Source organism: Castor canadensis, chromosome 17 (assembly GCF_047511655.1).
Source record: "Castor canadensis chromosome 17, mCasCan1.hap1v2, whole genome shotgun sequence".
NCBI classification, from domain to species: domain Eukaryota; kingdom Metazoa; phylum Chordata; class Mammalia; order Rodentia; family Castoridae; genus Castor; species Castor canadensis.
The window spans coordinates 15,738,327-15,806,020 of NC_133402.1; the positions used below are offsets into that span (position 1 = coordinate 15,738,327).

General features: G+C 48.5%; 5 protein-coding genes and 1 pseudogene across 12 annotated transcripts; 2 read left to right on the forward strand and 4 right to left on the reverse strand.

The window, feature by feature from the left end:
• Positions 1-8,671: 8,671 nt before the first annotated feature.
• Positions 8,672-15,842, reverse strand: Ahsp (alpha hemoglobin stabilizing protein). The gene is made up of 6 exons (XM_074060052.1): positions 15,517-15,842; positions 15,180-15,262; positions 14,073-14,133; positions 9,531-9,599; positions 9,279-9,353; positions 8,672-9,035 (listed from the first exon to the last, which is right to left on the reverse strand). The coding sequence occupies exons 5-6, from the start codon at positions 9,351-9,353 to the stop codon at positions 8,805-8,807; spliced, it is 306 nt and encodes a 101-aa protein (XP_073916153.1). The 5' UTR covers positions 9,531-9,599; positions 14,073-14,133; positions 15,180-15,262; positions 15,517-15,842; the 3' UTR covers positions 8,672-8,804.
• Positions 15,843-15,913: 71 nt separating this feature from the next.
• Positions 15,914-28,910, forward strand: Rusf1 (RUS family member 1). 2 transcript variants are annotated; one of them, XM_020158636.2, is made up of 13 exons: positions 15,914-16,283; positions 16,444-16,558; positions 20,009-20,054; positions 21,089-21,121; positions 21,204-21,309; positions 23,419-23,520; positions 25,226-25,296; positions 25,377-25,561; positions 25,643-25,700; positions 26,025-26,095; positions 26,696-26,839; positions 26,952-27,029; positions 27,497-28,910. In XM_020158636.2, exons 1-13 carry the CDS (start codon positions 15,975-15,977, stop codon positions 27,592-27,594), a joined length of 1,416 nt encoding a protein of 471 aa, XP_020014225.1. In that variant the 5' UTR covers positions 15,914-15,974; the 3' UTR covers positions 27,595-28,910. The 2 variants fall into 2 exon arrangements, with proteins under 2 accessions (XP_020014225.1, XP_073916152.1); XM_074060051.1 differs by lacking the exon at positions 15,914-16,283 and having other exon boundaries at positions 16,462-16,558; positions 19,992-20,054.
• On the reverse strand, positions 27,658-33,676 carry Slc5a2 (solute carrier family 5 member 2). Of its 2 annotated transcripts, XM_074060050.1 has the most exons (14): positions 33,503-33,675; positions 32,926-32,997; positions 32,746-32,850; positions 31,709-31,873; positions 31,297-31,402; positions 30,953-31,033; positions 30,575-30,804; positions 30,167-30,302; positions 29,895-30,002; positions 29,635-29,785; positions 29,352-29,520; positions 29,059-29,274; positions 28,170-28,299; positions 27,658-28,088 (listed from the first exon to the last, which is right to left on the reverse strand). In XM_074060050.1, exons 1-14 carry the CDS (start codon positions 33,626-33,628, stop codon positions 27,868-27,870), a joined length of 2,016 nt encoding a protein of 671 aa, XP_073916151.1. In that variant the 5' UTR covers positions 33,629-33,675; the 3' UTR covers positions 27,658-27,867. The 2 variants fall into 2 exon arrangements, with proteins under 2 accessions (XP_073916151.1, XP_020014224.2); XM_020158635.2 differs by having other exon boundaries at positions 27,658-28,299; positions 33,503-33,676.
• Positions 33,677-39,393: 5,717 nt separating this feature from the next.
• Positions 39,394-45,802, reverse strand: Tgfb1i1 (transforming growth factor beta 1 induced transcript 1). Of its 5 annotated transcripts, none has more exons than XM_074058941.1 (11): positions 45,687-45,802; positions 44,294-44,409; positions 44,123-44,170; positions 43,872-44,014; positions 43,625-43,712; positions 43,403-43,508; positions 43,098-43,292; positions 41,284-41,457; positions 40,711-40,792; positions 40,273-40,421; positions 39,394-40,061 (listed from the first exon to the last, which is right to left on the reverse strand). In XM_074058941.1, exons 2-11 carry the CDS (start codon positions 44,407-44,409, stop codon positions 39,795-39,797), a joined length of 1,368 nt encoding a protein of 455 aa, XP_073915042.1. In that variant the 5' UTR covers positions 45,687-45,802; the 3' UTR covers positions 39,394-39,794. The 5 variants fall into 5 exon arrangements, with proteins under 5 accessions (XP_073915042.1, XP_073915039.1, XP_073915040.1 ...); XM_074058938.1 differs by having other exon boundaries at positions 44,118-44,170; positions 45,687-45,801; XM_074058939.1 differs by lacking the exon at positions 45,687-45,802 and adding an exon at positions 45,319-45,679 and having other exon boundaries at positions 44,118-44,170.
• Positions 45,803-47,391: 1,589 nt separating this feature from the next.
• Positions 47,392-55,176, reverse strand: Armc5 (armadillo repeat containing 5). Of its 2 annotated transcripts, XM_020158633.2 has the most exons (6): positions 53,870-55,172; positions 52,005-52,112; positions 51,124-51,910; positions 49,352-49,863; positions 48,567-48,699; positions 47,392-48,489 (listed from the first exon to the last, which is right to left on the reverse strand). In XM_020158633.2, the coding sequence occupies exons 1-6, from the start codon at positions 54,342-54,344 to the stop codon at positions 47,670-47,672; spliced, it is 2,835 nt and encodes a 944-aa protein (XP_020014222.1). In that variant the 5' UTR covers positions 54,345-55,172; the 3' UTR covers positions 47,392-47,669. The 2 variants fall into 2 exon arrangements, with proteins under 2 accessions (XP_020014222.1, XP_073915043.1); XM_074058942.1 differs by lacking the exon at positions 48,567-48,699 and having other exon boundaries at positions 47,392-48,379; positions 53,870-55,176.
• On the forward strand, positions 55,059-57,598 carry LOC141418444 (uncharacterized; annotated as a pseudogene).
• The last annotated feature ends 10,096 nt before the right edge of the window (positions 57,599-67,694 follow it).

Genomic DNA, 67,694 nt, shown 5'->3' on the forward strand with positions numbered 1-67,694 from the left:
CTTTGTCAAAGTTGATGGACCTGTTATCAGGCATATAATATGTTTATAAATGTTTCATCTTCTGGTTATATCAAACCTTTTATTATAATGTCCCTCCTGGTCTCTAATTTCCCTGAAATTCCCTCTTTTGGAGCATCACAAGCTCCTCTTGCAAGGAGGCTCTTTGCCCATCATGTTGAACTTTTTGTGTCTTTTAGTCTTACAGATAGCAAGTTGGACCATGTTTTCTATTCCCTCTGCCACTCTCTGTCTTTGAATTGGAGTGCTTAATCTATCTCCACTTAAGGCAGTTCCCTATGAGGAAGGGCTTTCTTCCCTCTTGCTTGTCCTCTGTATGCCTTGTAGCTTTTTGCCCTTTGTTTGCTGCATGACTGTCTGCTTTTCTGCTTAGTTGATTTTTGTAGTGCAAAAGTTCCTTTCATTTTGTCTGTGTTCTACAGCTACTTCTTTGTGGTTCCTATGGGGGTTCCATTTAACATTCAAAAGTGATACCACTCTGAGGGCAAGTAGAGTGGCTCAAGTGGTAAGAGTGCCTGCCCAGCAAGCCATGAGGGCTTGAGTTCAAATCCCAGTGATACTACTCTGAAGTGAGTATGTCACAGTATAAATGCAACAACACAAAACACTGCTCCTATACAGCTCCAGCCCCACCCTCTCAGTTGTTGATGCCACAAAATTACATGTGGATGCATTGTGTGCCAAATAACATAGAGTACAATTGGGATTTTGAGTTTGTTTTCTTTGTTTGGGGCAGTACTGGGGGGTTGAACTCAGGGCCTTGTGCTTGCTAGGCAGGCACCCTACTATTTCAGCCCCACCTAGTGCTCTAGGTATTTTTCATAGAGGGTCTCACTTTATGCCCAGGCTGTTCTGGACCACGATCCTCCAATTTACACTATCCATGTAGCTGAGATGACATGTGCACACCACCATGCCCAATTTTTTTCTTGATTGAAATGGGCTCTCAAAACCTTTTTACCCAGGCTGACCCTCAAACTGAAACCTCCTGAAATCCACTTCCCAAGAAGGTCGGATAACAGGCTTGAGCCATCGTGCCCAGCCACAGTTGGATTTTTTATACATTAGTCTTTTATATCATGCAGAAAAAAAATACCATGAGCTTTATAAGAGGTCTTTTGTGTTCTGCAGATCTGAGTTCCTGGCAGTGTCCTGGCATTCAACCTGAGGGCCTCCCTTCTGGAACCACACACCTGGAGGTAACAAATTCCCACAGCTGCAGTTTATCTGGGGATGTCTTATAAGCTCCTCATTGTAGGACACTTTTACTGTCTGTAGGGTTCTTGGCTGACAGTTTCTTTCCCTCATTACTTTCAGTGTATTGACCCACTGCTGGGTTCCACGGTTTCTATGAGTTAGCCGATGCTGATCTCACAGGGAATTATAATGAAAACACTCTTCCTCCACTCCGTTGATGTTAACCACATACCCTATGGTGTCTTAGGATTAGAACATTTTGTTACACTATCACAATGTCAGTGAAGTGCTTTCATCTTTCTAACACCATTCATTCAGAGTTTAAAGAAAAAGGAATATTTTGAGTATTGACTTTAGGAGTTCTTTTAAAACAAAAGTTTGCTACAGATTTCCAAATCAAAAGTGAAAACTCCATGAAAGCACCCCTCAGATCCTTGCACGTACCGGGCAAGCACTACACCACTGAACTTCACAACCAATCCACAGATTTCTAATAAGGACAGTATAAGTCTCCATAGCCCAACTAAAGAAAGCAACGATTCTTTAAGTGTAAAGGTGGTTCTACTCTTTTTTCTCATTTTTCCTTTTTTCATTTTTCTCATTTTCTTTTCCTTATGTTTACTATTTTTCTCTTAATTCTTATTTTGTTTTCTTCTTGTTTTTCTCGTTCATTTTACTTTCCCTTTTCTTTGTGGTACTAGGGTTTGACTTCAGGGACTATACCTTGAGCCACTCCACCAGCCCTTTTTTGTGGTGGGATTTTTGCCTGGGCTGTCTTCAAACTACAACCTCTTGATCTCTGCCTCCTGAGTAGCTAAGATTGCAGGCATGAGCCACTGGCACCCAGCTTTTCCCTTTTGTTTTATTATTTTTCTCCAACTTTATTCTTTTCTCATTTTTAAATTTTTAATTCAGTGTTTTTAGTATTAACTAGTATTGCTTAGTGTCTTGTTAGTGTAGTTGTTAGTTTTATTAGCATGGTTGATCTTACTCATTGGTACTGTAGTCACCACAGTTAGTAAGTATAGTTGGTGTTGTAAGACACTGTTGCTAATTTGGATTTGTAATTCTGATTTCATAGGTTGTGGCCATGCTGCAGGATCTCTTGACCACCTAATCTAAGGATGACCCATCATGGATGGTTTTAGTCTGGGGATTGTCAGCCAGCACAGCCTCACCAAGGAGAAGTTAACCCAGCAGAACCCAACAGGGATTCACATGGCCACGAAGGTCCTCTAGAAGTGACAGTAGAACTCCTCCGGACTCCACAGAATATTCTGGAAAGTGGGAATAACAAGATTCCAAGTGGCCCTAATCACACACACTCTTTCAAGTCATGATGGAGCACACTGACAGAGGGAAAGTCACTACACTATAATGTAGAGGGCGTCCACATAGATGGCATGTGCCATGCACTGCTGTTGAGGGAAGGGCATCATACACAGAGACCTGAAGCTGGAGATCATACTGGTGGATGCTGGAGGAAACACCAAAATTAGCCACTTTGGACTGGAAAGCCAGGTCACAATCATGCAAAAACTGGCCATGTTCTGTAACCATCTCCCATAACTTTTGTCCCAAAACTTTTCTGGGACAAAAAAAAATGTATGGCCCTGCAGTGGACATCTGAAGCCTGGTTGTTGTTCTCTACCTCAGAGTTATGAAGTTCTGCCCATTTGACACAGGCACAGTGGTAGGGCTTGTGGGAGTAGACTCTGGAACAAACAAGATACTGTTCTTCATTTCTTTAGAAGCAGAAAGCTCCTGAGCTACTCTTACACTTGACACTAGGCAGAGGTCCCACCTCATGGGCCTTCCATGGCTCAGAAAAGGTGAGAAAGATTCTCTCTGTGCTTTTGGGTTCATAGTGGGTACCAAGAGAAGGGTCTTCCAGGACTCTGGGTTCAGGAGTAAACAGTAAAAATGGCAGATATTGACCCATGCTGGTAGTATGCCAGCTGCTACTCCACTGTAGAGGGGGAGCTGAGGCTTGCCCAAGGTCACTCAGCTAGTAGGTGACAGGACTGGGATGCTCATGTAAGCCATCTTCTCCTGAACATATCCTCTTAAAATTCACAGTGTAGGAGCAGGTACCACAAGTGGTATCACTAGGGGAGAGGTTTTGTCAACTGAGTCCAGGATGCAGTGGAGCCCCATCTGTGACAGGCCCTACCACCTCACAGCAGTGGTCCTGAGACCTCCATACCACAGGAATCTGGGTTGAGCTGTCACACTTCCTCTGTGTGCCCAGCAGGGACCTTGCCTGTCACCTCCTTGCCCATGAAGGGTATTGAAATCCCACCCCAGTGTGTCCTGCTCTTCAGCGCACGTCCCTCACTGTGTCTATTCCTCTCTATCACAGCCCTCCTTTCTCTCACTCTCTGGCATGGGCCCAAGGTGACTTTGTCACAGGTAGACCAGGACAGGCCTTTCCCACCCCTAGAAGAGTCCTCAGTCCATGGCCACCTTATGATGAAATAAGCACCCTCAAAAGGAAGTCAATGTCCTGTCTCTGAGGAACAGGGAAATAGGGCCTTGGTGTGATAGTGTGGCAGGACTCCTGCCTGGGCTAGGTGCTATTCATGGGAGCCACTGGTTTCCTACTACCCTAGGGTTCTGCATTCAGAGACAGCCCCTGTCCTTGATCCAGGTCTCCCCTCAACCCAGCACCTGGTTCCTGGACCTATTAGCTCCTGGGGCCACCCTGCCTGCTGGAGCTGCTGCAGAGGTGAGGCAGAGAACACTGCAAAGAGACTGGCATGCACTGCTGTCTTACCCTCCAGTGTCCAAGGAGTTCCCCACACTTCACCCCTTCTCCCCTCAACCAGGGAAGTGGGAATGGAGAACGGAGCTTGTTCTACCTCTCTCAGAAGGTAGCACAACTGGGCCTGGGCTCCCAATCTGCCAATTCCATGTCCTTGTGGTAGACATGTTTGAAGTCATTAATAAAAATAGCAATGTGAACAGCCACCCTGTGCAAACTCTGTATTAATATCAGGCCCCATGATAATACTTGCTGGGCATGAGCTCACTGAATGCTCACAGTAATCTAGGAAGTAGAGGTGGAGGGAGACGGGGCTTAGAGAGGTTGAGGCAAGAGCTCAAGTCCACAGAATTAGCCATGAGTATTGCCTGTCCTCTGTCATGGTTTGTAGAGGTGACAATTTAAAGGGCAGATCTCTGAGGAGCACTTTGAGCTAGGTTTTTAGAGCTCTCATGTCACTAGAAAGGGGACTACTCCGGCTTGGGGCCCTCACTGCCCTCAGAGTCCTAGGTGTCCCTAGCTCTTTCCTGGGTCTGGGGTGGCTGGTGTTGGGCCTTCATAAAGGAAGACAGTGCCCAGAGAGGTTCCATAGACCTACCAGTCATGCTGTGCCTGGAAGGGTGATTCTCCCACTTCATCTGGGATAAGTACAAGAAAGACTCTGGCAGCCATGTTCTGCTTCAGTTCCCACAATCAGAAAACACTGTGTGAAAATCAGGGATGAATAAAGTCTGTGGTCTCAGGATGCAAGGAGCTCACTGGGCCTAGGTATACAAGGAGACCATGCTCAAGGGGTTCCAAACTGGATTGCCCAATCTGAAGTCCCTTCAGGCATGTGGGATTCTCTGAATGCTAAACCTGCTGAGTGCCTCCTTGGCTCTGACTCTGCATAATAGGCACTCTGGATGGTGTGTGATAAACATGAGCATGCAAGTATCTGTTTTTCACGTTGGCTTTATGTTCTTCTGATAGAAACCCAAAAGTAGGATAGCTGGATCATATGGAAGCTTGATTTTTAGACTAATACTCAGCCTTTAAAAGATAAGCCCTGCTATTTGAGCCAATGTGGATGAATCTGGAAGATATTGTGTTGAGGGAAAAAAGTCCATCTCAAAAATATGAAATCCAAAAATATCAAATTCATAAAAGCACAAAATACAATGGTGGTTACCATAAAATTCCAGTTAGAGCAAAAGATCTATTTATTATATACATCATGGTGACTATAGTTAACAACAATGCACTGTATTCTTAAAAATTGCTGAGAAAGTAGACTTTGAGTGTTCTCACACAAAAAATGATGTTAATATGCTAATTAGTTTTACTTAGCTAATCCACAATGTACACATATTTCAAACCTCATTTTACATGATGAATACATATAATTTTGTCAATTATAAAAATATTTTTTAAAAAGTAAGTGTATCAATCAATGTGATGAAGATTTTCCAAGGTCAGAGTAAAAATAAGAATTGGAATCAGGATGAGTTTCCTGGTCAGGGTCAGGATCTGAATCATACCAAGGTACAGAGAATGGGTCAGGATAAGAGGAGGCTCAGAACCACGCTCACAGCAAAGTCAGAGTCAGGTAGATTTTCTTTGGTAGGGTCAGCATCAATGTCAAAGTTAGGATCACGGTCAGTGTGAGAGACTCACGTGAGTATGCATCTGAGCCATTTTCAAGATGAGTATCTGGGTCAGAGACATGGCTTGTGTTGGGGTCAGGTTGAGTCTGGATAAAGGTGTCAGAATTGGATGAGAATAAGGGTCAGGACAGTATCAGGGTAAAGATCAGATCAAGGTCAGGTTCATGATAAAGTTCAGATCACTGATAGGGGAAGAGTGACCGTGAAGGTCAGACTTACCTTATGGATACAGTGAGTCTAGGATCTGTGGTTAAGACCAGGGTCTGGGATCAACATGAGCCACATGGACTTGGAGGGTGAGGTTCACTATCAGGTTTGAAGTCGTGCTCATGGACATAATGAGGGTGAGAGTCAAGGTCATGGTGGGGGGAAGGGAATAAGGGTCAATTTCATGGTAAAAGGTCAAAGTAAGCTTCAGGTTGAGGCTCAGGACCCACATCAGGATAAAAGATAGGGTTGAACTCAGTATCAGGGTTGGTGTGAGGGTAAGGCATCTGTCAGGGTCAGGGTTAAAGTCAGCTAGGACAGAGTAAGTGTCAGAGTCGCAGATGAAATTAAAGGTGGGGTTCAAATTCAGGGTCAGCCCTAGGTCAGGGTTGGTGTCAAGATAAGATAGGGTTATGGCTGTAATTGTTTACTTACTATTTACAATCTTATTTCTAGTATTGTTTCAGACACTGCTGTCACAACAAAAGAAGCATTATCCTTTTTGCTAATTGTCATTAATTTTCCTTCGGGAATAATGAATTTGGGACATTCACTGCTTCAGTAGCTTTACTTTTGTTATTTTGAACTATCAGATCCTGATGGTTCATGTTACCATCTCCAAAACAAAACCACCAAAGCATTCCAAATTTTACTTCTAAGTAGACTTATGACTAGACAGATAGGTGATAGGCATAAAGAATGTACAGTGCCATTAAAAGTGTTTTCTGCCCAAAAGACAGGGGTGCCATTTTAAGTATCACACAGTTTATGTAATGGTTGGAGTTTAGATGTTGAACTTCCCATCCACTGTAGGAATCTTTTCTACCATGTGGCAGACCTGTTAAGTGATCATTTTCCCCAGTCTGAGCACTTGAGGAATGGTTATACTCAGCTAAGGCTGGATAGTTCTACATTTATGGAAATGTCATCTTTATGTTAAGCTGAAGTGATTTCAACCACCACACCACACCACACTACTACACCACACTATGCCACACTATGCCACACCACACTGCACCACACTACACTACATCACACCAAACCACAGTACACCACACTACACCACACGACACCACACTACACCACACTACACCACACCACACTACACCACACCACACCACACTACACCACACTACACTACATCACACCAAACCACAGTACACTACACTACACCACACCACACTACACCACACCACACTACACCACACTACACTACACCACACGACACCACACTACACCACACTACACCACACCACACTACATCACACCACAGTACACTACACTACACCACACCACACTACACCACACCACACCACACTACACCACACTACACTACATCACACCAAACCACAGTACACTACACTACACCACACCACACTACACCACACCACACTACACCACACCACACTACACCACACTACACCACACTACACCACACTACACCACACCACACTACACCACACTACACTACACCACACTACACCACACTACGCCACACCACACTGCATCACACCACACTACATCACACCAAACCACAGTACACTACACTACACCACACTACACAACACTAAACCACACCACAACACACCACACTCTCTCTTCCACCCATACACAGGTGTTGTCCCAAAGGCGCTGGCTGGGTTCCCATTAAGAGACAGATCATTGACAGGTACAGTGGGAAGGCCTCCGCGTCTGCCTGAGCCACGGGTTACACCTCCAAGATGCTCACAGCTCGTTTTCCTGAGAGATTGCTGAGTCTGGGGTGTATTTACACCCTGAGTTTGCAAGGATGGTTGGGGGCACTGCACTGGTCCCGTTTTACCCTGAACCACCTTGAGGCCAAAAAAAATTAAAAGACAGTAGCGACAGTAACTAAAGAACAACTCCTCTTAGCCCCAGACTTTTCCCACAGAAAAAGGAACACAGAAAAACACCTGGAAAGCGGCAGTGAGCCCCAAGCATTGCATCTGGTTGACATGCTCCACCTCTTCGCCACACCTCTCCGCTCCCCTGTCTCGGCCACGCCCCCTCCGTCCTCAGTCACGCCCCTCCACCCTTTGTACCCCTCCGCCCTCTGTCCGGTCTCTGCGCCCCTCCCCTCTGCTCCCAGCTGGGAAAGTGCCGTCAGGTTTTCTCAAGAGGCTGCCCAGTGGTCTTAAAACCCGCTAGTGAGTCTAGCCCCGCCCTGGTTCCACCCCAGAACCCTAAAACAAGAGTCTGGACGCCTGAAAGAGCAATGGTCTCTCCCACACCCACCCCGAGAAATGCCAGGAGAAGCCTGGGGCCGTGGGGAAAGCTGACTGCCTCTCTGTTCCCAGTCCTGGGATCTGTGGCTGAAGGATAGGGAAGCCTAAGGTTAGGAGTTCCCTGTCTGAAATATAAGGGATGTGCAGAGTGGTTCCCAAGACTCTTTTTAACTATAAATTACTATGATACTCCCGGGGGTATCGGGGTGATATTATGCGGTAGAGTTCGAGTCAGAAGATCCTAGAACATTATTCGAGCTGGGGCTAAAGGAGATTGAAAAATGGAGGCTGTAGACCTGGAGCCAGACAAACAAGGAGACCTGCAAAAACTTTCTGTTAGATAAACACATCACAAGACTACGATTTCCAGATGGCTTCTATCTCTCTTTCTTTTTTCTGCCACTTACCACCAGCCCTTGCCCCAGCACTTTCTTAGTCCCTACCTGAAAACCCATCCACCTATTTTAGTTCTGCCCAGTGGTTACTTAAAGCTGCTAACCTCTACTGTATGAAATTAAGTCTCCAAGATCATAGCTTCATTCACAGGACCAACCGCCTGCACAAGCCAGAGACAATGAAAAAGCACCAGGAAGTCTAACAAAACCAGGCTTGATCTTTATTGGGGTGTCAGGTAAAGAAACACCATGAAGGAGCACATCCTGAGGTTTTAAGAACACAGAGTCTGGGTTTAAAGGCTTCTTGGAGATGCAGGGCTGGCCCTCTGGGCTAGGAGGAAGTCGCATGATTTGGGTGCTCATGGGACTTCAGGAAGGCCCTGTATTTGGCCAGGAAAGGGCTGGCCAGAGTGTTCAGCTCTTGCCGAAGTTCCTGCAGAGCCTTGTCTTGCTCTTGCTGCTCCCCTGTAACCTGCTGGCTGTAATAGTTGATGTAGATATTCATCCAGTCATCCACCACCTTTGCCATGTCTTCTTCAGTGATAAGAGGATCCTGAAAGACCTGGAGGTCATGGGGAGGGAGTTGGCAAGGGAGAACCTGGTCAGCAATGCAATTCAGGAATGCCAGAATAGTCTCAAAAACTCTCACCTCCTCTTTTCTCTGACTTGTACTCCATCTCTACTTGTTTCTATCAACCCACCATTACCCTCCAGCTTCATAGTGAGAGAATAATTCTTCTTGACCCTCAACCCCAACACACACTCTCTCCAGGCCTGTCCTTTGAAGCAGTGAGTCTGGGCTTACCTGCTGATTCAGCAGAACGTTAAATTCCTTCTTTCCTATAGAAATGATGTCCTTATTATCCTGAAGAAGGGCCATCTGTCAAATAGCGAAAAAAGTCGATTTTAATTATCCTTTTCCCTTACCCCTGGGTATCTCCCTCCAGTTATTTCACTCCTCTTAAAAGTATCCCATGCCCTTCGCAGACACCACCTTTCCAAAACCCTTAAAATCCTGCTCTGTTCTGAGGTGAAATTTCTCCCAAGTTAGGCTCACCTTCAAGTCCAACAATGCTGGGTCTGTCTCACACTCACAATTCAGGGCATGTACGTCCTCTGTGCTCAGCTAGATGTAGACAAGGAATCAAGTGTCAGTTTAAGAAGGAAACGCCCTACATCTAGTTCCTGAAGGAGAGTGATAGGTCAACCTGGGGTGGAGGAGGAGGGTGGTAAGGCTTCCCTGAGTTAGAGAGATAGAGAAGCCATGAAAAACAGATAAATGGGAGACTCACAAAAGGCAAGAACCAAGCCAGGAACATATGCTTGCCAATAACCCAATATCAAGGCTCCAAATGCTAAGGAAACTAACATTCACTGAGTGAATGACAGGCATTTTTGCATCATCCAAAATGTAATGGTAATCATTCTTCCAACCCATAGATGCTACGTTAATAGCAGCTTCGATGCCAGGCTGTAATCCCAGCCCTCAGGAGGCAGAGGGAGAAAGATGGGAAGTTTGAGCTAAGGCTTCACAGTGAGACTCTGTCTAGAGAGAGGTGGGAGAGGGAGAGAGATCTTGTTCTCAACCATATCACCAAAAATAATCTGGCAGATAAAAGATCATCATTGGTGTCTGGGATCAGAATACAAGTATGGAGATTAAAATGCAAAGGTGGTTGATTGAACATTTTTGGATAATAGAAATACATATGTGTGTGTGTGTGTGTGTGTGTATAAATATATAGTGATTATGGCCAGCATTTTCATGTTGTTAGGAGGAGCATCAATTGGCAAAATTTTTTAAAGGATAATTTTACAATTCTTCAAATTAAAATACACATGTCCTTTGGCCAATGATTCTGTTTTAGACTCCATTTTAATGAAATATTCATATCTAATACATAGAAATGCCTATATAAGTAATTTATTATCCCTGTTTGTAATAATGAAAAGGCAGAAACAAATCTAAAAACTTCCATCAGTGTGGAGAATCTTTAAAGAAACTATGGCATAACATGAAGATATTAAAATAAATGAAGTCAGTACATACGTGATGATATTAAATGTCACAAAGTTAAATGAACTATAGATAGAATAGGCCACCCAGGCACTCTGTGTGTGTGTGTGTGTGTGTGTGTGTGTGTCTAATGATAGACTGTTTACTTCTGAGGATTGACTGGTATTGGCTAGGAAAGGGAAAGAGGAATTATGGTCAAAGGAGAATTTGATCTTATCTATTTACATTGTTTGAATTATTTTGTAGCAAGAATGTATCCCAAAAAAAGAATATATCCATTTTTTAATTTTTTTTAAAAAAAGAATACACAGCAGGGCACAGTGACTCACTTCTGTAATCCCAGCTACTCAGGAGGCAAAGATCAGAAGGATAAGTGTTTGAGGTCAGCCCAGACAAAAAGGTAGTGAGATCTTGTCTCAACAAATAAGCTGGGCATAGGTGATTCATACCTGTAATCCCAGCTATGAGGGAGGACTAAGTGGGAGGATAGTGGTCTGAGGCTGGCCTGGGCAAAAACATGAGACCCTATCTGAAAAAATAACTAAAGTAAAAAAGGCTGGGGGCATGGCTCAAGTGTAGAGCACTTACTTAACAAGTACAAGGCTCAAAGTTCAAGCCCCAGTACTGTCAAAAAAAAGATAAAAAGTACAAAGCTGGGCATCCTAGCTACTCAGGAGGCAGAAATCGGGTGGGGGGGCGCTGTTCAAAGCTAGCCTGGGCAAATAGTTCGCCAGGCCCCATCTTGGAAAAAATCTTTACACAAAAAGGGCTGGTGGAGTGACTCAAGGTGAAGGCTCTGAGTTCAAACCCCAGTAACAACAAAAAAAAAAGCACAAAATGAGAAAGTAAAAAGATGGTATAACTCTAAAATCATTATTCTCAAATTTGAATCCTGCCTCAGTGCCTACAGACTAATAGCTGTTCACTAAATATCTGTTGGATGAATGAATGAATGAATGACTTTGCCACTTTTTTTAGCTCTGTGGTCTTGGTAAATTCATTTTACATATAGAAGTCTCACATTCCTTGTCTGTGAAAAGGGAATAAAATTCTATACCAACCTTATGGAGAAAACCAACTCATTCATTCCACAAATGGGTAGTTGGCACTACCAGGCACTGGTACAGTGATGGTCCCTGTCCTCCTGGGGCTTATATTCTAGTGAGGGGAGTGAGAGACAGAGTGGGGGATGTCTGAGACATAAGGCAGGACCTGATCCACAGACCTTGATGGGCTATGACAAGGAGTTTAGGTTTTACCTTCAGGTGTGAAGAAAAGCTACTGAAATGGCTTTATTACTGCAATCTTCTCCCACAAAAGTAGTGGGCATTGTGAGTTGTGGAGACGGAGGACTACACAGACATCAGCGGAACTGGGGAGACCAATGAGCAGAAAGTCCAGGGCATGAGAGCTCTGACTATTCATCCCAGTGTGTAAGGATTTAGGGGCAGGCTACCAAGGGGTTAAGGAAGGGGATTATCACTCATTTTTTTCACATCATTGATTTTCACACTTGGATCCAAAGAAGTATATGATGAGTCCTTGCTCTCAAGGACTTATAGTCACTTGGACAGGTAGAACATAGCTACTTAACACAGGCAAATAGTAATGGGCTCCAAGACAGCACAATATTGGCTAAATAAATGCTACACTGAATAAGGGTTGGCATGGTTTCTGAGCAGGGATAGGACAATGTGACAATGGTGATCAGTAAAGCTGTTGGTGTGACCACATATTCCAGCCCACCCTGAATGGCTCCACTTTAGACCTTGTATCCTGACATAATTTTTAATATCCCTCTTTTAACAGCCCTCTTAAAAGTCCTGGTTTGAAGCCAAGAGTGGCAGTGTACATCTTTAACCCCCTCACTTGGGGAGCTTAGACAGCATGCTCATAAGTTTGAGGCAAACCTACATAGTGAGACCCTGCCTTTAAAAAAAAGAAAAATACTCGTTTAGAATTTTACAGTGACACTAGTTATAAAGGCTTCCTGACCTGCCTCACAAAGAACCTCAAATTTGAATACTTGTCACCATCTCCAAATACTGGCCAACGCTTAAATTGTGTGTACTGCATGCCAGATATGGTTTTTGGCTTCACACATGTGACTCTTTTAATCCTCAACCCAGCTCAACCTGGTAAACACTAGTACTATGTCCATTTTTCAGAGGAACAAGCTGAAGGCCAAAGAAATAGGCAACTTGCCCACAATTTCACAGTTATAACCATGGACAGACAGAACCTTTCATTCAAAGCAAGGACCGCTGATGGAATTCATTCATAGAAGCTGGCTTCAGAGCTGAAACACTCACAGAAGCTAACATTTAAAAATATAACACAATGTTTGTGGTGCTTCAATTTTTCACTCTGCCAGGAAACTCAAAATTAAAAAAAAAAAAAAGTACTCAGGTTTATCTCAGCCTCAGCAAGACTCTGTGAGGGTGTCAGATAAGGCACGATGGTGTAGGAGGGTATTTCAGGCAGGAGTCCATGAGGAAGGTGATAGTTTGGGAGAATCAGAAGTCTCAGCAGCAGGTTGTCAGCTGAAGTCAAAGGGTACAGAGAAGCCCAACAATGCCAGGCTGGAAAAGCAGGATATTTTATTTTCAGATTTTAAAAAAAGAGAGAGAGAAAGAAAATGCTTTTGGCTTTAAGGGTCAGTACACTATACTAGATGGGAAAGAGAAAGGAGGGGAAAAGAAAAAGGTGAGTCAGGAGGGAGAGAAACACTCTGTCTTTAGACTCTCCTCCCGATTTCATGGATCTTCACCCCAAATAAACACACAAGAACTTTCTGCCTATTTTCTCGTTTTCTGACACTACTTTTTAAATCCCTTGCACCAGGCATGGTGGTACATGTCTATAACCCCAGCACTCAGGAGGCTGAGAATGAAGGAACTTAATTTCAAAGACAACCTAGGCTACAAAGCAAGATCCTGTCTCAAATAAATAAATATTCCTTGATTTTCTCATCCCCTGGATTCCTTAGAAGCTTTTTAGAAATAATATTCTACCAGTCTTGGTGATGGTTGAAGGGCAGAGCATTTCTAGTCAAAATTACATGTCACAGAACCAAGTTCATCTACTTGTCACTTTAAAAAGCCAGTGAGCCGGGCACCAGTGGCTCATGCCTGTAATCCTAACTACTCAGGAAAAAGAGATTAGGAGGATTGCAGTTCGAGGCCAGCCCAAAAATAGTTCTTGAGACCCTATCTTGAAAACCTAACCTCGTGGCTCAACGTGTAGGCCCTGAGTTCAAACCCCAGTACCGTAAAAATAAATAAATAAAAATAAAAAGCCAGTGATTCAAGGACAAGTATTGGAGCAAAGAAAACAATTCATTTGGAAAGCCAGAAAAACTAAAGAAGATGGTTTGCCAACAGGGAAATTAGGTATGCGAAAGAGCTTTTTAGAGACGGAAAGGGGCTGGTGGAGTAGCTCAAGCTGTTAGAGCACTTGCCTAGCAAGTGTGAAGCCCTGAGTTCAAACTCCAGTGTCACCAAAAACAAAAAAATACTCTAGAGAGGGAAAGAATGAGCAGGGGGTCAATAGCCAGGAAATAACTGATGACTGGAGACTTACTGGTGTCACTCCAGTGGCCTGAAACAGCACTTTGTCTCAGTCTTATCTCGGTGTCTTCAGCCTTGAAAAGGAGAGAGATTAGGCAAGTTTCAGTCAAATCAACTTTTTATGTAGTTCCAGACAACACAGTTCTTAAATGATCAATAAAATGCAAAGTTGAGCAGAAATAGTCTGACCCAAAGATTAAGGTAGCAAGAGACAGATACACTATAAAGACAGAGATGCTGTATAGTTTAACTATGAAGAGTCTCCCACAGGCACATGTGTTTAAGGCCTGGTCCTCAGCTGGTGGTAATGTTAAGATTATGAGAGTGCTAACCTCATTTAATGGTTAGCTCATATCTGAATGGGCTATTAGGAGATGGGAGCTTGTCTGGGGAAGTAGGTTACAGGGTGTATCTTGTCCCTGGTATGCCTCTCCTTTTCTCTTCTCCCCTCCTCTCTTCTCTCTTCTATCTTTCTCCCCTGGCTGCCATGAGGTGAACAGCCTTCCTCTACCATATCCTTTCCACCATGGTGTTTCTGCCTTGTCATGGGCCTGAAAGCAATGGAACCAGCAGACCATGAACCAAAACCTCTGAAACTATGAGCCAAAATAAATCCTTCCTCCTCTAAGTTGTTTTTCCTCAGGTATTTTGTCACAGTGACAGAAGGCTGACTAACACAGATACCAAGATTTTTTTGTCCTGTATTAGTTACCCATCAGACATCCATGGGCCTAAGAGTCTGTGCTTTCAGCAAAAGTGGCCTTCAAGGCCCTGAAAAATAACCTAGGCAGCCATTGTCATCATAGCACACACATCACAAGCGTTACGGCAAAGTTAGTGGAAGACTGACTAATTTCTGAGCTGCTTGACCTCCAAAATTAGTGATTTTTAAAAGCCAACTAAAAGCAAGTGAACCTACAAGGCTTATTTAAGTTTTCCCTTGGTTGCATAGGGGGAAAAGACTGGGCAGTTTAACAGAGCCTGAAGATCATCTTGTCCAGTTTCTCCTCATCGTGTGTTTATTTGTTCGTAAATACCTTTGAGCGCCTGCTATCAGTCAGGCAGTACTGAACATAGAATAAAGAGCAAACATAAACCCCGAGGTGCCAATGCCTCGCACCTGTAATCCTAGCTGCTCCAGAGGCAGGGATCATCAGCATGATGTGGCTGGAAGCCATCTTTGTGCCAATAGTTTGTGAGACCCTATCAAAAAAAAATCATCACAAAATAAGTGGTAAGACAGCCTGCCTAGCAAGCATGAGGCCCTGAGTTCAAACCCCACACTGCCAAAAAAAAAAAAAAAAAAGAGTAAAAATAAATGGTTGTAATCCCAGCACTCAGGAATCTGAGGCAGGCAGGAGGATGGAGAGTTCAAGGCCAGCCTGGGCTACATAACAATTTCCAGGCCAGCATGAGCCTACATAAGAAGACCATGTCTAAAAAATTAAAAACATTACCTCTGACCTCATAACAAAGAAGGTACCCAGGCCCAGAGACTTGCCCAGTCGCACAGGTGAAAACTGTGTGATGTAATGGGGTCTCAAACACAAAAGTTTCGCTAGAGGTGCTGTCTTTCCTTCTCTCCATTACTGGGAGTGGCAGGTGGCTAGAAGTCAGATGTCTTGGTCAGGCCATGGGCCCTCCATTGCTTCTGGAGCCCAGCTACAAAATGCTTCAAAAATAAAAGGCAGGATCAGTCTCGCGGGTCCGAGGCGGGGTCAGAAGATCAGAGGATACGGTGGTCTACTTTCGGAGCTGGACAAAGGATGCTGTGGAGGCCAGCAGCCCTTAGTGGAGTTAGAGTGCCCCGTCGCGGTCGCAGAGGAACATTGACCCTTCGCGGTCGCCGTAGCCAAGCCGGAAGCGCGGGTCGGCCCGTTCACTGTCCAGCTGGCAGTGGACACGGAGACCCGGGATGGCGGGGGTGGCGGGCGCGGGGGCTCTGGAGCCCCCGCTGTGCTCGGAGCAGTTCGGCTCCGGAGCCGCCCGGGGCTGCCGCGCCGCCGCGGACGGGAGCCTGCGGTGGGAGGCGGCGGGGCGGCGCGGGTGGCGGCTTCCGAGGATCTTCTCCGCGACCCCTGAGGGACGAGGAGGGGACGGCGACGGGGCTCCGGGGGCCGCCTTGCAGCCGCTCGCGGGTCTCCAGGCCGTGTTCCTGCCCCAGGGCTTCCCCGACAGCGTCAGCGCGGACTATCTGCCCTACCAGCTGTGGGACTCCGTGCAGGTCGGCCCGGCCACGGAGTGGGCTGCGTGTGGCTGGGGATCGGGGACAGCGAGGCCACCTCCCCTCCCCACGCACACGTGAGAAGGAGAGCTGGTGGCAGAACGCAGACCTCGGTGCTCCTGCGGCCGCCCTTCACTCCACCTCTTTTCTTCCCCACCAGGCCTTTGCTTCCAGCCTCTCGGGCTCCCTGGCCACGCATGCGGTCTTGCTAGGCTTGGGGGTGGGGAACGCGAAAGCCTCGGTGTCTGCTGCCACGGCCACCTGGCTGGTGAAAGGTGAGCTGGACCCTGCGGCTTGGCCTCTTACCCTCTCTCTGGCCTCTTTTTCCTCTCCAGCTCTGCGTGTGTAGGTAGCATATTGGAGTCAAGTCTTCCTCCGTACCTAGAATAATGTTTTGTGCTTGTCATTTTGCCCACAGCTGGAATACCTGCATTCTGGGCACCAGCCTAGCAGCAGCACTTGTCCCCTAGACAAACCGCATAGTCCTTAAGTCACCTAGATCCTGAGCCCCTAAGTCTTCCCTTTACTCCTAGTCTTTTTGTAAAGGATTGCATGAAAATGCAATTTACTGAGTAAAACTGCCAGCCACCCAGGATGGTAGAAGTTGGTTGGTTCCAGGAAAAAGAAAAAAGGATGTAAATGGTCCTGAGTAGGAGAAAGGAGGTTCTGGGGATGATGTAAAGTACTCTGCGTCCTCTGGGATACTACATGATACTATAATAGTGATTGTGTGTTGAGGGTGTTCAACTTTTTGAAAAATCACTAAGGAAACAAGTAAATATACAATTTGGTACCATGCTACTGTAGAGTGAAATAGAGAAGAAAAGGGAAACTTATTCCACATCAGGAGGGCCCATGGCTTTGTCCACTGGCCTTTAGTCTTTCACTACTATTGCCAGGAGGTATTTAAATAAGACCTAAGGGGAAGCCCATTCTCTACTAGCATCTGCCTGGCTCCATCTCTGGTGAACTGCCCTGGGTCTTTCTGAAATCAGGAGGCTTCTGATTACACCTTTACTGTAAAGACTGAGCACATTGTCCAGCAATGAATCACCTCTGGAAAGAAGCTTTCTCTTACAGTGCATGTTTAGTGGAGAAGTAGTATCTGTGGCTTGTTCTATGTCTCTTCTTTTAATGATAACAATAGTAGTTTTTGCTACCAGTGTCTGTTGTATGTCAGTCTTTCTATGTATTGATTCAGTCTTCAGAGCAGCTCTAAGACAGGTATTGCCATCATCCCCACTTTATAGATGAGAAAACTGCTGGGTAACACATACAGGAAGTGGTAGGCCTGGATATGGACCTAGGTGATTTAACTCCTGGCTCTACTTTCATGTAAACACACTGTGCTTAATTTGGATCTTTTCCCTTGCTCTCCTGTTAGCCAAGTTTGGGGAATGCAGTTAGAGTTCAGGTCAGTAGTTGATGTTTTTGTGTCATTACCAGAACCCCTACTATTATCACTAGCATGTTGCCTATATATGTCTTCAGCTCAGACAGGTTTTTAAGAAAAACTAAGACTACTTTAAGATATGAAAAAACATCCACTTGTTGTAGAACCTGTTACAGTGTTAAAAGAAAACTCTTCATTAAAAAGAATTTTTACAAGCTTGTTTCCATCAAAAACATTGGAAATGTGTATGCAGAATTTTAAAAAAACACCGTTTTATATGGCTCAAGTGATAGAGCACCTGCCTAGGAAAAGTAAGACCTTCAGTTTAAACCCTAATGCCTCAAAAAAAAGAGAAAAAAGCCTTTAAATTTTTTGATGTGATCATTTTCAGTTGCAGACCAGTAAGGGAATGATGTTAATTGTCATAACTAACAATAGTAATACTACTAGCAGTTAACATTTTGACAGCCTTCTGTAAGCCAGGAGTTTTGCCCACTTACACATGATATGTATCTTAATCCCTGCAGCCACTGATTGGATGGAGGATGCACACCTGATTGGGTATGAGTGTGCATCCAAAGGGAAGAAAAATGGAGTCTGGTCCGTGGGTTCCCCTTCAGCCACGTTCAGCATCACTAGTAGATCCAGTACAAGAATCTTAAATGGAGCAGTGAAAAGTTTGTTTAGAAAATAACATGCTTGAGCCAACCATGGTAGCCCATGACTATAATCTTAGCTACTTGGGAGACTGAGTTTGGGAGGATTGTGGCTCAGGATGAGGGCTGAAGGGAGAGAGGAGTTAGTGAGACCCTATAAACGGGCATGGTGGTGTGCTCCTATCATCCCAGCTATGAGAGGAAAGCAAATAAGAGGTTCGTGGTCAGTGAGACCCTGTTCAGAAAAATAACTAAAAGCAAAAACAGCTGGTGGCTGGGCGCTGATGGCTCACACCTGTAATCCTACCTACTCAGGAGGCAGAGGTCAGGAGGATCACGGTTCAAGGCCAGCCCAAACAAATAGTTCATGAGACTATCTCAAAAGTACCCAACACAAAAAAGGACTGGCAGAGTGGCTCAAGTAGTAGAGAGCCTGCCTAGCAAGCATGAGGCCCAGAGTTCAAACTTCAGTACCACCAAAAAAAAAAAAAAAAAAAAAAGCTGGTGGTATGGTTCAAGTGGTAGGGTGCCTGCCTACCAAGCACAAGGCCCTGAGTCTAAACCCCATTACCAAAAAAAAAAAAAAGAAAAATCACTTGAAGAGATTAGGTGAGTGATAGAAAAAAGGCTTGTAATGCCATTGATGACTATTGTGGATGGATTACTTCCAGGGCAGGCCAGATGGGAACTTGTTGTACACATGTTCTCTGAGTGAGTGTGGCAGTAAGGGAAATCAGGCCCACTGTTGCCCATGTCCTCAGAGTCTTCTAGAAAGTTAGAGATTTAATTTCTTGTGAAATGTTCCAGTTTTGTTCATCTATCTTCTCTGAGCTTTAGTTGCTTTGTCTGTAAGAAGAGGATGACCCCTCCCAAGTTTATGAGATGATTGTGAAAACTGAAAGGGGTAGGTATTTTGGGTGTCCATCAAAGTTCTTAGTAGTCTCCCTCAAATCCAGGTTGGCTAAACAATGCCAAAAACAGAGGCTCTGGCACTGAGTGACTGTATCTACTTTAAGTGGAGAATGGGTTTTGCCCACCTTACCACCTTTCTGTTTTGAGAAGCTCCCAGCTTACTTTTCTACAACCTAGTTTCCCTTCTCCTTTCATCTTCCACTTCAGGTCCATGCCCTCAAGCTCAAATTAGTTACAGGCTTCTGTCCATTCTGTCTGTCCTTTCTAGTACCCAACATAGGAGTCTCTCCCAGAGGTCTAGTTCTAAAACATTCCTTCATTGTGATCCCCCTGCTCAGATCAACTTAATGGGTGCTATCTCAGTATAAAGGATAGTCTGAATTGCTAAATATTTTCTGTAAAGGGCCATTGGATTTTTGCTGCTGTCTAATAAGCCACTGAGTGGATATACCAAAATTCATACATCCTCCTGACAGTGAACATTTGCATGATCCCAGTTTTTTACTGTTATTAACAGTGCTGCAAGAACATTTCTTATCTACATCTCACTGTATGTGGGTGGGTACATAGTTCCCTTGAGTACATACTGGGGAGCTTCTGACCCTGTCATACAACTGTGTCTATCCAGAAACTTCCATGACAGATTCAGCTCCTCTAAAAGCCATGTGACTTAGGGTGAATTAGCCAATTCAGTGCCAGGGTCCTCCAGGCCCTGAAGCTCCTGAGTCCCTCCCTTGTCCTTACCAGGGCCTTCTCTTTCCCAGATTCAACTGGCATGTTGGGCCGCATCGCCTTCACCTGGTGGAAGGGGTAAGTTTCTCTTCCCAATCAACCAAGTACTGGCAGTTTGCCCCAGTAGCAATAGTAATGATACTAATAACATCAGCCTTTCATTGTGATTGCCAAGGTTCACTGAGATAGTCTGTGCACAGACTATCTGTGCCTGGCACACACATGCTCAGTGAACCAACTATGTCCTACAAGCATTCTGTATTGTCTCTACTCTTTATAACAACCATATGGGGTAGGATTAAATGTGTACATTTTAAATATGTGAAACATAGTTAAAAGAAGAAAGTTGCTTGCCCAAGCCACACAACCTGTAATTAGTGAGATTGGATTTGAACCTGAAGCCTGTACTCTGTCCATGGTGTCAGGCAGGTACCTTTGACAGAACCTAGACCAGGAGCCCCCCTGTGTATAGTATGCCCCAACCATGAATGTTCCCTTTCCCTTTAGGAGATTGCAAATTAATGCTGCAAATTCTGAGCTGGTATGGGGGCTGCAGCATCTCCTGTTGGAATTTTAGTGAAGTGGCCTCCAGGTGTAGGGACAGATAAAGTGCCCATCCACTGTGTTACATAACAGAACATCCCAGGCCTGAATATTGGGGCCCAGTTCTTTCTCTTGTCCTTTCTTCCCGCCACTGTCATGTGAACCAGGGGAGTCTGGACTGGTTATCTATACCCTGCAGGGTTAGTAGTGCTTACCAATATGAAGTCAATGGACTTTTTGCTAGGTACCTTAGGGAAGCAGGAAGAAAAGGAGAAGGTAGAGGAATTCAGGAGTAGAGTAGCCTTCTTCAAAAGCAGCTAGAGGGTAGGGAGTAGCCACTACACAGTCAGGTTTTCCCTAGGTGAGTCATTGATTAGTAAGAGGGAAACACTGGGTGATCACTGAGGGTCCTCCCAGGCAGTAACATTTCAGAAAGCAGTGACAGGATATGTGGGCAGGTATGTTTTCCCTGGGCCCTTTGGACTTTACCATGGCCTAGCACTCCCCACACAACCCACAGCATGTGTTCTCCTTTAGTCTAAATTGCAATGACCTCTTGTCTCCAACAGGAGTAAACTGGACTGTAATGCAAAGCAATGGAGGTGAGGAGGCACTGGGACAGAGGGGAGGAGAGTCTTGTGAAGGTCTCTTGTCTCTGACCTCCAACCTCTGATTTTTCCCCAGGCTCTTTGCTGACATTCTCAACGATTTAGCCATGTTCCTCGAGATTATGGCTCCCATATTCCCAATCTGTTTCACTATGACCGTCAGTACAAGCAACCTGGCCAAGGTATCCACTTCTGGGACACCCCATGCCTGAGATCCTTGCCTTGGTGGTACTGTGTGGGCTCACCTGGGCCCCATACTCAAAACACTTCTTAAAGAGTAAGAAAATTCAGATGTTTCCATTCAGACCCAACCAGGTTCTGATCCTCCTCTAGCTAGACAGCCCCTAGTACTTCAGCCAGCCAGTCCCCAGCAGTTCTTAGAGCCACAGGACTGCTGAAGGAGTTCCAAGCTGAGAGGCGAAGCAGGGGAGGTCCAATGTCAACATTTGGGAACTGGCTTCCTATCTGTTTTTCATTCTTTCAGTAAGACATGTTTTGAATGCCTGTCACATGTTTTGACAGAATATAAGCCCTATCATCTTTGAAAGGAAGCCCATATGATAACATAAATACTTATGGAATAACAGCTACAAGTGTCCCAGACAAGAAAGAGTCAGGGAATGCAGAAGGCCTCCCCTGGGTCCTAAAGAGTGAATGTGAGGTACAGAGCAAGTGTTCTGGGCAAAAGAAACAGCACAGGTCAATGCCAAGAGGCAAGAAACAGATCTGAAGGTGAGGCAAGAAGTGCCAGTCAGGTGAATAGAAGCTCTTGCTCTACCAGGCAGCTTGTCCTCACCACTCTTTTAGGGTAGCTTCACCTAGATGAGAAAGCTGAAGCCCAGCAATATTCAGGAAAGAACCTAGCACATCCTCACCACAAAACCAAGTACCAAGAGCAGAGAAGCCTCAGTCAATGCAAGGCCCACTTCAAAGGCCATCTCCATTTGAAATGACTTTGGAGCACTGTTTCTTCACAAGGCACTACTGGTGTTTTAGGTACAACAGTTCTTTGAGTGAAGGACACTTAACTGGGCGTTTCATGCAATAAATGCTATAGTCACTCCATCCTCCACTCTATCCATATCTGCAGGTTGGGAAACCTCAGAAAACCACTGTGGTAGCTATGGACCAAGGGCTGTTAGAGTTGTGACTTCTGGCATGTTTCAAATTCTCCATTCAACTGCTTTTTGAGGCCTCTGTCTCTTCATCTTTCAAATATGCCAATAGAACAGGCTGTGAATTTTTCCCCTTAAAATCTCCCTTTTGAATTCCAGTCTCAGTGAACAGTACTCCATCCCCAGTTACATCAGCTTTCCACCATGCTGCCTCCTCCTCCTCCTCCTCCTCCTCCTCCTCCTCCTCCTCCTCCCCTCACCTGTCATCTCAGCTAAACCTTCTCCAGTTGTATGATTTTTTTTTTTCCTTCCTCCCTTCAATCCATTCCTTCCTCCATCTTCTGTTGCCTCCATTGCTGAAAAAGCATGGCTACTTCCTGGGTGTCTGTCAGTTTCCGTTATCCTCTCATCAGCCCTTCTCTGAACAGTCCAGTAATCCTTTAGCTGTGGACATCAAGTCAGGTCACTTCCCTGCCCAGGACCCTTTTAGGATGAAGACTTTGACAAGGCTGCACATGGACAGCTCCCTGCCAACCACTCCAGACTCATTCTGTACCACTTTCCTCTTGGCTTTGAGCAAACTAGTTCCTCCACCTATGTAATAACTTTGTTTGTTTGCTGTCTGTTGATCCATAAGTTTCATGAAAGCAGGGCATATTTCTGACTTGTATTTCAGCACCTTAACCTGTGGCTAGCATCTAAAAGAAGCTTGATAAATTTTGAGATAAACTGATCCTCATCAATGAGCTTTACCATCCTAAGATCTCAGAGGGAAAAATCAGGTTACCTGGGAGGACAGGACCACTGATACAAGCATAAAGATGGAAGCCAGACTGGTTCAGCAAGGGAGAGGATGCAGCCAAAGTAGGAGTTGGAGGGTGAAGTTCTGGGTTAAGAATGATCTTTGGGCCTCGACCTTGGGAAGGAAAGTGAGTTTCTTGGGGCCAGGTCCCATGATGATGGGCATGTTTTCTGCTGAAACAAGCAGGAGATGTGCATCGGGGGAGTGCAGAGTAAGAACAAGATACCGAAGACATCGTCCAGGGTTTTTGTGTGGGGTCACCTGTCTCCTGGTTTACTTAAGCTGGTAGGAGCCATTCATTTGGCTCACCCACAGAAGGGCTTGTGTTTCTGTAGCACATGACTGCTCTACCCTCACCCTCCCTCTCCACCCAGTGCATTGTGAGTGTGGCCGGTGGGGCCACTCGGGCTGCGCTGACCGTGCACCAGGCCCGGAGAAACAACGTGGCCGATGTGTCAGCCAAGGACAGCAGCCAGGTAAGCAGCCAGGGTCAGGAAACAGTGTTGGGGAAAGGTGAGGGGCAAGATCATGCCACAGTTTGAGGAGATGGAGAAAAGCACCTAAGTGTCCCTGAGAAGGGGTGGGTAGAAGACAGGTAGAGTAAGTGCTCCCTGCTGTGACTCGCTGTGCAGTCAGGTCTCACTGTATGGTCCTGGTGACAGGAAGTCCAAGCCGACGTCAGCCCCTGCCCACTGCATGAGTGGCTAAGAGTGAGCTATCACTCCTGGGGCCATAGCCCCACTCTAGAGGCTGGATGTCCAGATCACATAAGGGCCATGTATGAATGTGCTTGACAAGTCCAAAGGCACTTGACACCTGGAGTTGTAGGTGTCACTGGTCAGGGGCCTCCACTTGGCAATTTAACAGACCCTTCTGCCCAGCCCCTCCACCTCACCTGGAAGGGTGACAGGGATGCCCCTAAGACTGAATTCTACAGATAGTAGGTTCCCCCAGTCCCCTGTGCCAAGTGCTTATGTGAATTCCATCATTTAATGGTAACTATCTACAGATGAGGGAGGCCACAGAAGTTTGACATGGTTCTCTTTGACAGTGAAGCAATTTAGAAACCTCTGTCCTATCCAGTCCTGTTTTCCAGCTTTCTCATATTAATTTGCTCAGTAGTAGTAACACAGCTAGTATTTGTCAGGCATTAACTGCATACCAAGTATTTCCTTTATGTGAACTCATTAAGTCTTTACAGTGTTACTGTTAAGTATTCTTCATGGCTATTTTACAGATGGGGAAATACAGCATGGAGAGATCCTTGGGCAGGGGTATGGTTGAGCTAGTTCTTCCATGGTCTTTCCCAGCTCTGAGTCTGCAAGTTGTTAAAGTGGGAGAAATAAGAACAGTCAAGCCCTTCTCTTTAGGGTTCCTGGCTTCATGCCTGTTCTGTCACCTGCTCTCACTGCCCTGCCCCCCACCCCTGAGTTTTGGGTTCCAAGGCTCCAGGGCTTCCTCAGTGAGGCAGTAACGCATCTCAGAGGCAGCCTGGCCATGTGCTACCTCACAGCAGGCCCTGCCTTCTGCCGATGTGACTTTAGTGCAAATCCATAAATTACTGTCATCCCTCTGCTCCTGAGCTCCCAGGGCCTTTGATCCTCACTTTGATTTCCACAGTCCAATCATGCACTGGTGAAAGAGAGCTCTCAAGCCCTCTACCAGATCAGCTCTCCCTGCAGCCCCAGTGGCCAGAGACACCAATGCAGTCTCTTCCTCCCTCATGGTGAGTCAGGAGGAGGGGAAGAGATTTGGATCTGCATCCATTCATAGGGGATCTGTTCCTTTTCCTCCTAAGTGGTTCCTTGGTCCCTTTGCAAATTTGTTTGCCAGTTACTGCATACCAAGGAATTTGAGAGGGACCCACCCATTTCAACCGCATATGAAACTAGTTCCCCACACAGCAGGTAGTGCCTGAATGTGGTATTACTCAGGCAACTGTTGCAAAACATGTTCCAAGGGTGTCCTAAGGCATTGTTTCCACCTGGGCAGAGAAGGATATGTCATCTTTTAAATAGCAGCTCACTTGTCTGAAACACTAAAATTTACTTGGTACCTCCATCAGAGCCAGGGGGCCTGGGAGAGTCTGGAGTAGGAAAGAGTGTTGTGAACAGCACTCAGGGATATTCAGTCTGGCCTGAAAGGGAGCTTTCCAACTCCTGACCCCTCTGCCATTTCCAGGAGACACTGGTGAACTTGGCGGGGCTCCTGGTCAGCCTCTTGCTGCTTCCTCTGATATCAGATTGCCCTAGGTAAGCCTAGGAGCGAGGCTGGGGAGGAGATGCCTAGCTGGGCCTCTGTCCCCGTTGGCTACCTCACTTTCTTGTCCCAGCCTCAGCCTTGGATGTTTCTTCCTCCTCACTGCCCTTCACATTTATGCCAACTACCGGGCAGTCCGTGCCCTAGTCATGGAGACTTTGAATGAAAGCCGACTCCAACTGGTCCTGAAGCACTTCCTTCAGAGGGGAGAGGTACTTGACCCAGCTTCAGCCAATCAGATGGAGCCACTGTGGACAGGTGAACCAGCCCCTTGGTCTCCTGTCCTGTGTATCCCAGGCTTTCCCCATGCCTGGGCCTCCTGACTCCAGCTTCTTACAGGTTTCTGGCCATCTCTGTCTTTGTCTCTGGGGGTCCCCTTACACCGTTTGATCTCCAGGTGAGTGGCCAGTATCTCCTACTCCTTACTGCTGCCTCTCACACTGGCCTCCCCTGACCAGGTCCCGCCTCCCTATTCTAGGTGCAGACTTGGGGGTCAGCATAATTGCTTGAGGGCAGCAGGGCATATAACGTAAAGCAGATGTGAGGTATTTGTTGGATGAAGGAAGGGTGGTAGATGAGGGAGTGAATGGCTACATACATACTGCAGGTAATAGCTAAGAAATAGATGGGAAGTGAACAGAGGGGGATGACATGTAGACAACTTGGCCAGGTGGTACTCTTGCCTTGCTTCCCTGCTCCACCATACTCTTCTCTCCACCAGTGTCTCTGAGCTGCAGCAGATGGTAGAGGGGCACCAGGAGCCCTACCTCCTTCACTGGAACCAGAAGCGAAGTGAGTATCAACATTCTTCCAGCCTGAGACTCACCCTTCTGGGGCCCTTCAGCTTCAGGGCCCAAGCCCTGGACAGTTTGAAGGCTGCCTAGTCCAGGAAGGTGCTGTAGACTAAACTTCATGTCCCAGTGAAATTCACTTTACCTCTCTTACAGTAGCTGCCTTATTTTCTGTAGTGTTTTTCTGAAGATCAAATAGGGTGATTGTGTAAAAGCACCCCGTACATTGTAACACCTTCAAATAAAATTGTGACCTTGGCTGTCCCTGCGACCCACTCTTCTCTCCCATCCTTAGTCACCTCTTGGGAAAACAAGTCCTTGCAATTGCTAGTTGTGGGTGATGTGTTAAAAGTCTTTAATTCTTATTAGCCAAAGCCCACCCTAGTGAGCTGCTGTGACATCATATTTGGATATTGAGCATATAATTTAGCCAGCGCAATGGGAAGCAACAGGGGATGAAGGTGAAAAAGAGAAGTGAGGAAAGGGCCTTCCATGCCTGGCAAAGGTCTCTGGGCACAGACAGGTAAAGCAGAGTGATAGGGTTGAGAGTGTTTAAGAAATGACTCTTCCCTGATGCACATCTATCCCTGGTTCTCTCCAGACCAGGTACAAGTGGTTCTGAGCCAGATGGCAGGCCCTGAGACTGTCCTTAGGGCTGCCACACACGGGCTTGTGCTTGGAGCCCTGCAAGAAGATGGACCCCTTCCAGGAGAGCTAGAGGAACTGAGGAGCCGGATGCAGGCAGGTGAGAGCCTCGTGTCTATACTGTGGGTGGCATGGAGTGCGGTGGAAAGAATGAACATATCTGTCCTGCTAAGGACCACACAGAGGGCACACAGGCTCTGTACCCACCCCAGGTCCTGAGAGAGATGGCTGGGTCGTCATCAGGAAGTTACACCAAGTGCTGGACAGGATGTTCCCAGAGTTCTTAAAAGGTAACATCGGCCTGTGACTTCATGGCCTCTGCTTTCAGCCCTGGGGCTTTGCTTATCCTTACTCCATACTTTCACCTGGGAGATAAGAGACCTGGCTTCTCTGTGTGACCTTAAGTCAGGGACTGGTTTCCCTGTCCATAGGTTGGGGAGGTTAGGATGATATCTGACGTGTGTTCCTGATAATGGTCTGGCATTTAGGAATTGGGGGAGGGGCTGGGCTCACACACTGGAGATGACCTTCTATGTAGCATTCCTCTATCCTGCTCCATTTCCGTTGCAAACTTTGAATTCTGGCTACTACCAGATGAGGTTTCAGCTTCAGTTTATGCCAGAGATTACCCAGAAGAGGAGCCCAAACAGTGCACAAAGCCATGCCCAGCCTGTTCCTCTCTTTTTCCCCACCCATTTGGGTCAGCCCAGAGTCTCTTCCCCAGGATTACCAGCATCACCTCATGGCCTTTCTGTAGGACTGCAGACCGCAGGCTGGAAGACTGAGAAGCACCAGTTAGAAGTGGATGAGTGGAGGGCTACGTGGCTCCCAACTCCAGAAAAGAAGATTTTGTGAGCAGCCACGTATTGGCCCAGGGCTCAGGACAGGAGCTGGGAGCAAGGATCAAGCTACAGCATGTGTGGGAAGGCACCTTTATTTTTGCTCAAGCAAACTGCTATGGCCAGCTGACCATTCGCCTTGTGGGAAGAAACTGCCCATCAGATGGACTAGACCCCACCCCTCTTGCCCTTCTCCTTTTCTGGGAACCACTGCAGGCTCCCCACCTCCACTTTCTATGAGGCTGAGCTCTATCGTGATTGTAGCTCATGGCGTCTAGCACATTTGACCCTATGCATAAAAGCCCCAGAGGAACACGGCCACAATCATCATGAGCAGGGCATTGAGGTTGACCACACGGGTCCACCTGGGGTCCTCACTGATGTCCTCCAGCCGCCTGGCTGCTTCAGTAGCCTCAGTAGGGGGTGGAGGGCTACCTGCCCGACCGCTGTTCATTCCACAGAACCAGAGCAGGCACCGGTAGAAGGGGCCTGGGTCTGCAGACTGAGACTCTGGGAGAAACGGAGGGCTGCAGTTAGTCTGTAGGAGTGGGCTCCCGGTCTCCTCAAGGCACTCCTTGGGCAGTACCTTACCTTCCATCTCTACTATATGCTCCAGGCACCCATTCTGTACAGGGGGAGAGGCTGGGCCTTCCAGCTCATCAGCATCCAGGTCCTCCCGTTCCTCCTTGCTGTGTCGGAGACTAAAAACCAGGCGGTGGAGCTGGAAGGTGTGGGAACAGGGACCATGTGGGAGTTCTGCTATCTCACCCTACATCATTAGGTCCCTAGTCTAAATTGCCACACCAGCCCTACTGCTGCCCTCCCCAGCCTCCCTCTGTCTAGTCTGCACATTCAGCCAGGCTCTGCTCACTCAGACTCCACCTGCCTTAGCCACCTTTGCCCTTGGGCTGTACCGAAAGCACCTCAGCTGGGTGTCTAAAGCCACTGGCCCTCCTCACCCCTGCTTCACCCCAGGGGTCCTGTCTATACCCAGAACTGTGCTACTTGAGACTGGTCTCACACTCCTGCTCTCAGTGTTCCTTCTTATGGGCATTCACTTGGTTTCCTCATGCTGCTGTGGAGTCCTGCCAGCCTTCCAGGCCTACCCCTTTTTTCTTGCCGCCCTGTCATCTCTGCATCAGCACAAGACCAGACCCTTTTGTGAGTTTTCAAGATGATACTCTGTCCTCGTAGCCACCAATCATATTCTGTGTTTTGAGTTCCAAAGGCCATGCCAACCCTCCAAACTATTCAGTCCACCTCCCCCTAAACTACTTCAAACAAATATCATTTAAATAAAAGACTGGCTTGCTCTGCAAATGCAACCTCAAACTGGACCCCTAGCCTGCTCCCACCAACCCTCAGTATAGAAATGTGGGTCACCCTTACTGGGTGTTCCTTGCAGACAGGCACAGATGGTTCATGCAGCTCATGCAGTTACGTGTTTGGTCACCCAGTCTGCCCAGAAGACAACACTTACGTGCTTTTGTGGGATGGGTGCAGTGCACAAGGAGACTATAAGAGTGAGGAGGCCGGAGCACATGAAGAGCACAATGGCAAAATAGAGGTAGTGCACCCGGCAGAGGAACGCAGGGCATGCTGAGGGTCGCACACAGCTGCCAGAGCCAAAGGAGAACTCAGGAATAAGGCGTGCTAGGCCCATCAGCAGGCCCCCAACCAGTCCCCAGAAGGCGCCCTGCGGGGGAAGCAGTGTTAAAGCCTGCCCAGAATGTCAGAGCCCTGCCCCAGGCTCACAAGCACACACCAGCTCACCTTCTCGTTAACTCGGGGCACGAAGAGTGCAAGCACAAAGACCGCAGACACTGGTGGTGCCAGGTAGCTGGAAACTGACTGGATGTAATCAAAGAGCTGCCCACCCTGTGCTGCCTGCACTACTGGTAGCCAGGCCACCGATACTGCCACAATGAACACCACCCAGAGCCTGCAGTTGGGAGGTCATCAGGTTTTACCAGGACCCTCCCCTCCCCATAACCCTGCAGGTGCCCCATGCCCCAACCCAGATTGTGGGGCAGGAGGTGGGGGACCTAGTCCTTGCCTTCCAACTAGCAGCAGCTCCCCATCACTTGCGCAAGGCCGCAGGCGGGTGTAGATGTCCATGGTGAAAAGTGTGCTGCTGCTGTTGAAGATGGAGGCCAGTGAGGACATGAGTGCAGCCAGCATTACAGCCAGCATGAGTCCACGCAGACCTGTGGCCAATGGGAGCTGTGAGGCAGGGCCACCAGAGTGGGCCAGACAGGTGAGGTTTGGCAAGGGCTGACTCCCTTCTGTTGGCAGCTCCCCAGAGTCTGCCCTCACCATTGGGCATGAGCTTCACCACCAGCCTTGGGTAGGCAATGTTGGAGCAGCCCACCTCGGTGCCGCACACCTGCTTACACACCTCCGGCACCACACATGCCACTTCATCTGTGAGAAGAGGGGGAGGGGTTGGCTAGACAGGGTCTGTGAACCAGGACCGCTGAATCCTAGTGGGAACTGGGAATCACAGCAGGGGAGAGAGATGACACACACACCCCGGAGGGGCGAGTTTTAGGAGAGAACAAGAGATGGAGTGGGATCGCAGACGTTACCCGGGTAAAGGATACGGCTGATCATGCCCGGCATGACCATGAGGAACATGGGCGTCAACTTCAGGTAGCCGCATAAGATGCAGCCCGCCTTGATGTGGGTCAGGTTCTTTCCGGCCAGGCAGCGCTGCACTATGACCTATGATGGGGGCAGGGGGAAGAGACAAGTACCGCGAGCCATCCCCTGCCCATTCAGGCCTGACAGTTCCTGTATCCCCACTCCACTTGGTGCCCTGCCTCTGGCGCTTCAGTGCGCCTCAAGTTTCCATTCTCACACCCTGCTGCAGGGCTCTGGTTCTACCCTAGCCATGTTTCCGCCCCCTTGGACTGTGCTTTCAACCTTGTTGGGAAGGTTGGGTCCAGCCGCCACCCATTTCAGCTTCGTCCCCCGACCAATCCCTGGCTGCACACCTGGTCGCTGCACCAATACCAGCCCGAGACTATGGTAAGCCCCAGGATCAGTGCGGGCCACGGCAGGTCCCCTGTCACAGGGTCCCTGAACAGGTGATAGGAGTCAGGCCTCGGTCGATAGCAGGAGCTGGATATGTTGCCCACGGCTGGATCCTCCGACACCGTCAGCGAAGTCACTGCTCCCAGGTATTTGTTGAAGAGTCCCGAGTACCCGCCCACCTCGTGGAAAGCTGTGCGAGCAAGGTCGTCAAGGGACCCAGCACCCGTGCTAAGGTCCTTAGGACCCACGTACCAGAGACGTGCGATGTCCCTGCCCCTGGGTCGAGGAGCTGTGGTTGCAGACCTCCGCGCCCCAACCCCATTGGCTGAGCCCCTTACCATAACCCGTGAGGATAAAGGCCCCCGCAAGAATAACGAAGGTCTGCACCATGTCCGTGTACATCAGCGCTGCTAGCCCTCCTGCAACAGGACTGAGTCAGTTGGGAGAGCCTGGCTCTTGATCTCCAGCACATATGGTGTCTTTCTAAGAATTTGAAAAGTACCCTTCCAGGAGGACAGATTTTAAAATGATGGCCCATTCTGCTCATGGCCAGGGCACCAGCAAACAGAGCTTGGGAAGCAAAGTGTAGATAGGTTTTAGGTTCCACTGATGCCTAAAGCTCCCAAAACCGTTCCAGGGGGGACCCCTCCCTAGCCCCACCGCCAGTCTGTGCTAGGACCACCTGTTACAGTGTAAATCATGGTGATCCCCAGGAGTGCGATGACAGAAGCATAGATATTCCAGCCCAGAGCCTGCTGAATGAATACCGCTCCGGAGAACATGTCCACCTGGTGGGGGCGGGGTGGAGGGAAGCAAGCTCACAGGTCAGGATCCAAGGGCAAAGGCAGTGACCCAGGTTCTCCTCCTGCCCAGGCAACAATCCTACGTGGCCACCTCTCATTTTGCAACAGTCTGGCCTTCTCAGGTCTCACCCAGTGTCCACAGCCCCGGAGACCTATTCCTTCTAGGCCCATGCCTCCATCGTGATTCTTGGGTTTCTCCTCGGTCCTGCACCCTCCACAGCTCTATGAAGACCTCCACTAAGCAGGGCCCCGCCCTTCTAGGAGGCAGTCCCGACAGCCGCGCATGCGCACCGATATCTTGGTGAAGATGTACAGGAAAAGCGAGAGCAAAGACAGGTAGAGGCGTATACGATGACCGCCAAAGCGTTTGCGCAGGTACTGTGGCATGGTAATGACACCCGCAGTCAGGTACACAGGCGCGAAGAGCCAGCCGAGTAGCAGCACCACAAACAGAGCCTGTGGACACACTGTGATAGCTGACTCCATATCTGCATCCCGTCATCAGCCTGTCTGCCCTGAAGGATCTGAGACACCTCGTTCCGAACGTGCTACACTAGAGCAAGTGGTCCTGGGGAGGTTCACAGCCAGGGCTCAAGGGACAACTGCAAAAGATAAGCCTGGGTCCTGGGCATTAAGGAACAGAATCTTGACATCTTCCTGGGCCCTTAACTGGGGCCTTTCCAGGCCATCATCCCCAGTTCCTGGCCATTCCCTCCCAAGAGGTCCCTATCTCCCCTCTCCCTCCCACACACATGCCTTCTTTGCAGATGAACACTAGCACATGCCCTTCAGACTGACCTCAGTATCTGCCAGGCAGGGCTGTCTCCCTTCTCTCCTCAACCTACCCAAACCTTTTGTCCCTCAAGGCTCAACTCAGAGACCTCCTCTCCCAGGAAGCCCTGAGCTCAAAGCCCTGCCTTCCCAACACTCCAACTTGAACCTCAGTTCCAGAATTTTGTATCCTCTTCAGCTTCTACAAAGGACCATAATTTGGCCTAGAGATGCTCACAGACCACAGTTTCAAAATAGGTGTTTCTCCATTATGGAGCTCTTTCCCCATGTCACAGAGAAGTGCATAAATGCCCACAGAGGACATCAGCTGGTGCCAGCTCAAACACCAAGTCAGATGCAGGACCCCTTCCTTGAAAGTGGGCATCTCCCTGCCTCCGAACTGGGCATGTGACTCTCGCTTCCAACCCAGCCTCACCCCACAATTGGGACATTCCAACTCCAAATTTTCTACCCTCCCTGCCAGGAGCTTCCCCAAGGTGTGACCCTCCCAGAAGTTCCCACCAGGGTGGGGTGGTTATGGGAAAAGGAGGCCTCACATTCCACTCAAATCCAGCCACAGCCAAACCATTTGCAGCACCAGTCCCTGCCAGGCCCACAAAGTGGCCACTGCCGATGTTGCTGGCAAAGAGAGAGGCTCCGACCTGGGTGACCAGAGGTAGGAGTAAGCCAGCTGCTCCTCTAGAGCCCCTCCCATCCCATGGCCCAGCCCCTCTCACCGGCCACCACACCATGCTTCGTCCTGCCAGGAAGTAGCCACCAACTGTGCCTCTGTTGGTTCTACACATAGACTGGGAAGAAAAGTAGGGAGAGACCTGGGTTCAGGGCACATCTTTGGATTTCATTAGCCAACTCAATGCATTCCTCAGCCTTGATTTAGGCTGCAGATTAACCAGCAGTCGACACCCCTGTTTGTCTATACCCTACCACCAACTTCTCTCCCCAGGTATCTGGAGTGACCCAGGCCCTCATCCTCATATCCAGCTACTCAGGCCCAAGAATGTTTGGACTCTGGGGCCTGGGATATGTCCTTGGATGGGGAACAGAAACTTCGTTTAGAATGCTGAGCTTAATGAAAATCCACTGACCCCCTTAATCACAACCTAAATATAGAAAGCAAGGAATTAATGTCACCTGGGCCTCCCTGAAGTCCTCAAAGGATTCGCTTGCCTTCTCAGCCCTGGGTTTCTCCCTCAAAGACCCAGGCATCTTTTCCCCCACGCTCTCTGGGGTCTCACAAAGACTTTTCCCCAAGCCCCAGACACCCAGCCCCTAGCAAAATCCTGTCAAACTCACCCACAAGCCAACTCCAATGACCAGCAGGAAATAGGCAGCAATGACCAAGATGTCAGCAGTATTATCAATCAAGACTTTTTGTTCCCCCAGCCCTGATTCAGAGCCTGCCTTGGTGTGTTCCTCCATTCTGCCCACAATCTGCCCCTCAAGAAGACTGGTCCCTGGATTCCCCCAGGACGGAGATTAATGGTTACCTCAGGGGCAGTGAGCCGACAAGTCCCCCAGGTTCCATCTCCCTTCCCCAGCTTTATTTAGCTGAATCAGGTTATATCAAGGCCGAAGGCTTGTCCTGGGGTGCTGGGCCCATTCAAGTTCAAGAGTGCTCCTTTATAGGCCTTAGTCTTCACCCCCTCCCCAGTGTCCCAGGCTCAAAGTCACCTCTTTCACTTCCTAAAAATGTATCCCCTTCAGCCTGGACATAGGGATCTTTGGCTGAGGCAGCCAGAAGGCTCTGTTAAATCAGAGATCATTATTTGACACTAAGTATAACAGTATCGCAGTATCGACCCCATGCTCAGAAATCCTCCACAGCTCCTCCATGACACTCAAGAGGCAACACAGCCTGATTTTCCAGGCCTGCCATGCCCTGGCTCCTGCCCACCTACCCACTGCTTCCCTGTGCCAAACCTGAAGTAGATTCACATTTCCCTTACCACTTTCCTGCACAACCCAGCCCAAGTGCCTGCTTCTTTTAATTTTTATTTTATTCATATGTGCATACAATGTTTGGGTCATTCCTGCCCCCCTTACCCCCCGCCCTCTCTCTTGCCCCCCCTCCCTCCCTTACCCCCCTTACTCCTCGCTACCCAGCAGAAACTATTCTGTCCTTATCTCTAATTTTGTTGTAGAGAGAGTATAAGCAATAATAGGAAGGACAGAGGGTTTTTGCTAGTTGAGATAAGGATAGCTATACAGGGAGTTGACATGCATTGGTTTCCTGTACATGTAAGTTACCTTCTAGGTTAATTCTTCTCAAACTAACCTTTTCTCTAGTTCCTGGTCCCCTTCTCTTATTGGCCTCAGTTGCTTTAAACTATCTACTTTAGTTTCTCTGCGTTGAGGGCAACAAATGCTATCTTGTTTTTTGGGTGTCTTACCTATCCTCATACCTTCCTTGTGTACTCTCGCTTTATCATGTGATCAAAGTCCAATCCCCTTGTTGTGTTTGCCCTTGATCTAATGTCTGCATGTGAGGGAGAACATACAATTTTTGGTCTTTTGGGCCAGGCTAACCTCACTCAGAATGATGTTCTCCAGTTCCATCCATTTACCTGTGAATGATAACTTTCATTCTTCTTCATGGCTGCATAAAATTCCATTGTGTATAAATACCACATTTTCTTTTTTTTTTTGTGGATACACATGATTATGTTTATTTTATTTTTTTTTAATTTTATTATTTATATGTGCATACAAGGCTTGGGTCATTTCTCCCCCGGCCCCCACCCCCTCCCTTACCACCCACTCCGCCCCCTCCCTCTCCCCCCACCCCCTCAATACCCAACAGAAACTATTTTGCCCTTATCTCTAATTTTGTTGAAGAGAGAGTATAAGCAATAATAGGAAGGAACAAGGGTTTTTGCTGGTTGAGATAAGGTAGCTTTACAGGGCATTGACTCACATTGATTTCCTGTGCGTGTGTGTTACCTTCTAGGTTAATTCTTTTTGATCTAACCTTTTCTCTAGTTCCTGGTCCCCTTTTCCTATTGGCCTCAGTTGCTTTTAAGGTATCTGCTTTAGTTTCTCTATGTTAAGGGCAACAAATGCTAGCTAGTTTTTTAGGTGTCTTACCTATCCTCACCCCTCCCATGTGTGCTCTCGCTTTTATCATGTGCTCAAAGTCCAATCCCCTTGTTGTGTTTGCCCTTGATCTAATGTCCACATATGAGGGAGAACATACGATTTTTGGTCTTTTGGGCTAGGCTAACCTCACTCAGAATGATGTTCTCCAATTCCATCCATTTACCAGCGAATGATAACATTTCGTTCTTCTTCATGGCTGCATAAAATTCCATTGTGTCTGGATACCACATTTTCTCAATCCATTCGTCAGTGGTGGGGCATCTTGGCTGTTTCCATAACTTGGCTATTGTGAATAGTGCCGCAATAAACATGGGTGTGCAGGTGCCTCTGGAGTAACCTGTGTCACAGTCTTTTGGGTATATCCCCAAGAGTGGTATTGCTGGATTGTATGGTAAATCAATGTTTAGCTTTTTAAGTAGCCTCCACATTTTTTTCCAGAGTGGTTGTACTAGTTTACATTCCCACCAGCAGTGTGAGAGGGTTCTTTTTCCCTGCATCCTCGCCAACACCTGTTGTTGGTGGTGTTGCTAATGATGGCTATTCTAACAGGGGTGAGGTGGAATCTTAGTGGCCTGCTTTTAACATTTTTTTTCCTAGCCTTCAAATTTTCATACCCCTCAAACCTAGTTTTCTGCTTAGAGTATCTCCCTGCCTCCCAAATGGCAGTCCTCTTCACCTTCAGTGCCTGGCCTAAGACATCTCTTGAAGATGACTCTTCTGATATCATTCTGAGAACATTTTGTGAGCCTTGCCTGGGCCCAGATCTATCTCCCCAACAGACTAGAGACTCCTCAAGACTACAGCTGGATCTGGTTCATCTCTGGAGGCCCATTGCTCAGCATAGGAAGGAATGGTGAACATCTGCACATCTGCCTTTCTAGAATTAACCAGACTTGCATGTCAGGAAATGGTCTCCTGAGTTAGGAATCTCCTATCTGATTATGACAACTGCCATCATCCTTGAGATGGGAAACAAAAATATTTTAAGGGAATATGATGAGTTTTGTTTAAGAACTCTTAGGGTAGATTCCTTAAAGTTGCTATAAAGCAAGCCTTAAGAGGAGAAACAAAGGCAGGGCAGGAAGAGAAGCAAACTTATTTCAAGGTTACAGGGAGCTGAAGAGGGAAGAATGGGGGTAGGAAGGTTCACTGAGGCCGCAGCTTGTGTTTCTGTCATGGTTCCACCACTATCTATACAGTACAACCTTACACAGTCACTACCCTCTTTATCCTCTGGCTCATCTGATATTTGAAGTGCACTCATCCCTTGACATCTGTAGGGATTCCTGAAGACTCCTGAAGATACTAAAATCTAAGGATGCTCAAGTAACTTATATAGTATAGTGTTTGCATATAACCTACACACAACCCCATATACTTTAAATCATCTCTGGATCACTGATAATACTAATAAGATGTAAAAGCTATGTAAGTAGTTTTATATCATGTTGTTTAAAGAGTAATAACAAGAAAAAAGTCTGTATATATGAGTACAGAAGCAATTTTCTTTCCTTGAATATGTTGAATCACAGGCTAGTGGAGCCTGCATATACGGAAGGTCACTGTACTTTATTGGAGAGGTGATCCCATCAATGGCTATGAAGGAGTGGGGAATTAAGACAAAGAAAGAATAGCCAATAAATGGTGTAGCCTCAGTGGGGGCTCTCTGAGACACTGTGGAAAACACTCAGAATTGACCCATAAAGGGCCAGGAAGCTGGGGGATTTATTCACCAGTTCCTGAATCTCACTGGGTAAATTTCAGAAACACACACCCACCCACACTCTTCAGGCCTGTCCAGTACATGGAATTAACTCCCTCCTCCCTCCTCCAAGGAGGAGGAGTCTGGGTGACTGGGAACTGTCTATATGGCCTTGGAAGTAGACCGAATGGACACAAGCTGGGTACCCAGTATCTGCTTCAGGATGTGATGAGTTTACAGTGCCTGAGAGAAATCCAGAGACAAATGTCAGAGGACACATTTGGGTAATGGGCAATTAAAATCTGTATGCCCTTATCATGGCCTACAAGGCCCTTCATGATGTGACATCTGTTCGCTCTTTGACCTCATCTCTGACTACTTTCTCAGTAGCTCACTCTAATCCAGCCACACTGGTCTTCTTTCCTTTATTCTAATATGTCAAGCACTTCCCTGCCTCCTGGTCTTTGCACTTGCTGTTTCCTCTGCCCAGGATGCTCTTTTCAGGCTCTTTGTCTAGCCAGCTCTTGCTCAACCTTCACTCTCAGCTTAGATGCTGCATTTTCACACATACCTCTTTTTGGCTGTTTGGCTCCTTCCCCACCTTCTCTAACTTAGTTCTCTGTGCTTCCCTTTCTCTCCCTTCTTTCCTTTCTTTCTTGTTCCTTTCTTCATTAACATTTACTGAGCACCTACCTAGAATGGTACAACACACCATCCTAGACACTGAAGAGATAAAAGCAAAATAAACATGTTGCCTGTTTTCAGAAGCTGTCATGTAAACAAGCAACAAATAAACACCTATTCCCAACAGTGCACATGCTGTAGAGGAACTACAGAAGTGCCATAGGGTGGCAACTGGAACAACACTGGACTTTACCTAGGCAGTCAGGGAAGTCTCTGGTCCTTCATCACACTTGTCACCATCATACTTGTTTGTCTCCCCTACAAGATTTCAGTTTCCTGATAGCGAAGCGCCTGTCTGCCTGGATCCAGTAAGTGCTAAACAAACATTTGGTGAATGAATGAAGACTAGAGATGTCCAATTTGAGCATCCTCAAGAGAGGGAGGTGGTTACACATCAGGGGATGTACAGCATCCCCTTGGGAGGATATGAGGAAGGAAAAAGCAGAAGTGGGAGGAGTCTCCAAGGGAAGCCTTGGAGAGGAACAGATCTGAGGGTTTGCCAGAAGCAAGGGCAAAAGATCTCTTGTCTCTCACCCACACACACTGTCCTTGTCCCCTCTTGATGAGCTGGATGGGCCTCTGTGGATCCATCATTTCCAACACCAAAGGCCCATATAGTCTAGACTCAGGGGCCCCAGGCACCTTCCCCTAGGGAACTGCAGGATCCAAAGTGAAGAAACCCATAAAGGTACAGTGGCTTACATCTGTAATCCTAGCTATTTGGGAGACTGAGATCAGGAGGATCGAGGTTCAAGGCCAGCCAGGCAAATAGTTCAAAAGACTCCAACTCCAAAATAATCAGAGCAAAATGCACTGGAGGTGTGGCTGAAGCAGTAGCATGTGTTTTGCAAGTGTGAAGCCCTGAGTTCAAACCCCAGTGCCACCAAAAAAAAAAAGTTCCTGGGCCTTGGAGACTCAGGTAGAGCCTGAACACCTCCAGAAAAACCTTTTGGGCCTGTCCTTCTCTGCTGTGATTTAGCTCAGGTGTCACTTCTTCCAGGAAGCCACCTTTGACTTCCAGTCTGGGTTAGAACCCTCCATCCAGCTCCAACAGCCCCCAGTCACTGCCCTAGCAAAACCAAGTGTCAGTATCCATCTCCCACCAGCTGGGGACTCTGGGGCAGTGACTGCTGAGGCACGACTCATCTCTGTGGACCCAGCACAAGACTGAATCAGAAAAAGCCTCAGGGAGTTACTGATGAAAGAACAGGGACAGCAAGTGGCTGTGGACACGCCTACTTCTCTGCCTTGAAGTGGACATTTGAGTGGGGGATGAGAAAGGGGTAAAGCTGGGACCATGTTTCCACCAAACCTGCAAGTGATGGAACACGTGGGCCAATACTAAGAGGAAAGCTGTGCCTCAGAGCCCAGATGTGAAGGATGGGCATAAATCTAGAAAGTGCCTCACATCTGAGAATCCTTTAAAGCAGGAGGGACAACAAATTGCTTGTTTCAAGGTTACAGGGAGTTGAAGGGAGGGGAATGGAGGCAGGAAGTTTCACTGAGGCCTCAGGTCGCCCCCCTGTCCAGGTTCTGCCACTGTCTATACAATCCTGAGCAAGTGACTGCCCTTCCAAAGAACTGAGACCGCAGTTCCCGCCTGGGCCACAGGGCTGTGGCCTAGAACCCACTGGGGACAGAGCCCGCACAGAGTCCCGAGGTATGAAGACAAGGTTCTCCCGTGCCCGAGACACAGCACCAGTGAGACGTGGAATGTGTGTTTATGTACGTAGAAAAAAGTGCACAGAACAGTGAGAGCGGGTAGCAGGGACGTTCTGGCCTGGCCTCTGGTTAGTCGGAATCACAAGCACCCTTCTCCAGTCACCCTCAAGGGTGGGAAAAGAGTGGAATCTCTGGTCATTATAAGATCACTTTGGGAGCGTGTGGGTTTAGGATGGGCAGGGCCTTTTCTGAACCTGACCGCCAAGAACGTAGAGTACCTTAGTGGAGGATCTCCCCAGTGCATGGGGCGGCAGAGCCACGGGATATTGCAGGCTGCCCCAAGCTCGAAGAGCAAGACCTAGGGATCTGGAGGACTTGGTTTTTTTCGGAAGGGTGGGGTCTTGGGGGCGTGGCCTCCCGGACCCGCAAGTCCAGGGGCAGTCAGCCGAAGAGCTTAAGGAAGCAGGGCTGGCAGTAGGGCTTGCCGGCGCGCTCCTGGAAGGAGCCCTTGGTGAGCGGGCGCAAGCAGAAGGTGCAGGTGAAGTGATCCGGGTGGAAGCGGCGGCCCAGGGCCGACACGCAGCGGCCAGTCACCGGGAGGCCGCACGTGGCGCACAGCGAACCGCGCCGTGCGTGGAAGTGGTTTTCGCACAGCGGGCGGCCCTCGTGCTCGAAAAAGCTACCTCCCGAGAAGGGCGCGAAGCACTCCTGGGGAAAAAACGTCGCGAAAGAACGAGTTAGTGGCAAAAGCTGGGACCAAATAACTCCCGTTAGCCGCTAAAGAACCCAGGGACACCCACAGCCCCGTCCTAGGGCGAAGCCCCGCCTCCAAAAGGACCCCGCCCCAATACTCGCTCCGCCCCGGGCTCCTGGTCCCGCCTCCGTGGCTCCTCCCTCCAGGCCCCGCCCCAGCGCGCACCCTGCAGACGAAGCAGTCTGGGTGCCACAGCGCGCTGAGCGCCGAGATGTAGTTATCCAGGATGGGGCCTTGGCAGCCCTGGCAGCGCGGGGCGAACAGCTGCAGGAAGTCCCGGCGGCAGTAGGGCCGGCCCTCACGCTCGTGGAAACCTAGGGGCGGGAACCGAGTGGGCTGAAAGAAAAGGGTGCGGGTGGAGGGGACTGGAGAGCTCCAAGATCGGAGACTGAGGCGCCTCCGGAGGACTCCAAGAGTAAGCAGGAAGGAGGGAGCGATGGAGTCTGGGGCGACGGCAGGACGGGAAAAAATGGGACGGGAACCCACGGGTGGATGAGGGTAAGAGCAGAAAAGAACAAGAGAAAACTTAGGATCCAGAGAACTCCGAAGGCAGGGGGTGGGGCGGGTACACCAGCAGCTTCTAAGGGGTTGTAAAGCACTCACCCTCATCTCCGAAGGGCTCCCCGCAACTCACGCAGCAGAAATGCTCTGGGTGCCAGTGGGTGCCCAAGGCAGTTACCATCTTCTGTGAAAAGGGAAAGCAGACACTCATTGTGGTCCTATGTCTCTTCTTCCCTCCTGTTTCTTCCTGCTTGGAACCTGGGTGACCGGACTTGAGGTCTGTGTCTTAGGGATGGAGAGCTAACAAAGGATTTGGAGTTAAAGCCAGGCACCAGTAGTTCACGTCTATAATCCTAGCTACTCAGGAGGCAGAAGTTGGGAGGATTGGCGTTCAAAGCCAGCCCTGGCAAATACTTCACAAGACCCTAGCTCAAAAAAAAACATTCACAAAAAAGGGCTGGTGGAGTGACTTAAGGTGTAGATCCTGAGTTCAAGCCCCAGCACTGAAGGGGAAAAAAAAAAAAAAAAAAAAAAGGAATGACAGCAAGGTCCAGGAGCCATGGATTTGCCAAGGAGAGGGTTGGAGTTGGAGTGGAGGTGGGACCAATCTGGTCAGTGCCCATCTCACAGGTGCTATGAGTGAGACAGGCAGCCACAGGGCCTGACAGGACTTACATGTCGGATGGGTTGATTGCAGAAGCCACATCGTGGTGAGAAGCGCTCAAAGTAGCACTCAGGACAGAAGGGGCCTCCATCCTTCTCGAAGAAACTGCTGCCTCCCAGGGTCGTGGAACAGCCACCACAAACAAAGTGCTCAGGGTGCCAGGCACGACCCAAAGCTGTCACCACCTATGATGGGGGTAGGGGTAGGTCTGGGTCAGAGTGGCCCTTGAACTGCTAGATGCCCAGTAAACCAAGGTTTACGTACACAGCACTGTTCAAGTCTTATCTCTGAGAGCAGGATGAGAAAGCTCATGTTCAAAGTCATGCAACCTGTAGGTAATATTCAACACAGGTCTTCCAGCTTTGTTCCAGGGTTGACTTATCCATGAGGCACAGTGAATAGCAACCACAGTACTTCCAGAGGCTAATGAAAAGGTTTTAATTTCTTTTAAAGTCAGAAGAAAAAAATGAACATTTAATACCAATATATTCATCTTTATGCCAGTGCAGATGTAATTTTTTTTGTGGGAGTGGAGTTTGAACTCAAGGCTTTGTGCTTGCAAAGCAGGCACTCTACTGCTTGAGCCACACTTCTAATCCATTTTGCTCTGGTTATTTTGGAGATGGAGTCATGATAATTATTTTCCAGAACTGGCCTCAAACTGTGATCTTCCTGATCTCAGCCTCCCAAGTAGCTAGGATTAGTGAGCCACTAGCACCTGGCCAGACATAATTTTTTGTGTGTGTGTGGAGGGGGTAGTACTGAGGCTTGAACTCAGGGCCTCATGCTTGCTAGGCAGGTGCTCTAACCACTTGAGCCACTCCACCAGCCCCAGACATGATTTTTAGAGGAAGGGACCCATGAAGATGAAAGTGCCTAGAGCTATAGAGGTCATATTGCCACCCTGATTTACTGAGATTGACACTTCTTCTGGGATGGGAGTCAGGCACTTTGTCTAGCAGGAGGCTCCAGGTCAACCACTGGGCACAGCAATTGTCAGGCACATCTGCCTATATGCCAAGAAACAGAGCTCCCACACCAGATTCTGAACGGGAAGAGACAGTCTCTGTGAATGTCTGAGAGGTGCAGGGTGGAGCCAAGGAGCCTTCTGTGAAGATTAAACAAAATGAGAGTTTGAAAAGGAGCTATCACAGTCCCTGACACACAGTAGGACCATAAAAAATGGTAACTAGGTTGAAATTCTCACCAATTACCTGCTTTGGTGGCTCAGAGCTTCCGTTTCCTCGTCCATAAAATAGAAATAGTGGACCGGGGTGTGTAGTTCAGTGGTAAAATGCATGTTTAGCATGTGTAAGGCCCTAGGTTCCATCCCCAGCACACACACAAAAATGTGTGTCATTTTTGTAAATCCCAGATATTCAGGAGCCAGAGATTGGAAGGATCAAAGTTCAAAATCAGCCTGGGCAAAAAGTTAGTGAAATCCCATCTCAACCAATAAGCAATAAACGGGACATGGTGGCTCATACCTATGATCTCAACTAGGAGGAAAGCATAGGTAGGAGAATCACAGTCCCAAGCTGTGGGACCAACAAAAAGTAAGACCCTATCTGAAAAAAAACCTAAAGCAGAAAAAAAAAGGCGGGGTGGGGGGAGGGTGCTGGAGGCATGGGTCAAGTAGCAGAGTGCTTGCCTAGCAAGTGCAGGGTTCTAAGTTCAAACTGTAGTATTGCAAAAAAATTTAATAAAAAACATATAAATAATGTCTACTTTGCAGAGTATTCATTGAAGGAGACAGCACAAAACCTGCTTCTCAATGAAGATGGGTCTGTAGGTACTGGACTCCCCCCTCATGGGCTGTACTTACTTGCCCAGCAATAGGCTTATTGCAAGAGCCACAGAGGCCTTTGGCCTGGGTAGGGACACCACGGCGGCTTAGGTCTGACTGTAGCAGCCCCAGCATGGTGTCCAGGCTGCCCTTGCCAGTCGGCCCTGGTGGGGATGGGGAGCGCTCATTTGTGGAGCTCGCCACTGGTGACTGGCTTGGCCCAGAGGCTGGAAGCTGCAATGTGGAAGACATGAGAGTTGAGTCAACAGTCAGCAGATGTGGAAGGGTCTAAAATGGGTTGGGGAGCCACAAATTGACACCAGTCCACACCCTGCCTGACTCACATGGTTCTGGACACGAAAGTCAGAGAGTGAGGCCATCAGTCTGTCTAGCTCCAGTGTGGCTGAAGTGGCGGAAGGCTTTGAGAGGACAGGAGATGGGCTGGGAGGACTGTGAAGAGAACAGCTGTATCATCTCAGAGCCTCCCAAAGTAACAGTCCCTCTAGTACTTAAGACATTCCAGACCCATCACCTCTCTCCAGCCCTGCCAGCCATGCCAAACTCACAGGCTGGGTCTGCTTTTATCTTCAGGTTGGTCCTCCTTTTGTCCCCCTGCAGTCACTTTGTTAGATGGGAACTGAGACATTATTTCATCTGGAGAGACAAGAGAAGAGCATTGGCCATGGGGACATGCTCAACCCATCCTTCCAGTTAAGGTTTTGTGTCCCTTTAGCTGCTCCTCTGGGAAGTCTGTGTCCCTTAGTCTCTGCCCTGTTCCCACCCCATCAAGGTCTGTCTCAATAAACCTGGTACCTGTAATATTGAACTGGGTGGCATTAAGTTCCTGAAGCAAACGGTCTAGCTCACAGAGTCCAGTGCCCAAGACACCACTGGAAGAGGAGAATGGCGGAGCCGCGGGGGCTGCAGGCTTTGGGGACCGAGGCTTGCATACCGTACTGAGAAACATGGTGGAAGCCTGGGTTAAGGGGTGGGACATCCAAGCCTCCTCACCTGAACCTCAATTCCCCATCCCCACGTCCCAATTCCCAGCCCTCTCACCTGTATAGATGATCCTTGTCCCCAGTGGCTCCTGAAGATTCCCCAGACCCTGTCTACAGAGTGAAGAAACGTGTGGAGTGATAGACTTGTATGGTGCCCCACTCCAGCTCAGATTCCCCTAGCCCAAGCCAACCCTGGCCCTAGTGGCTATCCCAGGCCCCAGTATCTGATCTCACCTGAGGCTGGTGGCCATAGGGTGGGGGAGGTGTGAGTGCCTCTTGGGGGCGCTCTTTTGGAGCCCCTGACCTTGGCATGTGGGAGGTGGTGGTCTCCAGGTCAGAGAGCAGGGCATCTGCAGGGAGAGGCCCTCAAGGTGAGACTGCAGGGTCAATGTTAGGTTCAGAGACAGGGCCTTAAGAGATTAGAGGATAAGGGCTCCAAGTGGGCAGTATTTGAAAAGGGCAGAGCCAATAATAGAAGTCAAGAAACACAGACCAGGCAAGGCAGAGAAGTGGAATGGTAGTGAGGAATATTTATGACCATATAGCCCCACTAGCTCATCTGGGGTGTCAAACACAAACCAGCCACCTGATTCTTTTATTCTCCCCACCTTTCCTGACACAGTCAAAATTGGCTCTTTACTAAAGCCAAATTTGGATCCACTCCAAATTGCTTAATTGGCTGTGTGCCTAGCACCCAGCTTTCTCATTGGACACTTTCTGTGCCACACTCACTAATTCCCCTGCACCTCCCACCAACAGGCTCCACAGGGCTTGGCAGGGCTTTGTGGCCCCACTGAGTCCCACCCTATGCTAACTGGTGAGTTGTGGGGGTGCAGCTTTCTGTTAGCTTCTTTTCCACAGTCCCAGTGTCAGGCACCCTTACTGACAAGCACCCTCTACTGCAGGGTGCTGGAAACTCTTGTTTCCCATGGAGGGCACAGCCTTCCAGCCCCAGTTTCAGCAAATAGGACAAGATCACTGGGTCCTCTTTCTTACCCCCACCCCCACCGGGTGCTTTGAAACCTTTCCCTTCCCCAACCTAGGAGCCCCTGCCCCTTCACTCTTCATCTCTGAGCATCTTGATGGAACCTTTAACCTCTCTCTGGCATCTTGGCACTCCCCACTTATTATTCTCTTTCTTCCCCCAAGGACTTGACCTCTACTATACTCAGGAGCCCTTAACTCTTCCCTTCCCTTCCCGTTCTCTACAGCCAGCCCGCCCGCGAACCCGCTTGCATCTCCAAAACTTAATGTCATACTCTCCTTGGGTCTATCCGAAGTCTCTGGTCTATCCGGTCTATCCCAGTCCCCAAACCCAAGGTCCCCTTAACCCCTCCCTTCCCAGAGCCTCTGGATCCAGGCGCACACGGGCGCTGCACCTCCGTGTCCAGCAGCCCAAAGCTAGGGCTGAAGGAGCAAGAGAGGGAAGAAGGGAGGGAGCGGCCAGCCCAGGAAAGGCAGGAAGGGAGAGGCAGGAAGGGGGACGTGGATTCGGAGAGGAGGCGCGGGCAGAAACAGAAGCACAAGCAAGCAAACAGGGATGGGGAGGTGTGAAGAAAGCGAGTGTGCGGGAGCAGATCCCGGCAGTCGTGGGAGGCTGGGGACCCGCGGGCCGGGCCCCACTCACCCAGGTCCTCCATGGCGGGGCGCGAGCGGGCGGCGCGGGGCGAGCAGGGCGGGGGCCGTGTCCGGTGGGACGGGGGCGGGGGGACGTCCGGGAGCTGGAAGCCGGGCTGTGACCATGTATGGAAGCGGGGACCCGCTGGGATGAGATGGGGGGGCAATGAACGGAGTTGCCCGGGGTGGGGGCGTGGAAGAAAGGGAGCACCAGGGCCCACCCAAGCCCAGCCCGCTGGCCTGCCGCGAAGCGGCCACACCCCAGCCTTCGCCTACGCTGCAGAGAGCCCCAGGCGGCCAGAGCTCTTCCAGACCGAGCTCCAGAGCTCCTGCCTGCGAGAAAATCAGGTACAGACTGAACCCCAAGCCAGCGCCTGAGTCTTGGACAGAATCCCCTCCCACTTAGGGCAATCCTGAGAGGTGTGTCCCTGGTAGAATTTTTGAGTTGGGGACAGGAGTGATGTTCAAAGGATCTGTCAGATCCCAGGTTCAGAGTGTACCTGACAGACAACCAAATAGAGATCCCAAGAGGCATACTTACCAGACACAAAGAAATCTCACAGACAGGACAGATAGTGAACTCATTCATAGCTCTGAGGTGGAACCTTCCCTTCCTGGATGTAGATACACAAGCAGGACAGGGACACGGAAACCCAGACCCAAGCACTTCCACACAACCAGACCCCAACCAGCCCAGGAGACAAAGCTTCTCCCCAATACTGAGGCTGCTCCAGCTTGTTCCGCAATAGGAATGGCAGAGAAGAAATCGAGACAGACTCCAGCCACAGTTTAACAAGAAGCCTTCCCTGAACCGATCCCTTGAGAAATCAAGGTGGAAATGTGACACCCAGAGACCTCAGAGACCGACTGAACTGCAGCCACTCTGGTGGACGGACCTGAGCACTGGACTGTGGGTAGCTTGTTAAAATTACTGAAGCCCAGCCCTCCCCCCCTCTCCCCTCCCCAGTCCAGTTGTCAGAAAGGATTCAGGTGTCAATAGTTTTTGTTTTTATCAATGGTTTTTAAAGCTCATGATTCTAATGCAAAGATGGGGCTGAACACTGAACACCCCCAGAGGCATAATGTCAGCAAGTGCCTACCATCCCACCAGAAACAGATTCTGGTTGGGTTCAAAGCTCTCCTCAAAGTCAGGCTGTTACTGAGTGGTCAAGATCTGGAAGCCAGATGATGCAGAGCTGCCTTAGAGACGAAGTCATGTGAGCTCCTCCTTTACCTGAATGGCAGCAAAGGTTGTGTCTCTCTCTGGACAAGACTAAGACCAGCCCTCAGAGAATGTGGGAACAGAGGTGTTCCCTCAGGCAGACAGCATTAAGAAACAGCCCAAGAGAGAAAATGCACCCAGAGACTAATGGCCGAAGAGGGGTAAAGGACAGGCAGGTCAAGGTGTTAGCCATAATATCGCTACACACACAACACTCCCTCAGCACAGTCCTTTCTGCCCGGACCAAGGCTGTGTCCCATTGGGTGGCTGTCTAAGCACTGAGGTCCTGTGAACAGGAAGCAGGCTTCCCCTGGGGCCCAAACCACATCCTAGGAGAAGCCTGGGAACTTCACCCCATCCCAATGGACAATTACTATACTCAAATGCCAAGGATGGCCTATGTCCAGACATGGAGATTTGGAAAAGACCCCACTAGGTGAGGGAGAGATGGCAGCACTCCCACAGGAGAATTAAGCACAAACGCCACATGAAAGCCATAGCAAAGAAGTTTTTAATCTCAACTCCATGGGGCTGGGCTGGGCCAGGCTAAGTACCTGGGCCCCTGAGCGCTTCTCCTCTTGAGCCCCACAACCAGACCCTGGCCTGGTGTTTTAGTCCTTGGTCTTCAGATCATCGTCCTGGAGTCCAGTTCTGCCTCTTTTCAGTCCTCAATGTTGACTCCACACAGCCTCATCTCAGGTCCCTCTCAGGCTCCTCTGAGGGAGTCCTCTTTCACAGCTAGCCCATCCTGGGGTTCTCTCTCGGGGGACATCAGCAGTCAAGGCTGGAACCTTTGCTCTCTGACTCAGTCCCCATTACCACAGCAAGCAAAGCCTCAGTCAGGGGTCCGGACTCCTCACCTGCTGCCTCTACAAGTCCCACAAGGGCCAGGGCCCGCTTCCTCGGGCACTGGCCTGGCCCCAGCGTCCAGCGCACACAATGGGCTGCCAACCGGGGCCGGCCCAGGCGGAACACCTCACCCACTGACTCTGGACCACCCTGGGGATCCAGGTGGATGCGGCCCACAGCCTCCTCCAGCTCCTCCTCCAGCCTGGGCAGTAAGAAACGGCCAGCAGCCTCCAGTGCCTCCTCAGCCTCAGAGCCCAGGAGGGGTTGGCCTGGCAGGGGCATGGACTTCAGGGCAGCCCCACAGCCACGGCAGCCATGCAAATGATGCAGAATAGGCCAGGCTGCACCAGGGGACAGGTCTCGCAGTGGCACCAGATCCATCTGGGCTTCAGCAAAACTGCCAGACAGCAGGGCCCAGAAGAAGGGGGAGGCAGAAGCTGAGGCAGCCCTCTGAGCAGGGAGCTGTAGGCCAGAGTCCAGGAGGAAGTGCAGGTCAGGGGCTGGGACAGGGGCTGGGCCCAGCAGAGGCTCATAGAGGCAAGGGGAAGGTGGCTCCAGGTCCGTGGGGATTGCAGGTGGAGAAGTTGGGCTCACAGCAGGAGACACCAGCCCTTGCAGGCAGGAAAGGGAGTCTGCAGCAAAGAAGAGGAACAGTGGGTGTGGAGCTGGCCGAGTAAGTGCTGTGAGAAGGAGACGGAGGCCGCCCTGGTCCAGAAGTAGCCGGCGCCACAGAGAGGGTTTCCTTCAGAGGAAAGGGAGTCTGTCAGAGGAGGACAAAGCAGGAATGGGGACCCACACAAGATACCCACACTCCCTCACCGACAGATGAAGGGTAGGGTCAGTGCACAGGCCACACGGTCCTCAGGGCTCCCAGAGAGCAGTAGGTGTGTGAGGGCACCAACTCCAAAGGGTGACTCGGCCTGTACAGTCAGGTTCTGCAGCAGCATTTCACCTGTGGGACAGGCAGAGGTCAGCTTTGGAGCCAGTGTCAGACTGGGGTGGGATGGGCAAGAAAGGACTCTGGGCCCTTGAAAGGAACAAGTGTAAAACCTTAGGCCAAGAAACCAAAGCACAGAAGCAGGGATGACTGCCAGTCCTGGAACCTAAAATCAAGGACAATAAGAGAATGTGGGAAAGTCAGGTACAAGTCTAGGCCCTCAAGGACTGAAACAGGCTTCTCAGGCACAGAAGCCAGGGCAGTCCCTGGCAGTGCCAGAAATGGCTACGGAGGCTGGGTCTGGGTTCATTAGTCAGTGTGCCCAGTGTGGAAGTAGTCAGGGCAATGCAGAACTAAGAGTATAGTGGGTAAGGACATGCAGACAGGTGAGATTCTAGGTTGCTGGGAGCCAGACCTGGTGTGAGCTTATCTGGGCCCCAAGGTTTGGACAGAGGATATAGCAGAATTCTCTCTTCATGCTGGGATGGGGAGCAGTCCCCTGCCCTGCTGTTCCATATACCCCCAATGCCTGTTGGCCGGGGTTGCTTAGATAGTGGGCTAGAGAGAACAACTAAGGGTCAGGAGAGCAAGAACTCGAGGTTCTGGGCCCTGGAAGACACAGGAAGAAGACAGGGCTCTCAGGTGGGCAGGGAGATGGGAGACATACCTAGCTCTCGGTGTTGGCTTCGGCGTACAGGCCGGGCACGAGGTGTGGGCCAGTCATCTGGTGCAACGCCAAGCACTAGCCAGGCACGCAGCAGTGCTGCACCGTAACTGCGCACGAAGGCCTCAAGGCAGGCAGGGTTGCAGGTGAGGCGGGCCAGGATGCGTAGTGCACGTGGGCTTGGAGGGCCTGGTGCACCTGTCACATAGGCCAACAGGCCACACAGAGCCGGTTCAGTCACTAGTGCCCCACTGGGGTCGGGAGCCTGGGAGAAGCGCGACAGCAACAGCAGCGCTGGCCCTTCCTGACCCCAAGGCTCCTCAGCAGCAGCCACAGGGCTGCGGCCCTGCACGCGGGGTGTACGCAGGGTGCGGGGTGTACGTATTGAGGCCCCAGCTGCACTGGGGGTGGGACTGACTGGCTCCGAAGGCTCTGGCAGTGGGCAATGCTCAGGAGACCAGTCAGGAGAGATGTCTCCAGGGCCTGCAGCATAGCCCTCAGAAATCAGCCAGGACCTGCAAAGAGCAGAAAGAAAGGAAACTGAACTCAGAGTCAAAAGGGCAGTCCTCAGAGAGAAAGTGAAACCACGGGAGGGTGATGGTAAAGGGCAGATGTGGAGAAATGGGAGTGAGGAAAAAACTGAACCTCATTCAGCAATTACTGGCATCTACCATATGCAAGTTCAGTTTTAGGTGCTGAGGAAAAGCACTGAACAAAGAAAAACTCTTCCCACAGTTTATATTTTATTGAGGGGAGACAGGCAACATCAGCAAGTAAGCTGTATGGTATGTTGGTGTGAACTAGAGTGCTGTGAAACCAGAACACGGAAAAAGAAAAGGGTACTGAAAGAGCCAGGGTAGGGGAGTTGCCTTTTTTTTTTTTTTGCGGTACTAGAGTTCGAACTCAGGGTCTACATCTTGAGCCACTCTACCAGCCTTTTTTTGTGAAGGGTTTTTTCAAGATAGGGTCTGAAGTATTTTTCTGGGGCTGGCTTCAAATCACGATCCTCCTGATCTCTGCTTCCTGAGTACCTAGGATTACAGGTGTGAGCCACCAGTGCCCGATAAGAATTGATGTTTTAAATAGGGTGGTGATGGTAGCTCCAACTGTGACCATAGAGCTGAACAAAGGCTTAAGGAGGTGAGATGAAAGCTGCAGGAGGACGTGTGTTTTAGACAAAGAGAAGAGCAGCCAAAGAGGCCCTTGCATGGTACCTTCCTGTCACGTTCAACAGCTAGAGAGGATGCCAGTGTGTAAGAGTATAAGAGGCACCAGGGAGTGGTGGAGATGAAGTCTGAGTTCATAAGAAGGCTGGCAGTTACTGAGCAGCTTCTTTTGTGCCAGGTAAGGGATAAAGTACCCTCATTTAACCTTTAGAAACCCAGGGGCCGATTTGTTATTATCCTTCATTTTATACACAAGGAAAGAGGGTCTTAGAAGGTACTTAGCTTTCCTGTGCTGTTTCAGCTTGTAAGTGATGCTAATAGAATACAAACTTAGGCTGCATAGCATGCCATTCTCTAAGTAACCAGGGCACATATGAACTTGTCTGGGGTTCAGAGTTCAAAGTGAAGAAGTGGAGCCAAGGTCAAAAGGCAGACCCAGGAAGAGCAGGTGTGCTTAAAGGGGACAGGAAAGTGGGAGAACAAGGAATCAGGAGTTAGTCAGGAGGTCTTACTGAGACAGAATAGAAGGTGGGAGTGAAGAGGCCCAGAGCAGACAAACCCCTTTCCAAAGGGTCACTCACCCTCCCAGTGCCTGAGGTGAGGACTCACCTGAGGCTCCGGAAGCTTCCTGCCTCTGCCCGCTCAGGGGTCCGTTCCTCAGGAAAGTCCCAGGAAGCAGCTTCTCTTCCGTCTTCGTCCTCATCACCACCCTCACCACACAGCTGCCCAGCCAGGAGAGGTACAAGTCCTAGAGCCTGTAGCCTGCCTAGGGCCCCAGCATCATAAAGGAAGCCCACAAGAGCAGCTACAACACGTGGATGCCAGGCACTGGCCCGAGGGTCCCGCAGCAGGCCCATCAGAAGCTCTAAACCACCAGCATCCCGTAGTCGGGCTCGGTTGATGGCCTCCCGGCATAGGAGGCACACAGCCCGCACCAGGGGCTGCTGTGAAATTGGGCTGGCCCCGTTGGGATCCCGGCGTCGCCGCAGCTCACCAAGTAACACCTCCACACCACCAGCATTGCCCAGTGCAGGCCGCACCAGGCCCTGGGCACACAGGTTGGCAAGGATCAGGATGGCTGCCTCACGTACTGCCCATTTGGGATGAGAAGCCATGCTGACAAGTGGGCCCAGGCCCCCACCCAGACTTAGCTGCTCAGCACAGGACCGAGAACAGCCTCGGCTGAGTTCTAGGAGGGCACGGACCAGGGCAGAGGTCAGGGAAGGGTCTGGTGAAGCAGCCAGGAGTTCAGCCAGTGGGCGCACTGCTCCCTGCTGTGCCAGGGCCAAGCGGTGCTGGGGTGAGTCTGCCAGGTTGCGGAGGGCACGCACCACACTCTGCAGGCACTGTGAGTCCTGGCAAGCAGTCAGGCTCTCAACAAGCAAGGGAACAGCACCTAGAGAAGGGGAGGACAGAATGTAAGCAAAAACAGACATAAGCCCTTCTCCCACCCCAAGCTCCAGCTAACCCCACCCTCATGGCCTTCTCACCAGCAGAGTGGATCTCCCCACAGCTCTCGGGTTCCATGGCTAAGTTCCCCAGAGCACGAGCTGTTCGGTTTTGAATGCTGTCTGTCTTCACACACTGAAGAATAGTTACTGCAAGAAAAGTGTGGTGTCTCAAGGGTTCTGCCCCTTCTTTCTCATCAATCACCTGAAGAATGTGAACCGAAACGGTCAGGTAATACCTTCAGAAGATGCTAACATGTAGCAGGATCTGGAGAGCTAAACATTTGCTGAAGGATGATAGACGGGGATGTTACCAAGCATTGGAAGCAGCCTTTGCAAAAGTCCAAAGGTAATAGCCAGTACCTGCTATGATCTCATGAAGGGCTTTGAATGACGGGCCAAGAGACCAGGACTAAAATGAGAAGGCACTGAGAGTCACACAAGGGTTTTAAGAGGGGAGTGAAGCTGGGTGATGGTGACCCACACCTGTAATCTTGGCTACTTGGGAGGATTGTGGTTTGAGGCCAGTCTGGGCAAAAAAATTCAAGAGAGCTCATGTCCACCAACAGCTGGGTGTGGTGGTACATGCCCCACCCAGCTATGTGGTAGGCTGAGATCAGGAGGATCTCAGTTCTAGGCCAGTCTGGGCAAAAAAGTTCAAGAGACTCCAACTCAACAGAAAAAAAGCTGGGCATGGTGGTGCACGTCTGTCATCGATGTATGGTGGGAAACCTAAAATAAGAAGATGGTGATCCAGGCCAGCCTGGGAAAAAAGCTAGACCCTAACTCCAAATTTTAACCAGAGCAAAAAGGGCTAGGTAGAGCACCTACCTAGCAAATGCTAAGCCCTGCATTCAAACCCCAGTTCCACCACCACCACACACACAAAAAAGCGACCTAATAGAATCTGGCAACCAAAGGGCAAACATTATGGGAGAAAGGAACAGGGCGGGGGAGTAGCTAAGAGGCTGTCTCAATAGTCCAGATAAGAAAGGACAATGGCTTGAACCAAATCAATTTCGTGCATGCCAAGCACAGTCCAGGAGCATAGGGTAGAAGCAGGGATAGAAAGGCATGGGCTCAGGAATATTTAAAAGGCAAAACAGTGACTGAACAGTAAGGCTAACACTAGCAACACAGCATATTATTTAGGACTTATGCTTGTGCCAGACCTTCTTATCAAGGTCCAGATGTATTTCGTGCAAGCTTTAAATATATTCATGTTTTACTTTGTCAAAGCTGGCATTATTTCAGACAGGCAAGGACGTATATAGTGTGCTTGCATCGTTGCCACTAGGAGGCGCCAATTCACCTGATAAACAGAAGGGAATTTGTTTTTGTGTGAGTTTTTAATAACTTGATAACCAGCCTGTGCTTAGAATCTGGACGTTCTATACCTGTATTTCATTTTATTTTCAATCCAACTTTGCGAGGTAGCTATTATTATCCCGTTTTACAAGGAATTCTCTCTTTGGAAGGGTTCGGTGACTTGCCTGTTATGACAGAATGCACATCTTTCTGAACCCACTTTCTGAATTTTCAAACTTCTACACTCTGTTCTCCAGCTTATCCAGATGGGGCTTTGCATAGGGCCGGATACAAAGCAGGCACTGAGTGTACTCCATGAACATCATAATTGGAGGATAAGGATTCGAAAAGTCACCAAATAATTCTGTGGTCTCCACTTGCCCAGATGCAACTATCTCGGCTATTGGGGCTGGGAGGGTTCGGGTGGCATCTACAGACAGCAGTGACGTCATGGGGCGTGATGCCTTGAGAGGTGAGTGCGCTGCGCGGTCACAAAGCACCTTAGTCTAGGTTGTGACAAAGAACTCAACACTGCCCACACTCAGACAGGGACAGAAGTGAGGTAGGAACCTTTCTAGGAATGGGGGCGGAGCACTTACCTAAGGGGAGAATGCCTCCGAGTCTGCGCACTTCAGCCCGGCACGCCCCTTCCGTACAGCAGTTGGCTAGGATGCTGAGAGCCAAGTCCAGCGTCTTGCGCAAGCGCACTGGCGGCGAAGGAGTCGAAGGCGACACAGCGGCAGGGGCGGGGCCAGGGGAGGGGGCGGGAATAGAAGCAGCTGACGCAACCGGCGAGGGGGCGGAGCCGGAGCCTGCCGGGGACGGGGCGGAGTCCGCTGCAGCCGCTCGCCGTAACAGCGCAAGAAGGGGGCGGAGCCCGCCGCGTGCCCGGAAGCGCTCGATTCCCCCTGCTGCCTTGATGTGGCGCGTGCGAAGAGCTAAGAGCGCGCGACCCAGGGGTGTCTCGTTGGTAGCTGGGTCCTTTCCCCCACCCGGGCCCTCCCCGGCCGCCGCTGTGAGTTGCGCGAGGCAAAACGAGAGCGAGTCCGTGAGGGTTGGTTTCGCAGCCGCCATCTTGGCTCGGGCCTCCGGCTCCGCCCCGCGCCTGGCCCCTGGACTGAGCGAGCGGAACTGGAATAGAGGGGCGTGGCCAGGCTGTTCTTAGTCTTGGCTTCTTAAATAGCGCTGCCGCAGTTATCCTGCGAGTCGGAAGTTGTGGTTCTCGATTCCGGAACTCTAGTTCTTGCACAGTCGCAGAAGGCAGGAGGGAAATGGGTGTTACCCTAGCCTTAGGGGCGCCTGCGGTGCGTGCTGGGATATGTAGTCCGTGCCAAGCCTAACACGCCTAGGTTAAGACTGGTGGGAAACTTCCCAGGGCCTTGAGGTGGGCTGGTGCCTTCTAGAACCCGGGCATCTGACCACGATGTCTTCTATATTGTGATACTCCGGGTGACTTGGCTCTTCTTCCCCCGATCTGTCCTGGACAAGTACCCCCTTCTTCCAAACTCGTCTGGCTATCCCCAAGCGGTGGTGGGGGTCCCGAAGTTCGGGCTAATGAACCCCTAGAATCCCTGGTCCTGCCAAAGCGTCAAGTTCCTGACAGCGGGTGCAGATAGAGTTCTCCCTCGGCCAGGTAAATAAGGTTAGACCTACCCAGAATGGTCGCTCCAACTTCTAGAGAGGCACCAGCTTGTGGACCTTTCCCCTTCCGGTGCTGGATCCCTTGTTCTGGCTGTGCTTCTAAGCTCAGTAGCTGGCATCTAAGAAGCGGGGCGCACTTCACCCCCGATGGAATAGATGCCAGAAGTGGCTAGGAAGACTCCGGACGGGGCGGAGCTGTAGGGTAACAGCACTTCAGGATTCGGGGGAACCTCCAGGTGGCCACTGGATTGTGAGGATGTGCTGTCTGAGCGGCCCTTCCTGTTGTGGCCGGGGCAGCCAGCCGCCCAGGAAATGCTGCTGGGCCTGCAGTACCTATGTAGGTCAGGCTCTGGCTCCCCCGGGGAAGAAGCCCCCGCCAAGACCAGCTGCCCTGCAGTCCCCAGAGCCTTTTAGTGCGGGAATTGGGAACTGACTGCAGCCTGCCTCCCTGACTTTATTCACCATCAAAGCAGCCACGGGCAGGGGGGCTGGGGGGGAGAGGGGGAGGGAGACAAGCCTTACAGCTGCCCTCAGTGTTGCAAACGCTTCCTCCGTGGCTTGGATCTGGTTAAGCACCACCGGGTGCACACTGGTGAAAAAACGTACCCCTGCCCAGAGTGTGGGCGTTGCTTCAGCCTCATCTCAAATCTTATACAATACTGCTACTCCCACTCAGGTCTCCGCCCCAAGTGCATGCAGTGGGGAGGCCTTTGGCCGCAAATCCGACCTAGTTAAACACCAGCGGGTGCACATGGGTGAGAAGCCCTATGCTTGTGCTGAATGTGGTTAAGACTTTCAGTGTTAGCGCCAACCTGATCCAATACCAGAGCACGCACACTGGTGAGAAGCCCTACCGCTGTGGGGACTGTTTCAAGAGCTTCAGCCTTAGCTGTAACTTGTTGCAGCGCCAGTGCTTGCACACATGTGAGAAGCATTACCTTTGTCTCTGGTGCAGTAACAGCTTTGGGTGCAGCTCCTACCTGCTCAAGCACTAGCATTCGTATGCTGGTGAGAAGCTATACAATTGTTGAGTGTAGCAAGAACTTCATCACCAACAGCTTGGACTGCCTAAGGCACCCTCAATGGAGTTCCCTTCTGGTGTCCTGTATGTGGCCATGGCTTTAGTGAACGCACCCAGTTCACTGAACATCAGTGTGTTTACTTGGGTGAACGACCCTGTACCTGTCCAGATTGTGGCAAAAACTTAAGTGTTTAAGCCCCAGCACCTAAAATACTAACATTCATACATGAGTGAGAAGCCCTATGAGTGCCCTGACTACAGCAAGAGTTTTGTGGACCATTTGGATCTGCTGTGGCACCAACACACTCACACAGACCAGAAGCCTATACTTGCAGTGAGTATGGCTAGAGCTCCCACCTGCTCACCCACCAGGTAACCCACAGTGATGACAAGCCTACAGTGTGGCAATGCCTTTGCCTGCAACTCCAACCTGGGCCATCACCAGTAGATGCAGGGTGATCACCCAGGGTGCCAGTATCTTCAAATATCCCTGACTTCAATTATAGCCCAAACTTCAGCTCTGACTTTGGTCCAGTCCTCAAGAGGCCTGAAGGGACCAGGATCTCTAATCAGACCTCCCTTCTGCTCCCCTAGCACTGATGAGTTAAGAGGTGATAGGATGGGAGGCCTCCACATCTTTCTCAAGCAGATGGACTCAACACTAGAGCTGTGATCATTACTTTCTTTTTTGAAATACTGGGGTTTGGACTCAGGGCCTACACCTTAAGTCACTCCACCAGCCCTGTTTTGTGGTGGATTTTTTTTTTTTTTTTTTTGAGATAGGGTCTCGAACTATTTGTCTGGGCTGGCTTCAAACTGTGATCCTCCTAATCTCTGCCTCCTGAATAGCTAGTATTACAGACATGAACCACTGGCGCCTGACTGATCATTGCTTTCAAAGAGCCCCTCCCAGATTAAAAAAAAAAAAACTGCTCTGTGAGACTACAGACACAGGGAGGGTTTTTCAATGGCAGGAGATGTCCATCAAGGAAGAGACAGGCCTGGACACTTCGTTAAAATCTAAGAATAACTTCATATTCCTCTTTAGCCTCTATGTGGATACATCCTCAATTTGGGAAAACTTGGGGGGTAGGTGGCTTCCAGCTGCTTCCAGATGTAGGCCATCTCCTGCTTCTGTTGAGCCAATCCTCTCACAGCCTGGGGAGAGATGGCATTAATCATGCCAAGAACAGCAGCTACTTCCCCTGGGGAATAGGACCAGAACAGGTCAGGCCCTGTGAGGACTGCAGAGGAAGGATGTTGGAGGTGAGCATTCCTGACCTCTAGAGGGGACCATAAGGAAGCCTGTGTCCCCGCAGAAGGACCAGAGAATTTGAACTTGGGATCGCTATGTAAGCTTTTGGGTGTATGACCCTATTGTGAAAGGCCTTTCTGTTTACTGTTGAAGCTAGGGTGATGGGGCCTTGGGTCAAAGAAAGGGACCAGGAGACCTGTCTGTTGAGTTCAGGGAAGATGTTTTGTGGCATTTCTAGGCATGGCAAAGACCCAAAATTTGTCATCTGCCCAGGAAAGAGTAGGAAATACTCTGGAGTTAGTAGGTATAGGTAAGAACTTTCTCAATGGAACCCCAGCAGCACAGCAACTAAGAGATAGCATAGATAAATGGGACTTCATAAAACTAAAAAGCTTCTGCTCAACAAAAGAAATGGTCTCTAAACTGAAGAGACCACCCACAGAGTGGTAGAAAATATTTGCCAGCTACACATCAGACAAAGGACTGATAACCAGAATATATAGGGAACTTAAAAAACTAAATTCTCTCAAAATTAATGAACCAATAAAGAAATGGGCAAGTGAACTAAATTGAACTTTCTTAAAGGAAGAAATTCAAATGGCCAAAAAACACATGAAAAAATGCTCACCATCTCTAGCAATAAAGGAAATGCAAATTAAAACCACACTAAGATTCCACCTCACCCCTGTTAGAATAGCCATCATTAGCAACACCACCAACAACAGGTGTTGGCGAGGATGCAGGGAAAAGGAACCCTCTTACACTGCAGGTGGGAATGTAAACTAGCACAACTACTCTGGAAAAAAATTTGGAGGCTACTTAAAAAACTAAACATTGATCTACCATATGATCCAGCAATACCACTCTTGGGGATATACCCAAAAGACTGTGACACAGGTTACTCCAGAGGCACCTGCACACCCATGTTTATTGCGGCACTATTCACAATAGCCAAATTATGGAAACAGCCAAGATGCCCCACCACTGACGAATGGAATAAGAAAATGTGGTATTTATACACAATGGAATTTTATGCAGCCATGAAGAAGAACGAAATGTTATCATTCGCAGGTAAATGGATGGAATTGGAGAACATCATTCTGAGTGAGGTTAGCCTGGCCCAAAAGACCAAAAATTGTACGTTCTCCCTCATATGCGGACATTAGATCAAGGGCAAACACAAGGGGATTGGACTTTGAGCACATGATAAAGCGAGAGCACACAAGGAAGGTATGAGGATAGGTAAGACACCCAAAAAACTAGATAGCATCTGTTGCCCTCAACGCAGAGAAACTAAATCAGATACTTTAAAGCAACTGAGGCCAACAGGAGAAGTGGACCAGGAACTAGAGAAAAGGTTAGATCAAGAAGAATTAACCTAGAAGATAACACACATGTACAGGAAATCAATGCGAGTCAACTCCCTGTATAGCGATCCTTATCTCAACTAGCAAAAACCCTTGTTTTTTCCTATTATCCTCAACTGGATAATCTCACCAACTAGGCAGCACAGTACGGGAGGAAAAACCCAAGTGAAAAGAGCTTGAGGGAGAATGAAACTAAAAACATCATCCACCAGACAGTCCATTAGGATGGATGTTAAAGTACTGGTCCCTCAGTCCAAAGACAAAAGAAAGCAACAAATGATCAAAAATTGATGTTTTATTTGGATCCAGGGACCCATTCTCAAGCATGCAGCTTTCTGGCCAAAATTTCCATCAAATAAGAATTGGATCTGCCAGTTGCTCATTTAGTATGTTAATGATAAAAGATCTGGGAGCCAGGAGGAGATTGACTAGCCCTCTGTTGGAGACAGGGACCTGTAACTATTTCCACTAAAACTAGGGGAAAAGGACAGGGCTGTTCAAAAGGAAAAGTCCCCCAAGTGGGATCCTCTTTCCTGCTTGCCTCCTCCTTATAACCCTGAAGCCTCTCAGGTGACACCCCAAGATCAGGAAAGGATGCTAATTAGGAACTCCATAAAACCCAACCTGAGCCCTTGGACTCTCCATCAGCCCCACTCCTTAGTAACAGGCTCTCTTTTTCAAGGCTCAGGAAGGAACTCAAACAGTGCCAAAAGGGTGTTCAGAACCTCCCCTTCACCCTTCACCCTTCACCCCAGGGGCAACCTCAGACCCTTTATCCACTCACTCAGAGAGGTCCCAACTGGAGGGGGGAGTATTGGCTTTGTCAATGCCCCATTAACCAGTTCTGAGGTCTGGATCCTAAAAGGGGAGTTAAAAAAAACCCTTTGGAGGACCCACACGGGTCGCTGATCAACTTGAACAGTTCTTGGGACCACAAATTTACACCTGGGAGGAACTCATGTCCATTTTAAAAATTTTATTCCCTGGGGAGGAAAAGACCATGATCAGGAGAGCTGCCATGACTGCATGGGAACAAGAATACATCCAAGCCACAGATAGAAAATTCTCCATTCAGGACCCTCTTTGGGACAATAATGATGTGACTGGTGGGAGGGAGATGGAGGACTTGAGAAATTTGATTATCAAGGGAGTCAGGGAGTCAGTTCCTGGATCCCAAAACATGGCCAAAACTTTTGATGTACAACAGGGAAAAGATGAAGGCCCAGCCAATTTCCTTAATAAGTTAAAGGATCTAATGAGAAAGTATGCAGGGTTAAATTTAGATGACCCTCTCGGACAGGGAATGCTTAAACTACATTTTGTGACTAACAGCTGGTCTGATATCACCAAGAAATTACAAAAGATAGAAAACTGGAAAGACAGAAATTTAGAGGAATTACTGAGAGAAGCCCAAAAGGTTTGTGCTAGATGGGACAAAGAGAAACAAAGACAGAAGGCTAAGATCATGCTGCCCACAATTGGACAGATCACTCAAGAAAAAAACTCTCCCTATTACAATAGACTGAGAGCTCCTCAGGGAGTCCAAAAGGGGAGACCAAAATCACAGACTCCAAGGGAGAAAGGGGAGAATAAATGTTTCAGATGTAGGAAGTTGGGCCTGGCCATTTTAAAAGGGAATGCCCCAACTGGAAAAAAGTAATTCCCCTCATGACCTCTGATGAAGAATAGGGGGATCAGGGGCTCTTCTATTCAGACGGTTCCTACAAAGAGCCCTTGATAAACTTAAAAGTGGGGACCCAAAGAAGAGAAGATCACCTTCTTGGTCAATTCTGGAGCAGCCAGATTGTCCCTCAGCATTCCATTCCCAGGCTTATCCTTTTCCTCAGGCCAGCTTTTCTGGAGTAAAAGGAGAATTCAATGTTCCCCATTTTGAAAATACTTGGGTCAGATTCCAAGACCAAGAAGCCTGGATAAATTTTCTTTTTGTATCTGAAGCGGGGACAAACCTCCTGAAAAGGGACCTGATGTCCAAACTAGGGATAGGGGTAAAAATCATTTTTTTTAAAAAGGGTTAAGGTTTCATTAAACTTGATGACAGTAGGTTGAAAACTGGATCCTTTCTGAGGTCTAGACAAAAGATGGAAACCAAGGAGGACTAAAAATCCCCCCAATTCATTGACTTAAGAACCCCTGGAGAGACAGTAAGAAGAAAGCAATACCCTATTCCCTTGGAAGGGAAATTTGGCTTAAAACCCATAGTTGAGGGACTGCTGAGAGATGGCCTCTTAGAGCCCTGTATGTCCCCCTTCAACACCCGGATCCCACCAGTAAGGAAGTCAGATGGGTCTTACCGATTGGTGCAGGATCTAAGAGCAATCAACCAGGTAGTTCAAAGCAGACAACCATTCGTTCTGAACCCCTACACCCTCTTCAGTAAAATACCCCCAGATTACCAGTGGTTTAGCATGGTGGATCTAAAAGATGTATTCTGGGCCTACCCCTTGGCAGAAGACAGCAGGGACATCTTTGCCTTTGAATGGGAGGATCCCCACACAGAAAGAAAACAAAATTAATGGACAGTCCTCCCACAAGGCTTCACTGATTTCCTCAGTTTGGTTGATCAAGTGTTAGAAAAGGTGTTAGAGGGGTTTTCCCTACCTCCTCAGATGAGTCTCCTACAATATATGGACAACCTTCTACTGTCTAGACTTACTAAAAAAGGGGTAACTGATGCTACCATCGGCCTCCTAAATTTCTTAGGCCAACAGGGATTGAGGGTTTCAAAAACCAAATTACAATTTGTTGAAGAGAAATTCAAGCACTTGGAATATTTAATCAGTAAAGGAAAGTATAGATTGCATTCTATCAGACCAAAATCAGACCAGATCTTAGGGAGGCCCCTTTATTAGCTGAACTCAAACTGTTTGTGGACAGCTCAGCTAGGATGATCCAAGGGAAAAGACAAAATGGGTATTTAGTGGTAGATGAAGGCAAGATAGAGGTCATTGAGTCAGAGAGATTGCCCAACAATTTTCTGCTCACACTTGTGAATTACTCGTTCTAAAACTCTTAAAGGACAAAGAAGGAACCATCTATACTGACTCTAGGTACGCATTTGGAGTAGTACATACCTTTGGAAAAATATGGGATGAAAAGGGTTTGATTAATAGTAAAGGACAGGATTTAGTACACAAAGAATTAACATTAAACTATTGGAGAATCTCATGCTTCCTGAGGAGACTGCAATAGTCATGCCCCAGTATATCAAGGGTCACTCCCCTGAGGCCCAGGGAAATAATTTGGCTGATGAGGTTGCTAAGGAAACTGTTCTCCACTCACAGGCACCAATGTTCCATTTCACCCCTGTCCTTCAGACCCCTTCTCTGATCCCCATTTTTACTCCCCAAGAGGAAAACCAACTAGAGAAGCTAGGTGCATCTCAAACCTCAAAAGCAAAGTGGCTCCTCCCAGATGGGAGGGAAGCACTCCCCAAGCCCATCATGACAGAGGTACTAACTCAGGACATCAAGGGAGTCATTGGGGGCCCCAGGCTATGTGTGATGACATCCTCAAGGTTTATGTGTTTGGGAATATACACTCTGGCAAAACAGGTTATGGAGGGTTGTCTGATCTGCAAAAAGGCCAACAAACAGCCCTAACAAAACAACCTGGGGAAGGGCTCCAGGCTTAAGACCTTTCCACAGCATTCAGATAAACTACATTGAGCTACCTCAGGTGGGCTGCTTAAAATATTTACTGTTTGTAGCAGACCACTTAACCAACTGGATTGAGGCCATAGCCCTGCCCAGTGCCGTGATATGATAGCACTCTTCCAAGAAAGCACAGCCTGCAGCAAAGAGTCCTATATGGCCTTGTCACTGCTGTTTCCCATAGTCAAAAATCCTGGGAGGCAAAAGATGTCCAGGTTGATTAAACCCCTGCCCTGGGACTCTAACTACACCTGTGCCTCTCAAGGTAGGGTTGGGGGCATGGGGGATGGAATTAGAGGTCTTGGGAAATGCATCCAGGTGCAGTGAAGGCCAATCCTTTGAAGAGTTAGGCAACCAGTCTGCTCTGACTGTTGCCTGAGCAGCCATCTAGTGTATTGTGGGAGATCTTTGTTTGAGACTTTACTGGCCAACTGGAGTGGGACTTGTATTTTAGTCCAATTGGCTATCTCTTTCACCCTGGCATTCCAGCACTCCAAAATTCCACAGGTTATCAAGAGACAAAAATGAGACATTAGTTCCCCTGGTGGGTCATTTGACCCTCACTTTTATATCGATGCCATTAGAGTCCCCAGGGGAGTTCCTAATGAGTTTAAAGCTAGGAACCAAATTGCTGCAGGATTCAAGTCAGTTCTGTTTTGGTGATCTACTATAAACAAAAATGTTGACTGGATTAATTACATTTACTATAATCAACAGAGATTTGTCAATTACACTAGAGACGCAATAAAGGGAATAGCAGAACAACTAGGCCCTACTAGTAAGATGGCTTGGGAAAATCGGATTGCCTTGGACATGATTTTGGCAGAAAAGGGGGGAGAATGTGTCATGATTGGAGGTCAGTGTTGCATGTTTATCCCTAATAACCCAGCCCCATATGGCACCATAATTAAAGCCCTCCAGTGTCTGATCACTCTACCAAATTAATCAGCAGAAAATTCAGGGATAGATGACCTTTTCACCAGCCTAATGGAACAATGGTTTGGAAGATAAAAGGGGGTAATGACATTGACATTGACATCTCTTGTTATTGTGTTTGGAGTAATGACCCTGGTCAGATATTGTATCATCCCCCATGTACAAGGATTAATTCAGAGACTCATAGAGACTGCTCTCACCAAACAGACTCCTGTCAGTTATCAAAATAATCTACTAATGTTAAATGCTACTGAAGATGAGAGTCAATTAATGTTAGCAGAGTTTGAAGAAAAGAACGTATAGTAAAAAGAAAGGGGATATTGTGAAGAATTAGTCTTTTCTGTCAAAATGTATGTCAGTAGCCAAACAGCCATTTTGTAGTAAGGTCATCATTTTAGCTCATGTAAGTTGCGGGGTTCTCCTAAAGTTAAATTTCACTTCCTTGCCAAACTGCAAATGCCAACCCCTCCTCTGGTTTCAAGTTTCAGCCAATCATGAAGAGACTGTGAACCTGAGCTCTGACCAATCCAAGTGAGGGGTAGGACCCACTGGTTTAGGGATAAAACTGGAGCAGATTTCCTGCTCTATGTGCTTGCTTGGTCTCTGCACCTGTGCACCCTTCTGCAGAAGTAACTGTCACCTTGCTGAGATGATTCATCTTGCTGTGTCCTTAATTGCGACCGTAGTGGGTCTCTGGTGGCCCTTCTGACAAATGGCAAGTTTGGAAATGAGGGCAAAGCCAGTAGAATAGGCAGGATAACTTTTTTTGAGGGAAGTTCTTGGAATTGAACCTGGGGCCTTGCACATGCTGGACTTGTACTCTACCACTGAGCTCCATCTCCAGTCCTTAGAACCCGTAGAATAGCTGAGTGAGTCTAGACTGAATTCTCCTGGGTGCAAGCTGAGGGCTAGACTTCAGGAACTTGGCACACACTTTTCTGTACATAGTTATTGTTTCAGAATGAATGGCCAGAGTTTAAGGGTCATGGTCCCCACACAAAGCTGAAGATGGGGTGCTAATTTAGGGTCTGGGGCAGATTTGAGTGGAGAAACTAGGAGGTGTGTGCAAAAGGCTAGCCTAACAAGAATAATCTGCAGAGTTTTGAGAATCTCAGGCTAGCCCAGCTCCTGAGAGCCAGCCTCATTGTCAACTTCATCTGCTGAAGCATCCCTGGAAAGAAAAACATGGTGTAGGCCAGGTGCGGTGGCTCATGCCTGTAATTCTGTACTTGGAAGGCTGAGATTGGGAGGAACACAGTTCAAAGCCAGCCTGGGCAATAAAATTCTAAGACCCCCCCACATCAACCAATAAAAGCTGAGTGTGGTGGCTCACACCTGTCATTCCAGCTATGAGGAGAAGCACAAACAGAAGGATCATGGTCAAGGCTGAACTGGGAATGAAGTAAGACCCTAGTGAGGCAGGATAGTAATAGGGAAAGAATAATTCCACCACAGGACTCCACCCTCGTGAGCAAAATTCCTCCTTGTCCCCACCCAAGTACCGCCTTGGAACATCTCAGTTGTAAAATCCCTTTCAATTTTATATTCCTTTACAGATATAAGTTCCCCAAAAGACAAGGGTTGGTTCAGACTGGAAAATGGTGCATTCTATTTAAAGGGAAATTTGTCTTCAATCTGACCTGTCAAGCAAAGCCCTCTCTCTACTTAAGACCTTACGAATATTGGTCACATTTCATACATATAATTAAAAACTTGAGAATCAGCATAAGCACATGCACAGAGTGTTCCATGTCATATAACAAGACCTTGTCAATCAACCTGTCAGTTAAACCTGTCCATCGCCCTAGCCTCTCCTGCAAAGACTCTCCAAATTTTTCCTGCCATTACAACTTAGAAATTGCCCTTTGAGGGCAAAATAGTTTCTACCTGGTAGCGACGGGGTAAGGGGGGAGCAGGAGGGGGAGGGGAAGGGGGGAGAGATGACCCAAACATTGTATGCACATATAAATAAAAGAAAAATTAGATAAATAAATAAGTAAATTGCCCTTTGAACAAAGATTGACACTTTTGTGCCACCTGGCCAGAGCCCAGCACTCTTTCTTTGTGGTGCCTATTCTTTCCTTTTTCTCTCAATAAAACTGCTACTGATTTACAATCTGTAAACCACCCTCCAGTAACACTACCTCAAAAATAACCAAAGCCTAAAGGGCTGAGGGTGTGGTTCAAGAGGTAAAGTTTGTGTATAGCAAGCTTGAGGCCCTGAGTTCAACCCAGTTCTGGCAAAACAAAACAAAACCAGGTTCAATTGCATATTTAAGAAGCCAAACAGGCAATTTTTCTTCTTGTATTTGTTACTCATTGCTGCAACACTGCCACGGAAAATTTTCGTGTCTTCTTTGCCTTATTGCTCATCAGAAAATAGCTAATAGTGTGAGGAAAACAGTCTTTTCCATCAAAGCGTGTCACCATCTTAGCTGCTTGCAGTTCTGGCTTCTTGTTCACTGAGCTCTGTTTTTGCACTGAAATTCCTACCTACCCCACCCCCAAATTCCAAGTGTAGCATTAGCCAATCGCAAGAAGATTGTGCACCCAAAGTCAACCAATCTGAGTAAAGTGGGCAGGGCCCACCTCTTCAGGGATAAAAACGCAGACCTATGGGCTGCTCCTTGTGCCTGCTGTGCCCAGTGTGTGTACACCCTTCTGCAGAAGTACATTTTCCTTGCCAAGAAAATTCCGTTTGTGGTCTTATTTCTAACAATTTGGAGGTTTGTCCGGGATAATTCCATCCAGGATTGGTGCTCAGAACCCCCTTGCCGTCAGGGAACTGTGTCTCTCCACCTCATTGCCATGGCCCTGTGGTATTGGGGGACCAGTGCTCTTGAGCTGGAAGTCCATTCTGGCCTGAATTATCTCAGCAACACAGAGAGAAAGGGCCTTAGGGTCCTTAGGGTCATGGCACCACCACAACCAAGAAATTCTATGCACAGACCAGGGAAAGTAAGAAACTCCATTGACTGGCAAAGTATTCCTTGGTAGTCAGGGAGGATCTCAGGGGCTGTGTGAGAGTGAATGAGACGTCTGAGATGTGGGGTGAGTGTGGAGTCCTGATCTGCAGTTCCGTAGATATCCAGGCAGCTACATACGGCTTAACGGCAGTCCATATGGACCTAGTCAGGGGGCTTATACTGACCTGCTTATTGCCAAGTAAGCAGGTCTACCAACCAGGTAGACCAGGATGGGGAAACATCGCAAGTAAAAAGAGCTCCAAGGAGAGTGAAACATCTAAATGGCATGTGACTGAGGTTTGGAGCCACTTCTCTGCTGAACTGTTTTCTACCTAATTCTAAGTCTCTAAATCTGTCTGAACTCTCTACTAACAGTTAACCCCTTTAAGTCTTGTTTTCAAGATGGAACACTTTTCCCATCACAGACATGTCAAAGCCAGGAGGGGGATTGGGTCATGTCCAGGTCACTGCAGGCAGAAACCGTGGTCTGGCCCGTTTGCTCTCCTGGCCAAGACACCATGCAGTTGGGGTTATGGACCCATGCCCTCTGCCTCATGTGCACACAGGCTGGAGGGACCAGAGAGGAATTTCAATTTCCTTTCTAAAGCTTTTCTTTATCACCTACATGTGCCCATGTGACCTTAGTATTCCAGGTTGTTACATTAGCTAAAAGGCAACAAGACAGCCCCTTTCTTGGGTTCTGTTATGTATTAAATAAGGCATTTGGGTTTTGTTTTGTTTTTTTTATAATTATAAGGGACTCCATCCCTGAAATTAACTCTTGACAGGCTTATTCATTCTACCTTTTCCATGCTCACTAAGATAATCAGATAACACCAGTTTCTTTGGAGATGAAGTCCCTTTTTCCTTGCCTGACATGCAGATTCTGATTTTTTAAAAAACTACTTTTTGGTGTACTTTAAATTGATTTTGAGTTTCTATAGTTTGTCTAACAGGGAATTTAGATTCTGTTTTGGTCTTTAGCAGGAAAGGTATGGTACATATTAAAACAGGAAGTTTAAAGAGATCTGTTATGATTTGCATAAAAATTAAAGGTCCTGAGCTTATCTTGTTGCTACCCTGTGGAAAATTCTAACTTACACATGGTTTAAAAGGTTTTTCTGTGAGTGCACTCTAGTACTCTAGTAGTTTTTATGTGTCTTCATGCGTATGTCTATTAGTCTTGCATTTATGATTGTTCTGGAATTCCAGGCCATCTATGCACACTTACATTGACATTTATGGCATGCCTAATTTAAAACTTTTTTTGCATATGTATGTGTTTAAACAACTTTAAAATTATTCTTATTATAGAGTTAATATAAAGGAATTGCTGATTATGTTCTCTCCTCTCCCTCACCTCTTCTGCTACTACTTTTTAGAAAAACCAGGTTTTCAAGGTTTTATTTCAACCAGGTCTAACTAAAATACAGGCATTATTTTATGGCAGTAATCTTTTTTTTTTTTTTTTTCATTTTTCTTTTATTATTCATATGTGCATACAAGGCTTGGTTTATTTCTCCCCCCTGCCCCCACCCCCTCCCTTACCACCCACTCCACCCCCTCC

What these genes read in the sequence shown, in the direction of transcription:
- Ahsp (XM_074060052.1), bottom strand. Translation starts at nt 9,353, where the DNA reads ATGGCCCTTCTTCAGGATAATAAGGACATCATTTCTATAGGAAAGAAG. An exon ending in ACGTTCTGCTGAATCAGCAG is followed by an intron (nt 9,036 to 9,278) that starts GTAAGCCCAGAC and finishes CATGACCTCCAG; the next exon opens with GTCTTTCAGGATCCTCTTAT.
- Tgfb1i1 (XM_074058938.1), bottom strand. An exon ending in CACCCAGTTCAATATTACAG is followed by an intron (nt 43,713 to 43,871) that starts GTACCAGGTTTA and finishes TTGTCTCTCCAG; the next exon opens with ATGAAATAATGTCTCAGTTC. An exon ending in ACTTTCGTGTCCAGAACCAT is followed by an intron (nt 43,293 to 43,402) that starts GTGAGTCAGGCA and finishes TCCACATTGCAG; the next exon opens with CTTCCAGCCTCTGGGCCAAG.
- Armc5 (XM_020158633.2), bottom strand. Translation starts at nt 54,344, where the DNA reads ATGGCGGCTGCGAAACCAACCCTCACGGACTCGCTCTCGTTTTGCCTC. An exon ending in TGGGGAGATCCACTCTGCTG is followed by an intron (nt 51,911 to 52,004) that starts GTGAGAAGGCCA and finishes CCCCTTCTCTAG; the next exon opens with GTGCTGTTCCCTTGCTTGTT. An exon ending in GGAAGCTTCCGGAGCCTCAG is followed by an intron (nt 49,864 to 51,123) that starts GTGAGTCCTCAC and finishes TGCTCTTTGCAG; the next exon opens with GTCCTGGCTGATTTCTGAGG.
- Slc5a2 (XM_020158635.2), bottom strand. Translation starts at nt 33,628, where the DNA reads ATGGAGGAACACACCAAGGCAGGCTCTGAATCAGGGCTGGGGGAACAA. An exon ending in TGGCTGGATTTGAGTGGAAT is followed by an intron (nt 31,874 to 32,745) that starts GTGAGGCCTCCT and finishes GTGTGTCCACAG; the next exon opens with GCTCTGTTTGTGGTGCTGCT. An exon ending in CAGCCGTATCCTTTACCCGG is followed by an intron (nt 30,003 to 30,166) that starts GTAACGTCTGCG and finishes CTCTTCTCACAG; the next exon opens with ATGAAGTGGCATGTGTGGTG.
- Rusf1 (XM_020158636.2), top strand. Translation starts at nt 15,975, where the DNA reads ATGGCGGGGGTGGCGGGCGCGGGGGCTCTGGAGCCCCCGCTGTGCTCG. An exon ending in GCCTTCACCTGGTGGAAGGG is followed by an intron (nt 20,055 to 21,088) that starts GTAAGTTTCTCT and finishes TGTCTCCAACAG; the next exon opens with GAGTAAACTGGACTGTAATG. An exon ending in TCACTGGAACCAGAAGCGAA is followed by an intron (nt 26,096 to 26,695) that starts GTGAGTATCAAC and finishes GGTTCTCTCCAG; the next exon opens with ACCAGGTACAAGTGGTTCTG.